Raw genomic sequence first — 62157 nt, forward strand, 5'->3', positions numbered from 1 at the left:
CCAAAGGCTTTTCTTGGTGCCTGCACAGTTAGCTAAAGTATTGCATTCAGGGCGTGGCACACACACCTTTCCTGAAGAACCCTCTCAGAACATCCCAGACTGTAGTCATTTTTACAGAGCCTGGTCTGAGTCTCAAAGGTAGAGTGAGAGGAGGATGGAGCGTCACAAACTCAAACAACCCCGGCACTGAAATAAAGCACTGAGGGCTTCTGGCTGCTGTGATTGGAGTGGGCCTTCCTCCCCACAGGAGAAATGGCCTGTGTTAAAAAATGGCAAAATAAACTAGCCAGGCGTGGTGGTGTATGCCTGTAATCCCAGCTACTCGGAGACTGGGGTCATCTGTGATCCCAGCTACTCAGGAGGCTGAAATAGGAGAATCGCTTGAACCTGGAAGGTGCAGGCTGTAGTCAGCCGAGATCATACCACTGCACTCCAGCCTGGTTGACAGAGAAAGAGGCTCCATCTTAAAAAAAAAAAAAAAAAGCAAAATAGGCCGGGTGCAGTGGCTCATGCCTGTGATCCCAGCACTTTGGGAGGCTGAGGCAGGTGGATTGCTTAAGCCCAGTTTGAGACCAGCCTGGGCAACATACGGAGACCCTGTCTCTATTATAATTTCTTTTTTTTTTTTATTTTTTTTTATTTTTTATTTTTTATTTTTTATTTTTTTGAGACGGAGTCTTGCTCTGTCACCCAGGCTGGAGTGCTGTGGCCGGATCTCAGCTCACTGCAAGCTCCGCCTCCCGGGTTCCCGCCATTCTCCTGCCTCAGCCTCCGGAGTAGCTGGGACTACAGGCGCCCGCCACCTCGCCCGGCTAGTTTTTTTTTGTATTTTTTTAGTAGAGACGGGGTTTCACCGTGTTCGCCAGGATGGTCTCGATCTCCTGACCTCGTGATCCGCCCGTCTCGGCCTCCCAAAGTGCTGGGATTACAGGCTTGAGCCACCGCGCCCGGCCTCTCTATTATAATTTCAAGATGTTTTTATTTAAAAAAGAAAAAAACAGCAAAATAACTCTGTGGCTATTAAGTTCTTAGAGGCGAAGTAAGTCAATTTTGTCTTTTTTTTTTTTTTTTGAGACAGAGTCTTGCTCTGTTGCCCAGGCTGGAGTGCAGTGGCACAATCTCGGCTCACTGCAAGCTCCGCCTTCCAGGTTCATGCCATTCTCCTGCCTCAGCCTCCCGAGTAGCTGGGACTACAGGCGCCCACCGCCACGCCCGGCTAATTTTTTGTATTTTTAGTAGAGACGAGGTTTTACTGTGTTAGCCAGGATGGTCTCGATCTCCTGACCTCGTGATCCGCCTGCCTCAGCCTCCCAAAGTGCTGGGATTACAGGCGTGAGCCACCGCGCCTGGCTAAAAGAGAAATCTTTAGCTAATTCCTGTTTTATGGCCAGCTTTTGTCTACCCTCACAGAGCCTTGCCAATGCACTGTGTACACAAACACGTGTACAGAAAGGAGCTCCTGCCACTGGGGGCCCAGAGAGGACACTATAGGGACCAGGCAGGGCCATGAGGCCAGCACCCTGGTGCTAGGTAGGATTCCCTCTTGGAGTGAGGGCTTCCCATGAGTCACCAAGAGGGCAAAATTACCTTCCCTTGAGCACATCACGACGTGCCTTGGGAAGCACTCATTCTAGAAGGGAGCTGTGAGATCAAGGATGTGGCCAGGCTCTGGCTACTCTTTACTTATTTTGCTTTTCTTTTCTTTTTTTCTTTTTTTTTTTTTGAGACAGAGTCTTGCTCTGTCGCCCAGGCTGGAGTGCAGTGGCCGGATCTCAGCTCACTGCAAGCTCCGCCTCCCGGGTTCACGCCATTCTCCTGCCTCAGCCTCCCGAGTAGCTGGGACTACAGGCGCCCGCCACCACACCCGGCTAGTTTTTTTTTTTTTTTTGTATTTTTTAGTAGAGACGGGGTTTCACCGGGTTAGCCAGGATGGTCTTGATCTCCTGACCTCGTGATCCGCCCGACTCGGCCTCCCAAAGTGCTGGGATTACAGGCTTGAGCCACCGTGCCCAGCCTTATTTTGCTTTTCATTTATACTTGTACCTCTTAAGATTCTCTGCCGTGGAATGTCAAACTTCACGTCTCATCATGACGAAAGGAGCTCGGTGTGGACACAATCGTCTCTCACGATTGTGAAAGTCAAGATGCTGACTTTCCCTTTCCCGCCCCTCGCACCCTCCCCACAGCACGCCCCTGGCAGGTGCGCTGCTAACAGCGGGCTGCCATGGTGTGGGCACCGGGCCCGGGGCCTCCCAGGGCAGGCTTCCATTCGGACTTGGCCGCTCAGTGGACGTGGGCTTCTCTGTTGCTCACATGCAAGATGGGAACAGTGTACCTCTGACAGGGCTTGGCTGTGTGTCCCTTACGAATCTCATGTTGAAATGCGATCCTCAGTGTTGGGGTGGGGCTTGGTGGCCGATGTTTGGGTCATGGGGCGGATCCCTAATGAATGGCTTTGTGCCCCCTGGCAGGAATGAGTGTGTTCTCACTCTATGACCTGGTTGTTTCAAGGAGCCTGGTCCTCTCTTGCACCCTCTCCCGCCATGGGACACGTCTGCTTCCCCTTCGCCTTCCTCCATGAGTGAAACCATCCTGAGGCTTCCCCAAAAGCAGACGCAGGCACCGTGCTTCTTGTCCAGCCGGCAGAACCGTATGCCAAATAAATCTTTGTCTTAAACAAATTACCCAGTCTCAGGTATTCCTTTATTGCAACACAAAACAGACCAACAACACCTGCTTTGCAGAAGTATTGCAACGTTCAGAAATGGTTCTCTCTCACCCCCCACTAAATGCTGCTTTTTGGTTCAAGGTTGTATAGAATGGTGCAATTTAAGAAACCAAGGATCTACGATTTTGCCTAAAACAAACCTAATTGAATGAAGAATTCACTCATATTTTCCTACTAAAAATTGAAATACTACAAGGAAACAAAACCAAAACCACATTCAGTTCCTTTATTTAATTTTCTAGTGGACAATTCACATATCTCCCTCACCCTGTCTTTTAAGTTAGTGTGACAGTTTTCCATAATAAACTACTTAAAGAGAAGCTTTGGTCAAGAATGGAATGAAATCGCAAAAAAACAAAAACAAAAAAATTACTGCTTTAAAAAAACCAACACTTTCACCAATTTTATATTCAAACAAAACCACACGGCATTGGCGTGATATGTTTTCAGTGTTTCCTTGGGGCTGGCTTCCTCGCCATCGTGCCACGGCACAGCTGCGGTCGGCCACAGTTTGTCATGCTGGATGGCGGAGGCTCACTCAGCTTCACATTATCCGGAGGCCCTGGATGGAAGACTCGAGGGTCTTGGAAAAGGTGGGAAGAGCACTCATGTCACTGAGTGTCCACCCTGAGGTTTTCCCCGAGGTAGGTATCACACCACTCCCTCCTCCTCAGTGGAGGTGCTGCCTGTCCCCACCCTGAACCTGGCCCTGCCCCACCCGAGACAGGCTCTCCCAGGACTCACCCTGCAGAGACACTCCAGGCCCGGGCTCCCCCTGCTGGCTCCCGCAGGCCAGGTGTCCCTTTTCCCCACTGCTCCACCCACAGGCTGTGGGCACACTCCTCACTCCTGTGTGTGTGGTTTTTTTTTTTTTTTTGAGATAGGGTCTTGCTCTGTTGCCCCAGGCTGGAGTGCAGTGGTGTGACCACAGCTCACTGCAGCCTCCAACTCCTGGGCTTAAGAGATCCTCCTGCCTGAGCTTCTCAAGTAGCTGGGACTAACGGCATGCGTCACTGCACCTGGTTTTTAAATATATATATATATATATATATACACACACACATGTATATTTAAAAATAGAGACAGGGTCTCACTATGTTGCCCAGGCTGGTCTCGAACTCCTGTGCTCAAGACGGGGAAGCAGGGAGGAGAAATGAGCCTCAGGTTCCCAAAGTGCTAGAATTACGGGAGTGGGCCAGCATGCCTGGCTGCACCGGGCTTTTTTATAGACATGGGGTCTTGCTATGTTGCCCAAACTGGTCTCAAACTCCTGGCCTCAAGCGATTCTCCCACCTTGGCCTCCCAAGGTGCTGGGATGACAGGCGTGAGCCACTACGCCTGGCTGCCCACAGCTCTTTTTTCTAGTTTAATCCGTGCTTCTGGAGGACCACACCATGGGCAGTGCCTCAAAGGCAGTGTGCGCTCTCCGAAGCCCAGAGTTGGCCTGGGTGTGCTGCGCTTGCAACTTAACGATGCTCACCTGTGCTTTCTCAACTCCTAGTCCCCTCCCCTCCAAAACCCATCGCAGCTCAGGATGCTGCTCAGGTGCAACCTTTTCCCTGCAGTGCGGGCAGTCGGGCAGTCGGCGCATCGCCCGATTCCTCTGTGTGAAAACAGAGGCACTGGCTTCTCTTCCGAGCTCTGCCGAATCCCCTACCCAGCCCCTGTATCCACTTCTCTCTTCTACCAGACAGGCTTCTTCGGACTGGATATTCTCAGTGCTCAGCACCATGCATGGCACCCAGAAGACACTTAGTAAATGTTTATTAAATTAATTAGTGTCAGCCATAAATATATATCTATATAGTTAAACCTGGGCTGGTGTCCAATAGGGCCTGTTTCCAAAATAGCACTCCATTTTTCCTCAATGAACAAATGGACATCTAGAAGTAAAAATTTCAGTTCACTGAGAATGTGCCGTTCTTCAGTGGATGACTTTTAGGTTTTAAAGAGATCTCCAGCCGGGCATGGTGGCTCATGCCTGTAATCCCACCACTTTGGGAGGCCAAGGTGGGCAGATCACATGAGGCCAGGAGTTCAAGACCAGCCTGGTCAACATGGTGAAACCCCATCTGTACTAAAAATACAAAAAACAGCTGGGTGTTGTAGTGTGCTCCTGTAATCCCAATCACTTGGGAGACTGAGGCAGGAGAATCGCTCCAACCCGGGAGGCGGAGGTTGCAGTGAGCCAATATTGCACCACTGCACTGAAGCCTGGGCAATAGAACACGACTCTGTCTCAAAAAGAAAGAAAAAAAAAAAAGAGAGAGATTTCCAGTTTAATGTCTTATATTAGGACATTAAACTATATACTAGATTTAACATTTTGTTTCAACAATTGAGAAACATTCTTCTCACAAGAGTTTTGTAAAATATTAGCGGGGTGTGGTGGTGCGTGCCTGTTGTCCCAGCTGCTTGGGAGGCTGAGGTGGGAGGACTGCTGGAGGCAAGGAGTTGGTGGCTGCAGTGAGCCATGATTGCACCACTGTACTCCAGCCTGGGTGACAGAGAAGGAGCCTATCTCTCAAAAAAAAAAAAAAAAGTTTTAACACAAACAAAATTTGTTCTGTTAGGTAGAAAATACCTTGAAATCCCAAATTGTCATGGCTCCATCGATGCCAGTAGTGCAAAATTTGCGACAGTCTTGCTTGTCCACCTCATAAATAGAGACTTGACTGAAAAAAAGCAAAGCAAAAGAGACCGTAAGGTATGTAGTGGAAGTGAACACAACATTCCTGACTAATTGTGTAAGGGCAGCTTAATGAAATGAATTATGTTATTTTTTAAATAGAGATGGGATGGGGGTCTCACTATGTTGCCCAGGCTGGTCTTGAACTCCTGGGCTCAAGTGATCCTCCTGCCTCAGCCTCCCAAAATGCTGCGATTACAGGCGTGAGCCACCACACTGCGCCAGGAAATGAATTATCTTTTAACTCCTGATTATGAACTTGTCCATGAACATTAGGCTGCAACAGTCTGGCTCAGAAAATACCCCAAAACATCTTATTACCAGATGTCCAGGAAAGACAAAACTGGAAAGGGGAGAAGTTAAGAGCCTGCCTTAGTTAGAGTGACCTGGGGAAGCAGGAATGACCCAGCCCACACAGCACTCAAATGCTGGGAGCAGGTTGTGGGCAGCACCACAGTCATGGCGAAAACAATGTTTGTGTTTGTTTTTAAATAAACCAGAGGCATGATGAAGCATGACTGAAATCCAACTGACTCCAAACAAAACCTCTCAAATCAGCCTCCAAGACAGCCAGTGCAGATAAGCCAACAGCCCTCTGTGAGTTTGACATGAATCATTATAAATGTTAGCAGCAGACATACCCCCAGACTCCAACCAAGCCAAGCAGGGGAACAGATAAATGAAACAACTTGTCTTAGCCTAATTATCTGGAAAGCTTTCAAGACAATCTTCCATTGCTCAGACCATATTTTTCTTTCTTCTCTGAAATGTCTAGAACTTACCCTCCTCTTCCCCGACGCTGGGAAGGGGATGGCAAACTATGGCACACACCGCCTATTCCTGTACAGCCTGTGAGCTTAAAAAAAAAAAAAGGTTTTACATTTTTATTTATTTATTGAGATGGAGTCTCACTCTGTCACCCAGGCTGGAGTGCAGTGGTGCGATCTCGGCTCACTGCAACCTCTACCTCCCAGGTTCAAGCGATTCTCCTGCCTCAGCCTCCCGAGTAGCTGGGATTACAGGCCCCCATCACCACGCCAGCAAATTTTTGTATTTTCAGTAGAGACAGGGTTTCACCATGTTGGTCAGGCTGGTCTCGACCTCCTGACCTCAAGTGATCCACCCACCTCAGCCTCCCAAAGTGCTGGGATTATACGCGTTAGCATCTGCGCCCGACCCAGCTTTTACATTTTTAAATAGCTGGAAAAAAATTAAAAGAGGACTATTATCTCATGAAATGAAAATTATGTGAAATTCAAATCTGAGTGTCCATAAAGTTTAACTGGAACACACCATCTCATTTGTTTACAGCGTCTGTGCCTGCTTTCCTGCCACAACCACGGAGTTCAGTGGTTGCAACGGAGGCCTACGGCCTCTGAGAGTCTAAAATATTTACTATCTGGTCCCTTACAGAAAAAGTTAGCTGACACAGCTCTAGTGCAAAGAGCACCTAATTTCTGCAAATAAAAGTAGACTAATGGGCAAGGGTTTGTCTTTTCACTTTTCACCTAGAAGTGTCAGAGAGACAATGAGAGCTGTTTCTTTCCTTAACACTTGGTCTGCATAGAAGCTTAAGAGAAATTCACAAGAAATAACTCAGAGTCATTCAAGACAGAGAAACCTAAAGAATGGAGAAAAGGTGAGTTTTGCTGTGGAAGGAGAAACCTGAAGAATGTGGAGAAAAGGTAAGTTTTGCTATGCCTTCAGGTTTTCTTTTTTGTAATGCAATGTAGCCCAGGCTGAAGTACAGTGGCACAATCACGGCTCACTCCTCTCAAGTAGCTGGGACTACAGGTGTGCGCCAACACAGCCAGCTAACTTTTAAAAAATTGTTTGTCGGCCGGGCGCGGTGGCTCAAGCCTGTAATCCCAGCACTTTGGGAGGCCGAGACGGGCGGATCACGAGGTCAGGAGATCGAGACCATCCCTGGCTATACGGGTGGGAAAAGCGTCTCTACTAAAATACAAAAAACTAGCCGGTGGCGGCGCCTGTAGTCCAGCTACTAAAGGGAGCTAGGGGGTGGAAATAACATAAAACTTCCAGGGGCCGGGGCTTCACTGAGTGAGCTGAGATCCGACCACTACACTCAACTAAGCGAACTCGATCTCAAAAAAAAAAAAAAAAAAAATTGTTTTGAGATGGGGTCTTATGGCCGGGCACAGTGGCTCACGCCTGTAATCCCAGCACTTTGGGAGGCCGAGGTGCGCGGATCACGAGGTCACGAGATCAAGACCATCCTGGCTAACACAGTGAAACCTGGTCTCTATTGAAAACACAAAAAATTGGCCGGGTGTGTCGGCGTGTGCCTGTATGCCCAGCTACTCGGGAGGCTGAGGCAGGAGAATGGCGTGGACCCGGGAGGCAGAGCTTGCAGTGAGCCGAGATTGAGCCACTGCACTCCAGCCTGGGCCACAGAGCAAGACTCTGTCTCAAAAAAAAAAAAAGAGAGATGGAGTCTTGCTGTGTTGCCCAGGATGGTACTGAACTGCTGGCCTCAAGCAATCCTCCTGCCTTGGCTTCCCAAATGCTAGGATTACAGGCGTGAGCCATGGTGCCAGGCCTCTGGTTCTCATTTTTCCATAGAGCATTTGCAGCCTATTTTACGTGCTGAAGATGAAGCACAACCTGCACTTCACCGTAGTTCTCTCAAACAGGAAGTCCAGAGGTTTCCATTACTCCTCCCACCATCAATACCACAACAAAAGCTTCTCAATAGAAAAGGCTTCTCAAGGCCGGGCGCGGTGGCTCAAGCCTGTAATCCCAGCACTTTGGGAGGCCGAGACGGGCGGATCACGAGGTCAGGAGATCGAGACCATCCTGGCGAACACGGTGAAACCCCGTCTCTACTAAAAAAATACAAAAAACTAGCCGGGCGAGGCGGCGGGCGCCTGTAGTCCCAGCTACTCGGGAGGCTGAGGCAGGAGAATGGCGTAAACCCGGGAGGCGGAGCTTGCAGTGAGCTGAGATCCGGCCACTGCACTCCAGCCCGGGTGACAGAGCCAGACTCCGCCTTAAAAAAAAAAAAAAAGAAAAGGCTTCTCAATGAGGGAAAATCCCATGGGACCCAACTCTGACCACAGTAATTTAGAATATCAAGCATATATTTCTCCTCCAGATGCTTTTCTATATATATATATTTTTTTTTTTTTGAGACGGAGTCTCACTCTATATCCCAGGCTGGAGGGCAGTGGCTCAATCTTGGCTCACTGCAACCTCCACCTCCCCAGTTCAAGCGATTCTCCTGCCTCAGCCTCCCGAGTAGCTGGAATTACAGGTGTGCACCACCATGAGCAGCTAATTTTTGTATTTTTAGTAGAGATGGGTTTTGCCATGCTGGCCAGGCTGGTCTCAAACTCCTGACCTTAAGTGATCTGCCTGCCTCAGCCTCCCAAAGTGCTGGGATTAAAGGTGTGAGCCATCATGCCCAGCCTCTCCTCTAGACCTTAAAAATCACACTTTCAGGCCGGGCGTGGTTGCTCATGCCTGTAATCCCAGCAGTTTGGGAGGTCAAGGTGGGCGGATCACCTGAGGTCAGGAGATCGAGACCAGGCTGGCCAACAGGGTGAAACCTCGTCTCTAGTAAAAATACAAAAAATTAGCCAGGTGTGGTGGCACACACCTGTAATCCCAGCTACTCGGGAGGTTGAGGCAGGAGAATTGCTTGAACCCGGGAGGCGGAGGTTGCAGTGAGCTGAGATTGTGCCACTGCACTCCAGCATGGACAACAGAGTGAGACTCTGTCTCAAAAAAAAAAAAAAATAAAATAAATAAATAAATAAAAATCAAACTTTCTGGACAAAACACAATTCTGTTGTCTTACATAATTACATATACCCTATGAAAACCCAGTTGAAACACTCCTCAGCTTTGTCATCATGATGCTAAGAAATTGTTTCTTTAATTAAAGAATCTTCTATTTGTATCCATTACTTGAAATAACAGTTACAGTTACCTTTTCAAACAGGCTGTAACTTCGCTTTCTGTTATGTGTGCACTACCATGGGAATGCAGCATTCAAGAAAGTCTCCTGGCCGAGCGCGGTGGCTCAAGCCTGTAATCCCAGCACTTTGGGAGGCCGAGGCGGGTGGATCACGAGGTCAGGAGATCGAGACTATCCTGGCTAACATGGTGAAACCCCGTCTCTACTAAAAATACAAAAAACTAGCCGGGCGTGGTGGTGGGCGCCTGTAGTCTCAGCTACTTGGGAGGCTGAGGCGGGAGAATGGCGTGAACCCGGGAGGCGGAGCTTGCAGTGAGCCGAGATCACGCCACTGCACTCCAGCCTGGGAGCACAGCGAGACTCCGTCTCAAAAAAAAAAAAAAAAAAAAAGAAAGTCTCCTTTCGATCTTGAGTAGCTGAGAAAGGGTGCCCTAGGAAGCGGTTGCCCTGAAGCCCCACCACCTCGGATTGCAACAGGGTCTGCACTGCTGCTGCTGGCTGCTGCCTTGTAATCTGCACCTTGAAGGACAGAATGACCAGGTGGTGGCGACTCTCTCCCTATCACAAGCTGGAAATGAGAGCCTGGCGGTCGGGAAGATACGGACTTCTTGCTGCACTTGTCCCTGAAGGAATGCCTGGGCCTGCGGGGCATAGAGCTTTTGTAGGAACCCAGTAAGGAAACGGCGAGGGGCAGGAGGGCACCTTGTCACCTGACCACCTTTCTACAGACGGCACCTACGTGATGCTATTCTGGTGCAGCGTCTCCAAGGCCGTGTTGCGGTCCTCAGTCGTGGCTCTCTTGTCCATGTTGCGGAAGCGTTCCATGGCAGACATGTTGCGCTGGATGCTCTGTTTTGGAATGTCTAACTTGGAGACGAAGGTCAGGCAGCCGCGGTCATCGTAGTTGAAGAGCATTGGGCAGCAGTCATGGCCCTGAAACGAGACTCAGTCAGTCCCTGGAGGACACACTGCCCACCGCCCAGCTCCTTGGCAGAGTGTTCACCATGATAGGCCTCTCTTACTTTTTTTTTTTTTTTTTGAGATTGAGTCTTGCTCTGTTGCCCAGGCTGGAGTGCAGTGGCACGATCTCAGCTCACTGCAACCTCTGGTTCCCGGGTTCAAGTGATTTTCCTGCCTCAGCCTCCCAAGTACCTGGGATTATAGGTGCGCGCTACCATGCCCTGGCTAATTTTTGTGTTTTTAGTAGAGACAGGGTTTCACCATGTTGGCCAGGCTGGTCTCAATCTACCAACCTCAGGTCATCCACCTGCCTTGGCCTCCCAAAGTATTGGGATCACAGGCGTGAGCCATCGTGCCCCACCTGCTCTTACTCTTAAAAGTGACCTTGCCGGGCGCGGTGGCTCAAGCCTGTAATCCCAGCACTTTGGGAGGCCGAGATAGGCGGATCACGAGGTCAGGAGATCGAGACCATCCTGGCTAACACGGTGAAACCCCGTCTCTACTAAAAAAAAAATACAAAAAACTAGCCGGGCGAGGTGGCCTGTAGTCCCAGCTACTCGGGAGGTTGAGGCAGGAGAATGGCGTAAACCCAGGAGGTGGAACTTGCAGTGAGCTGAGATCCGGCCACTGCACTCCAGCCCGGGCGACAGAGCGAGACTCCGTCTCAAAAAAAAAAAAAAAAAAAAAAGAGTGAGCTCTAAGGCCAGGCACGGTGGCTCACGCCCACACTTTGGGAGGCCGAGGTGGGCAGATCACCTGAGGACGGGAGTTTGAGACTGGCCTGTCCAACATGGAGAAACCCCATCTCTACTAAAAATACAAATTTAGCCAGGTATGGTGGCACATGCCTGTAATCCCGGCTACTCGGGAGGCTGAGGTAGGAGAATCGCTTGAACCCGGGAGGCAGAGGTTGCGGTGAGTCAAGATCACCCACTGCACTCCAGCCTGGACAACAAGAGCGAAACTCTGTCTCAAAAAAACCCAAAAAACAAAAAACTGTTCTGCTTTGTGCTAGGGTGACAGAGCACACATTGTTCCCTGTCTGAGCATCACATACAGTGCACCCCAAGGGAGAATGAAGAAAAATACTCACAGCAGCCACGACGCTGTTCTCTGAGACAAATGACACACTCAGGAGCGGCAGGAACTCCGTCTTCAGAGTTGAGACCCTAAACACAAGAACGTTTGTTATCCCAAGATGTAACAGACTATTAGCTTCTTTACAGACACAGATGACAACAAAGGACCCATTCTCACAGGGGCTTCTGCAGTATCAACGGGCACTTATGTTGAAAAGGAGCCTCTGACCTCAACTTGCAGGCCTCTTGAGCCAGGGGTGGCCCTGGGCTCCGGCTCCGGCTCCAGCCTGGGCTCCTCCCGCCTGCTTCTGAGACCCTGCCCACTCATGACAAACTGGTTCCCAAAGCCCTGTTTTTGCACCCACGCCCTTCAACCCCCAGCACAGCTCTAAAGGGATCACCCCCATGATCCCACGGTCCACTTTCCCAGAGGCCACTGTAGCCTAAAGCAGCTTCTCCCTGCTTTTAGCTCCTAGAGCTCTTTCTGTTACTATGACTTGGCAGCAAACACCTGTGCTAGGACCCTCTCCTTGCCTGTGCTCCCCGGAGCTCCGAGACGGCTGTGGCCACACACATCTGTGCTGACGGCCAGGCACTGTGTCAGCAACTAGAGCCACCAAGATGAACCAAATGGTCTTAGCCAGGAGCTCGCACTCGAATGGGCCGTGTGTGTGTATGTGTGCGTGCAGGGACATGTGTGTGCATGTAGTTATTTGCTCTTGAGTGTGGCAAAGAGACTGCACAGATATGGCAGGCAAACACACTGGCTGATGAGTTAGGAGCACCTCACTTCATGCAAGAAACGATGCATTCAAAAGCTGACTGTGGCTGGGCGTGGTGGCTCACGCCTGTTATCTCAGCACTTGAGGGGCTGAGGTGGAAGGATTGCTGGAGGCAGGAGTTTGAGATCAGCCTGGATAACATAGTGAGACCCAGTCTCTACAAAAAATTAAAATAAACAAAAAAATTAGCCTAGCGTGGTGGTGCACATCTGTGGCCCCATCTGCTTTAGAAGCTGAGTTGGGAGGAGCACTTGAGCTCGGGAGTTCAAGGCTGTAATGAGCTATGATTGCAGAACTGCATTCTAGCCTGCGCGACAGAGAGTGTCTCTCTAAATAATAACAAAATAAAAGCTAACTGTACATGTCTCAGGACGCCCTTCATAAAGTTGCCATTGAAGAATTAATGTGTCATCTGAAGCCCTTACTGTGGTATACCTGACTTTTACTACATGAGATATTTATGTTGGAGGAGCGGAAGGGTGGAGCATGTAATCTGACTTGCAGGACTGGAAAAGGGAAAGAAGTCAATATGAGGGTAGATAGGGACTTGTAATAAGCATATGCTAAGAACTTACTGTGTCACAATAAACCATATAAAAATTAAGTAGCACTGGCATTAAAATACCAAAGTATTATCAAGTATCAAAAGGCAAATCACCAAATGTATACAAAAATGTATAAAATGTATAACATAACCTCATTTCTGTTAAAAATGAAAAGATACATAAGTGCTTGTTTATGTAGAGAAATTTTCTGAAAGACTACATTTTATAATGGAGGTGACAATCTTTTTTTTTGTTTTTTTTTTGAGACAGAGTCTTGCTCTTGTTGCCCAGGCTGGAGTGCAGTGGCGCGATCTCAGCTCACTGCAACCTCCACCTGCTGGGTTCAAGCAATTCTCCTGCCTCAGCCTCCTGGGTAGCTAGGATTACAGGCGCCTGCCACCTTGCCTGGCTAATTTTTGTACTTTTAGTAGAGACAGGGTTTTGCCGTGTTGGCCAGGCTGGTCTCAAACTCCTGACCTCAGGCAATCTGCCTGCCTTGGCCTCCCAAAGTGCTGGGATTACAGGCGTGAGCCACTGTGCCTGGCCGGAGGGGATAATCTTTAAAAAAATATGTAAAACTAGCTAAAAAATGCACATTTAATCCTGTTAAATGTTTTTCCTGTTAGGAAAAACATATCATGTCTGAAATATGCTGTTTACACTGGGTGACTCTTACTGACCTGACAGGGAGTAAAGGTCACCCAGTGTGATTGATTTTTGATACTCAAGTGGCCATGTCCATCACAAAACCTTTAATGGTGAGTTTCCTTTAGCTATCAATGGAAAAGGATTCACCAGGGAAGAACAAAGATTGATAAAAGAAGGATTCCAATCTTCTCTCTTCCTCCAACATATATTGAACAAAATGAACTCTGATATTTGGCCAGGTACTTTATGGCTGAGCAGACACACCACTCACAAAGAAGCCAGCATAATTAGAGTCCTTCCAGCACACGGCAGAGGAAGTGGCGTCAACGGTTTTTAAGCCTTACTGAATGGAAGGCTCAAATTAATGAAGTCATTGTTTGCTGACTACCCTGAGTAAGAATATATCTCCAGTGTAATTTTTTTTTTTTTTTTTTTTTTTTGAGACAGAGTCTCACGCTGTCGCCCAGACTGGAGTGCAGTGGCGCGATCTCGGCTCACTGCAAGCTCCGCCTCCTGGGTTCACGCCATTCTCCTGCCTCAGCCTCCTGAGCAGCTGGGACTACAGGCGCCCGCCACCGCGCCCGGCTAATTTTTTTTGTATTTTTAGTAGAGACGGGGTTTCACTGTGGTCTCGATCTCCTGACCTTGTGATCCGCCCGCCTCGGCCTCCCAAAGTGCTGGGATTACAGGCGTGAGCCACCGCGCCCGGCTCTCCAGTGTAATTTAAGGCCGGTGAATGGTATTTACATTTTGTAAGGAGTTCAGAGTAACAGACTAAACTGGCCCTTTTTTTTTTTTTTTTTTTTTTTGAGATGGAGTCTTGCTCTCGTGCCCAGGCCGGAGTGTACTGGCATGATCTCGGTTCACTGCAACCTTCACCTTCTGGGTTCAAGCGATCCTCCTGCCTCAGCCTCCCAAGTAGCTGGGACTACAGGCACCCACCACCATGCGAGGCTTATTTTTGTATTTTTCTAGAGACAGGGTTTCACCATGTTGGCCAGGCTGCTCTCGAACTCCTGACCTCGGGTGATCCACCCACCTTGGTCTTCCAAAGTGCTGGGATTATAGGTGTGAGCCACTGTGCCCAGCGTAAACTGGCCCTTTTTAAGCGACCCTTATCAGTAACAAACCAGGAGGGTTCTTGAAAGGAATCATTATCAGTACTTCCATTAAGAAGTACTTCTGGAACACCTAGGTCTTAAAAATTTTCCAACCCGAGAATTTGTATCTGTGCCTGTCACGGTAAAGGCTGACTTGCAGTTTTTTTGTTTTTTTTTTTTGAGACAGAGTTCCGCTCTTGTCGCCCAGACTGGAGTGCAATGGCACAATCTTGGCTCACTGCAACCTCTGCTTCTTGGGTTCAAGAGATTCTCCAGCCTCAGCCTCCTGAGTAGCTGGGATTACAGGCATATGCCACCACACTTGGCAAAAAAAATTTTTGTTTTTTTGAGACAGAGTTCTGCATTTGTTGCCCAGGCTGGAATGCAATGGCGCGATCTTGGCTCACTGCAACCTCCGCCTCCCGGGTTCAAGTGATTCTCCTGCCTCAGCCTCCTGAGTAGCTGGGATTACAGGCATGTGCCACCACGTCCGGCTAATTTTCTGTATTTTTAGTAGAGATGGGATTTCTCCATGTTGGTCAGGCTGGTCTCGAACTCCTGACCTCAAGTGATCCGCCTGCCTCAGCCTCCCAAAGTGCTGGGATTACAGGTGTGAGCCACTGCGGCTAAATTTTGTATTTTTAGTAGAGACAGGGTTTCACCATGTTGGCCAGGCTGGTCTTTTTTTTTTTTTTGAGACGGAGTCTCGCGCTGTCGCCCAGGCTGGAGTGCAGTGGCGTGATCTCAGCTCACTGCAAGCTCCGCCTCCTGGGTTCACGCCATTCTCCTGCCTCAGCCTCCTGAGTAGCTGGGACTACAGGCGCCCGCCACCGCGCCCAGCTAATTTTTTGTATTTTTAGTAGAGACGGGGTTTCACCGTAGTCTTGATCTCCTGACCTTGTGATTCGCCCGTCTCGGCCTCCCAAAGTGCTGGGATTACAGGCGTGAGCCACCGCGCCCGGCCAAGGCTGGTCTTGAATTCCTGACCTCAGGTGGTCCACCCATGGCCTACACCAAAGTGCTGGGACTACAGGTATGAGCCACTGTGCCCAGCAAGGCTACTTTTTGTATTTTTAGTAGAGACAGGGTTTCACCATGTTGGCCAGGCTGTTCTTGAATTCTTGACCTCAGGTGATCTGCCCACAGCCTATCCCAAAGTGCTGGGATTATAGGCGTGAGCCACCAAGTCCAGCCTGCCTGCAGTTTTGATTGAGTTCTTTTGTTTTGTTTTGTTTTCTTTTGAGACGGAGTCTCGCTCTGTCACCCAGGCTGGAGTGCAGTGGCGTGATCTCGGCTAACTGCAACCTCCGCCTCTCAGGTTCAAGCAATTCTCTGCCTTAGCCTTCCGAGAAGCTGGGATTACAGGCGCCCACCACCACGCCTGGCTAATTTTTTATTTTTAGTAGAGACAGGGTTTCACCATCTTGGTCAGGCTGGTCTTGAACTCTTGACCTTGTGATCCACCCACCTTGGCCTTCCAAAGTTTTGGGATTACAGGCGTTAGCCTTCGCGCCCGGACTGAATGACTGACCAGGAAGGGGAGTCCTGGTTCAGCTGGTGAGAGATCCCACCCCTTGTTCCCCACCTTCCAAATGAAAGGCAAATACTCACTGCACACTTTTTGAGGCATCAGCAACAGACACGGTGCTGTCGTGGCTGACCCAGGCCAGGCGGCTCCCACTGGCAGAGAAGCTGACCCCGTGGACCCAGCCACCAGTGCCACTGCCACCAAACTCTGACATCAGCTGCCCAAAAGGCATCTTGCTGCCCCAGGGCGTGCTGGCTGGCTTTTCATCCACTTCTTTAATGTAGGCAGAAAACACTCTGTTTAAAGGGCAGAGAGAAAAGGAAAAAGCAAATGAAAATATATATATCTAGAAACAGGCCATAGGCAGCTGCCACAAGGAATCTCAGAATGCAAAGAGGTTGACTCACTAAAAACAAATAAAACATGGGCTGGGCACGGTGACTCATGCCTGTAATCCTAGCACTTTGGGAGGCCTAGGCAGGCGGATCACCTGAGGTTGGGAGTTTGAGACCAGCCTGACTAACATGGAGAAACTCCGTCTCTACTAAAAACACAAAATTAGCCAAGCGTGGTGGCCCTTGCTTGTAATCCCAGCTACTCAGGAGGCTGAGGAAGGAGAATTGCGTGAACCCAGGAGGCGGAGGTTGCAGTGAGCCGAGATCGCGCCATTGCACTCCAGCCTGGGCAACAAGAGTGAAACTCCATCTCAGTAAATAAATAAATAAATAAATAAATAAGGCCAGGTGTGCTGACTCACGCCTGTAATCCCAGCACTTTGGGAGGCCAAGGCGGGCGGACCACGAGGTTAGGAGATCAAGACTATCCTGGCTAACACGATGAAACTCGGTCTCTACTAAAAATACAAAAAATAAGCCAGGCGTGGTGGCAGGCGCCTGTAGTCTCAGCTACTCAGGAGGCAGAGCCTACGGTGAGCCAAGATCATGCCACTGCACTTCAGGCTGGGCAACAGAGCGAGATACCATCTCAAAAAAATAAAAATCCATCAATCAATCAATCATGATAGGTAAGTTCAGATATTCAAACCTCTCAAATAACAGAATTATTAAGAGCTATCTACAGGCCAACCCAAGTTTGGCAAATCTATGTTTTAGTGTGTGTGTGTGTGTGTGTATATATATATATATTTTTTTTTATATATTTTTTTTTTTTTGCTGGGGGGAACAGAGTTTTGCTCTTGTTGACCAGACTGGAGTGCAATGGCATGATCTTGGCTCACGACCTCCGCCTCCTGGGTTCAAGCGTTCTCCTACCTCAGCCTCCCAAGTAGCTGGGATTACAGTTACGTGCCACCACGCCTGGTTAATTTTTGTATTTTCAGTAGAGACGGGGTTTCACCATGTTGACCAGGCTGGTCTCGAACTTCTGACCTCAAGTGATCTGCCCATCTCGACCTTCCAAAGTGTTGGGATTACAGGCGTGAGCCACCGCACCCGGCTGGTAATGACCCTTTTAAAGACATACCCTAAGAGAAAGCCAAGGGAGGCCAGTGACAAGGAGTGGGCAGGCTCCCTGGACCCTCAGGCCCACTGTCCAGTCTCTGTGGCAGGAATAGCTTAAGATGGAGGCAGATCCTTTACAGGTGGTGTCGCCAGTTTCCACTAACTCACTCTTTTTATCTAATTCCACACAGCTGTGTGTGAGGATGTTCTGGCCCAGAGTTAAGGACAAAGGGGAACGGCTGGAAATCTACCCTTTAGGGCCCTTTCACCCTCCACTGTGATTTCTACTTCGTACATCTTCTTCTCTTCAAAAAACTGCTGAACCTCAAGGCTCCCTGAAAGAACCGAGGAATCCCACCTACCACCCCAAATGACCATGGCGGTACAGAGGTTCTGGAAGATGCCTGGCAGAGGAGTTATGTGAGGTTATATGACGAGACGGTAGAAGCATTGTGCTTTAAATCTGCATCATGACAGCAGCTGCTTAAGTCTTAGGAGGCCAAGAAAGAAGCAGTGGCTCTCAGCCACCAAGTTGGGGACACGAATGGGACAGACCCATATCCACAGGACTGGGCCAGGCACAGTGGCTCATGTCTGTAACCCCAGCACTTTGGGAGGCCGAGGCAGGCACATAGCTCGAGGCCAGGAGTTCGAGACCAGCCTGGCCAACGTGGTGAAACCCCGTCTCTACTAAAATACAAAAAAATTAGCCGGGCATGGTGGTGCACGCCTTCAATCCCAGCTACCCAGGAGGCTGAGGTATGAGAATCGCTTGAACCTGGGAGGTGGAGGTTGCAGTGAGCCGAGATCACGCCACTGCACTCCAGCCTTTGTGACAGAGAAACACTCGTGGAAATTAATATTAACAAAATAACTGCAACCTATTTTCATAACCATCAAAGAATCCAGGTGGTGCGGGTTAGTGCCACCTAGTTCTATTTTCCAATGACTCTGGTTAAGAAATCACAAGTAACACAGGTCCACAATATAAAGTGCCTTGACACTACTGTGACCCCCATCCTCTCTGCCAAACTCAAACACACATCTCTTTCTCCTTAAGCTTTGAGTATTCCTGGATATAAACCACTGGCCTGGTTTTCTGGGAATTCTCCACAGTTACTGAAGAAAGTGTATTGCAGCTGAGTGCAGTGGCAGTGGCTCATCCCTATAAGCCCAGCACTTTGGGAGTAAAAGGCAGAAGGATCCTTTGGGACCAGGAGTTTGAGACCAGCCTGGGCAACATAGTGAGACCCCATCTCTACAAAAAATGAACAAAATCAGCCAAGCATGGTGGCTCATGCCTGTGGTCCCAGCTACTCAGGAGGCTGAGGTGGGAGGATTGCTTGAGTCCAGGAGGTCAAAGCTGCAGGGAGCTATGATCGCACCACCACACTCCAGCCTGGGTGATAGAGCAAGACCTTGTCTCAAAAAAAAAAAAAAAAAAAAGTGCACCTCATCTTCCAACCTATCATATAGTCAACACGAAGCAACATGTATTTGCTTTGCTTTCCTTTCAGCTAAGGGGAAAAAGCATTCTTGAGAAAGAACTTTAAAAAGTAATTACATGGAATGACACGGTATGATCCTTAAAGTTCCTAGCAAAGCAGCTGCATTTCTTCTAGCTTCATAGTGATGACAAAATAAAAAGCTTTAACGGAAAGAGCAGCACAATAACAGCTTAGCAGTGCACTGTTCAGCTATGTTTTATTAATCGTTTCACTTTGGAATTTGCAGAGACTGCTGCCTGGAATATGAAATGAGAAAAATAGTGTAGTCAAGAAAGACAGGGAGAAAGGGAGAGACAGAAAGAGATGGTGAGAAAGAGACAGAGACAGAGAGAGTACATGCTAATCCTCCCCTCTAAACCGTAGATATTCTTACACTTAAGGAAATCTTCGCTGGCCCCACCCTTGCCTCTCCCTCCTACCCCACCTCCAAGTCGACTTCTTTCTACCTGTGACTTATGCACTTTTTCTTTTAATCATCATGCTTGAGCTCCTTTTCTAGATCACAAGCTGCTTCTATTTTGTTGTTTTCTGTTTTTGTTTGTTTTTTTGAGATGGAGTCTTGCTCTGTTGCCCAGGCTGGAGTGCAGTGGTGTGATTTCAGCTCACTGCAACCTCCACCTCCCGGGTTCAAATGATTCTCATGCCCTAGCCTCCCGAGTAGCTGGGATTACAGCTGTGTGCCACCACACCAGGCTAACTTTTGTATTTTTAGTAGACATGGGGCTTCACCATGTTGGCCAAGTTGGTCTCGAACTTCCAACCTCAGGTGATCCGCCCACTTCAGCCTCCCAAAGTGCTGGGATTACAGGTGTGAGCCACAGCACTGGGCCTCATTTTTGAGTCCCTCACAGTGCCTAGCACAGTACCTTGCAAAGAAAAGGAAACTTACAGGCCAGGCACAGTGGCTTATGCCTGTAATCCCAGCACTTTAGGAGGCTGAGGAGGGAGGATCACTTGAGGCCAGGAGTTCAAGACCAACCTGGGCAACACAGCAAGACCCCATCTCTACAAAGAATAAAAACAAATTTTAAAAAATTAGCCAGGTGTGGTGGCACATGCCTGTAGTCTCAACTACTCTGGAGGCTGAGGCTGGAGGATCGCTTGAGCCCAGGAGTTGGAGGCTGCAGTGAGCTATGATGGTGCCACTGTACTCCAGCCTGGGTGAGAGTGAGACCCTGTCTCAAAAACAACAACAACAACAACAACAAAACAAAGGGAACCCAAAATTATTTGTTGAAGGATGAAGAACGCACAGCTCGAGTCTATCAGTTCTCATTGGTTCCCACCTGCATTTGAAGTCACATGATCCTGCTGCCAGCAAAACGTTGTTGGGATGCCAATCCAAGCTGAGGACTGTGGAGCGAATCGGCTTTTTAATGTGCTTGCTCACCCACCTATGAGAGGGGAAAACTGTTTCAGTTTATCCACTCAACAAGCATCCCCAAATGACCTACAAATTATGTCGGGTGAAAACACCTAAGCATGCCACACTTTTCCTTAATTTAAAAAAAAATGATAAAACAATTCAGAATATTATCTTTTTCGGAATAAACTTTTTCAGATAGGTTTCTATGAAAAAAGATTCTATAGAAAAGTAACAGATCATTCAACGTTTTTCTGTCAGTCACCAGGCCTCCTGCCAGAGACAAGGTTTTTTAAGAACAGGTTATAATTTGAGACTGGCTAATTTTTGTATTTTTTGTAGAGGTGAGATTTCTCCATGTTGCCCAGGCTGGTCTCAAACTCTTGGGCTCAAGCGATCCACCGGCCTCAGCCTCCCAAAGTGCTGGGATTACAAGCATGAGCCACTATGCCCAGCTGACAAGGTGCATTTCTAAAGGACAGAAAGGAAAAGAACCATGAACAAGCACTTCTCCACTCCTGGCCTTGATGATGTCGGCACAACAGCTGGTTTTCAGTGGTCCTCATTAGTAAGCATAGATATTGATTAACTCAGTTACTTTTTTTGTGAGATTTTGGATTACATATGACATTAACCTCTGAGATAAAAACTGAAGTTTGAAAATACTTCAATTTTTATTATGAATATTCAGTGATTTGCTATTCCATTTTTGGTCAATTTGGGGTTGTAAGATAGCTTAATATCCTTCCCAAGTCTCCATGAATCTGCAAATTCTTTTTAATTTCTTTCACTGAAAAATCACAACCAAGAAATTGGAAGAACCTCATATTGGGGATTAGCCTCTAATTCTCTAGCACCATCCAAAAAAGATGATTTATGTCTATGACCAGTCAGTATTTTGGCTTAACTGATTCATTTCTGCCCCCAAACTGCTGTTTAAAAACCAATAGTGTCTGATTGCTCTACAGTTGGGAAACTAAATATTGGGCCAATGCCTTTCCTTGAATGCTAAATTACCTTTCTATAGAATCACTTTTTTTTTTTTTGAGGCGGAGTTTCACTCTTGCTGCTTAGGCTGGAGTGCAGTGGCGCAATTTTGGCTCACCGCAACCTCCGCCTCCCAGCTTCAAGCGAGAATCACTTTCTTTTATTTATTTATTTTTTATTTTTATTTTTTCTGAGACAGAGTCTTACTCTGTCGCCCAGGCTGGAGTGCAGTGGCGCAATCTTAGCTCACTGCAACCTCTGCCCCCTAGGTTCTTGCAATTCTTGTGTCTCAGCCTCCTAATAGCTGGGATTTTAGGCTCACACCACCACACCTGGCTAATTTTTGTATTTTTAGAAGAGATGAGCTTTCACCATGTTGGCCAGGCTGGTCTCAAACCCCTGGTCTCAGGCGATCCACCTGCCTTAGCCTCCCAAAGTGCTAGGATTACAGGCATGAGCCACCACGCCTGGCTATAGAATTGCTTTCTTAGAATCCTATCTGAAAAAGTTTGTTCTGAAAAAGACAGCCAGGTGCAGAGGCTTGCACCTGTAATCCCAGCACTTTGGGAGACCAAAGCAGGAAGATTGCTTGAGTACAGGAATTTGAGATAAGCTTGGGCAACAAAGTGAGAACCTGTCTCCACAAGTAATCAAAAAATTAGCCAGGTGTGGTAGTGCAAACCTGTAGTCCCAACTACTTGGGAGGCTGAAGTGGCAAGATTGCTGGGTCCCAGGAGTTGGAGACTGCAGTGAGCCGTGTTTGTGCCACCGCACTCCAGACTTGGGTGACAGAGAGAAACCCTGTCTCAAAAAATAAACCAAAACCCCCCCACAAAGTCTCTAAAAAAGGAGAAAGAACAATATTTTGAACTGTTTCATAATGTGTGTGTGTGTGTGTGTGTATATATATATATATATATATATATATATATATATTTGAGACAGAGTCTTGCTGTGTTGCTCAGGCTGGAGTGCAGTGGCATGGTCTCGGCTCACTGCAAACTCCACCTCCCTGGTTCAAGCGATTCTCCTGCCTTAGGCTCTCAAGTAGCTGGGATTATAGGCATGCGCCATCACGCCCGGCTAATATTTTGTATTTTTAGTAGAGATGGGGTTTCTCCACGTTGGCCAGGCTGGTCTCCAACTCTTGACCTTGTGATCCGCCTGCCTTGGCCTCGCAAAGTGCTGGGATTACAGGCGTGAGCCACCGTGCCTGGCCTTTATAATGTAATTTTTTTAATTGAGGAAAAGATGGCAAACAAAATAATTATAAGCTTCTGAGAGGTTGTTTTAAAGTACTCCTATGAAATATGAAGTAACTATTCTATAGCTGAAAAACTGCCCTAAACATACAGCTTGCTCAAAGACAATACTTTGTACCATAATAAAATCCAATTTACCTATACTTGACACTAATTCTCAACGAATAAAAATGTAAACAATTACTGAGGTTGAAGCTTAACTTGGAAGAAAACTTTCCTGTAGAAATTTGTAAGACTGCAAGGAGTACCAGCTGACATAAAGTTTAGCCTTGAGGGAATATTAATGAACTTAGTTTCCTATCCCATTACAATGAAACTTCCAAATCGTTTCTAGCAGGTAACATTTTGTTGGCTTTGATTTATACACATTTGAAAGAAAATCATGTTTCAAATTCATAACTCAATTTTTTTTTTTTTTTGAGACGGAGTTTCACTCTTGATGCCCAGGCTAGAGTGCAATGGCACGATCTCGGCTCACCACAACCTCCGCTTCCTGGGTTCAAGAGATTCTCCTGCCTCAGCCTCCCAGGTAGCTGGGATTACAGGCATGCACCACCACACCCCGCTAATTTTTTTGTATTTTTAGTAGAGACGGGATTTCTCCATGTTGGTCAGGCTGGTCTTGAACTCCTGACCTCAGGTGATCCACCCACCTTGGCCTCCCAAAGGGCTGGGGTTACAGGCGTGAGCCACTATGCCCAGCCCATAACTCAATTTTACTGCAAGTTCCCAATCTCTTTTCGAAGAATAAAATTTCTGAAGTTTTACTAAATTACAAAGGTAACATGATAATCCCCTCCTTTCAGTTTCAGCAGAATACAAATAACAAAACGGCTACAAAGAGTCATGTGTACTCTGCTATTTTTAGTAGAAACACAAACACTGCCAGTATAGTACTAAGTGACAACTTTATGTTGAAGGATATTTACCAGTCACGCTGAACACACGCCAGGTAGAATACAATTTTTTTTTTTTTTTTTTTTAGATGGAGTCTCACTGGGTCGCCCAGGCTGGAGTGCCCAATGGCATGATCTTGGCTCGCTGAAACCTCTGCCCCCTGAGTTCAAATGATTCTCCTGCCTCAGCCTCCCGAGTAGTTGGGATTATAGGCGCCTGCCACTGTGCCCAGCTAATTTTTGTATTTTTAGTAGAGATGGGATTTCGCCATCTTGGCCACTAAATATAAATGTAATACTAAAATTACAAAAATTAGCCGGGCGTGATGGCAGGTGACTGTAATCCCAGCTACTCGGGAGGCTGAGGCAGGAGAATTGCCTGGACCACGAGGGGTGGAGGTTGCAGTGAGCCAAGATCGTACCACTGCACTCCATCTGGCCTGGGCAACAGAGTGAGACTCTGTCTCAAAAAAAAAAAAAAAAAAAAAAAAGAACATTGTTATCTGTAGGAATCCTACATAGATACCGTGTGAAAAAAAAAATTCCTCAGGGAACAGAGACTCTTTCAAGGTTATTATTTGTATATGAGAGTAAGAAAACAGCAATATGTGCAGTATAGAGTGAGAACAGTAGTAGCATCTTGCAGAAGAAACAAGTTAGGTGATCAGAACATGGACACAATAGCTCTATGTTAATACAAAAAACATGCGATTTAACTTAACATGCACATCAGAAGGGAAAATGCTCAGACAGAATCAAGAATTTCAGAGAAAAAAACCACACAACTCCAGATGAGAAAAAACCAGAGTTTTTTCTCACACAGCAGTGCAAATGTAAATTCTATAGAGAGGGATAGAAAAAGTTCAGATGTCACTCACCAGTCATTTTCAGACTCAAAGTAACAAACAGAAATGAGTCGTGCTCCACTTCCCACAGCAAATTTGTTCTCTAGGGGGGACCACTTCACAAAAGTAGCTGCGCGATTAATTCTCAGGATCACCAGGGTTGGCTTCCAGACACCATCTTTCTGACTCCAGACATAGGCATTGCGGTCTGCTCCACAAGTGACGATGCGATCGCTCTTGGGAGCCCAGTCAATACCTGCAAGTGAGATGTGGGTCACCTGCTTTGCCCAGTCAATGACAAACAACTGCAGCACAGGCAGGTGGGTGGCACTGGCATGCCAGGATGAGATGTGGTCTTGGGACCTTCCTCCCAGGCACATCCTTCCCCCCATCTATGTCCTGATCACCGCCTCAAGGAAAGGCAAGGATGCTTCTCTGCAAAGCATCTGGGACTCAGGATTATCTATGAGGTCATGTAGAACAGAGCTGTTTTATAATTACAGACTTTACAAAACTAAACAGGGGCATTCTTTCGACCCAGAAAATTCACACATTTCTAAGACTTCTAAAGATCTCAAGATTCATTACTTTTTTCTTTCTTCTTTATTAGATTTTTGTGTGTGAAAATAACTGTATTCATTCATTAACAGACCTCATTCCATGATATTAACCAACAGTCTGCTACATGGCATTCAACTAAAACAGCATACAGAGTAAATAAAAATAATCTTTAGTGTAAAGGAGGAAATATATATTGTGATTCATCATATATTTTTCTGAAAGTTGCTGTCAGTTGAACCATACTGAAAACCTTTTCTACATGATGCAGGTTCTGTAAAATTCTTGATTATCTTTGCATCTAAACCAGGAAGATACCTAAATGTGTACCTGAATTTAAAGTTTACTTTTCTTATTTGATGAGACTTTACTTATCTGGTACCTCTGTGAAGAATCCCAAAGTCAAGGTCAGTTTCTTATATACCAAGAGCAAAATTTACCATGACTCATTTAACATTTACTAATGAGGTATTTTCTTTGCTTTTGTTTTTGTTTTTTGAGATGGAGTTTTGCTCTTGTAGCCTAGGCTGGAGTACAATGGCATGATCTCAGCTCACTGCAACCTCCACCTCCCAGGTTCAAGTGATTCTCCTGCCTCAGCCTCCCGAGTAGCTGGGATTACAGGTGGATGCCACCACGCTCAGCTAATTTTTGTGTTTTTAGTAGAGACGGGGTTTCACCATATTGACCAGGCTGATCTTGAACTCCTGACTTCAGGCAATCTGCCCGCCTTGGCCTCCCAAATTGCTGGGATTACAGGCGTGAGCCACTGCACTTGGCCTTGATGAGTTATTTTCTAGAAATATAATTTCACATTAAAAAGTACAGAAATATTACTAATAAATAGTTATTACAGATCTCTCTCTAAAAATTAATACTTAGCATTCTTGACATGTATATGGAAAAAAGACAAATATAAATCCAAGGCTCAATTACTCATAAGTCATAGTGACTTTAGTATGAAGAGTTTAATTTATTCATTCATTTACCCACATGAAATGTCAGCTCACACTCCAGCCTGGGCGACAGAGCGAGACTCCGTCTCAAAAAAAAAAAAAAAAGAAATGTCAGCTCAACTTTTTGTACTACTGAAGGGAAAAAAATATGAGACTGTACTCTAAGTGATGTGTATTTTATTTATTAATTAGAAGATAATTTTGCTTGCAGTCCTCTTTATTAGACTTTAGATTTTTTTTTTTTTTTTTTGAGACAGGGTCTCACTTTATCACCCAGACTGGAGTGCAGTGGTGCGATCATAGCTCACTGCAGCCTCAATCTCCCAGGTTCATGAAATCCTCCTACCTCAGCCTCCTGAGTAGCTGGGACTACAGGTGCAAGCCACCATGCCTGGCTAACTTTTTGTAGAGATGGGGTCTCACCATGTTGCCCAGGCAGGTCTTGAACTCCTGGGCTCAAGTGATCTGCCCACTTCAGCCTCCCAAAGCACTGGGATTACAGGTGTAAGTCTGATCAATATTTATTATTATTAAAAAGAAAAATCATTACCTTTTAGAGATACAAACTGAAATGTGAAATAATATGTCTGGGATGCGCTTCAAATTAGTATAGGAAAGGAGAAAGTGAATTGAGAACAAGATTGGCCGTTACTTGATAATTGTGGAATCTAGGTGATGGGTATAAAAGGCCCATTATACACTATTGCATTTTTTTTTAAAAATCTGTTTAAAATTTTCCATGGTAACAAAACATGTTTCTTAAAAAGGTGAACAATCAAATATTTAACACAAAAGAATAAAACCTCAGAACTATGATATCCCTGATGTTTGCCACACTTCTTTTCTTTGTAGTATGGACTAGTTTTTTCTTCTAGAATGCTTTAGAAAATATTTTTCCCCCTAAAATCACTATCTTTCTGAGAAAATATGTCTGATCCTTGATCTCTTGCCCCAGAGTTATATTTAGATTTTTCAAACAAGTTTTTTTCAGATCTAAAAAATGCCATGTGAGCAGCTAGACAGAAAACAGGCCCAAGTTCAAAGAACCCCAAAAGAGAAGTAGAGGGAAAAAACCACATAACTAAATATTTCACATTTTTGGCAATTTCTTTCGTCTTTCATCTTTGTCTTTTGTCATTTAAAAGTATTTCCTTTTAAATGCTAAAATTCCAATTGAATTTTTTTTTTTTTGAGACAGAGTTTCGCTCTTATTGCCCAGGCTGGTGTGCAATGGCGCAATCTCAGCTCACCGCAACCTCCGCCTGCTGCATTCAAGCAATTTTCCTGCCTCAGTCTCCCGGGTAGCTGGCATTACAGGCGTGAGCCACCATGCCCGGCTAATTTTGTATATTTTTAGTAGAGACAGGGTTTCTCCATGTTGGTCAGGCTGGTCTCGAACTCTCGACCTCAGGCAATCTGCCCGCCTCAGCCTCCCAAAGTGCTGGGACTACAGGTGTGAGCCACTGCGCCTGGCCTAATTTTTAATTTGTTTTGGAGACAGAGTCTTGCTCTATCCCCTAGGCTAGAGTACAATGGCGCCATCTCGGCTTACCACAACCTCTGCCTCCTGGGTTCAAGCGATTCTCATGCTTCAGTCTCCCAAGTAGCTGAGATTATAGGTGCCTGCTGCCATGTCTGGCTAATTTTTGTATTTTCAGTGGAGACAGGGTTTCACCATGTTGGCCAGGTTGGTCTCGAACTCCTGACCTCAGGTGATCCACCTGCCTCAGCCTCCTACAGTGTTGGGATTATAGGTGTGAGCCACCTGCCTGGCCTAAAATTCCAATTTAAAATATAAGTATTCTTATTCTTAGCCTATGAGGCCACTGGCAAAGGAACTTAAGAAAATAGGCCAAAGCTAATAGAAATAAGGTTGTGGGAAAGGAAGAGCGACAAAAATAGAAACGCTGTCTTTGGCGCTGGTTTGGAAATATACTCAGCTCCTGGTACTCAAGAGCATTATTTACAAATCACTGGTCAAAGCAAGGGTGGTCGTGAGTTATGCTGAAGAATGCAGGACAACTTCTGTAAAGGATGCAGAATAGCAAAACATGCTAAGTTCTCTCATTTGGGTAAGGAGATCTCTAAGCTCATCAGTATTTTAGGTGATTAGAGGTAAAATTACAGAGTCCAACTAAAAGAATAAAAAATCAGCCTGGGCAACATGGTGAAACCTATCTTTACAAAAAAATTAGCGAGGTGTGGTGGCGTACACCTTTAGCACCAGCTCCCTGGGGAGGCTGAGGTGGGAGGATCGCTTGAGCTCTGGGGGTTGAGGCTGTAGTGAGCCATGACACTCTAGCCTGGGTGACTGGGCAACAGAGCAAGAACCTGTCTAAAAAGAAAAAAGTCGGGCACAGTGGTTCACACCTGTAATCCCAGCACTTTGGGAGGCCGAGGCAGGCGCATCACTTGAGGTCAGGAGTTCGAGACCAGCCTGGCCAATGTGGTGAAATCCCAACTCTACTAAAAATACAAAAATTAGCCAGGTATTGTGGCAGGTGCCTGTAATTCCAGCAACGCGGGAGGCTGAGGCGGGAGAATTGCTTGAACCTGGAAGGCAGAGGCTGCAGTGAGCCAAGACTGTACCACTCCATTCCAGCCTGGACGACAGAATAAGACTCCACCTCAAAACAAACAAACAAAAAAACAGAAAAAGAAAAAGATAAACACTCAATGAAAAAATGATCAGGATTTATGAACAGGACAGTCACAACGAAGAAAAACTCTCACGGCTAATACACGTCTGAAAGTATGCTCATCTTTTCCATTAATCAGGAAAATACGACTTACAGAAGCAACGGATGAACCTTTTATGAATTCATCAGTCTTACCACCTCAAGTATGTGGCGGGGTGTGGGAAAACGGGCACTCTCATACAGGACAAGTGGGAATGACGGCAATCTGATGAGGCCTGGCAACACTGTAGATGTGCATATCCTATGGTATTAACACATCTACCATCTACAAACATTCACGCATACGTACAGAAATCAAGGGATGCCTATTCAGCACTTCCATGTAATATGGAAAAATTGAAACCACCTAAATGTCCTTCAATGGAGGAAAGAGTAAGTAAGTGAGGTATAAAATGCTAAAGAGTAGTTAAAAGGAATCAACTTGATCTAGACAGCAGCATAGATGGATCTCAGAAACAATCACGAATGCAAAAGCAGGCTGCCAGAGATGCATAATATCATGCCATTTATGTAGCTTCAAAAAATACTAGCAAATAGTCCTAAAGATTGTTTTCTCTTTTTTCTTTTGAAAACAGGGTCTTGCTCTGTTGCCCAGGCTGGAGTGCAGTGGTGTGATCACAGCTCACTGCAGCCTTGATCTACTTGTCTCAAGTGATCCTCCCACTTCAGCCTCCCAAGTAGCTGGGACCATAGGTGTGTGCCACCACGCTGTGCTAATTTTTTTATTTGTAAAGAGGGGGTCTCATTATGTTGCCCAGGCTTGTCTTGGATTCCTTGGTTCAAGCAATCCTCCCGCCTCGGCCTCCCAAAGTGCTGGGATTACAGGTGTGAGCCACTGTGCTTGGCCTAAGCTTGTTTATGAACATGTATGTATGTAAATATATTAAAATGGACTGGAATGGTGTCATAGCAAATTATAGTCTGCCTTCTAGGGGAGAGGAATAGAACTGCTGGTGAGAGGTGACTTTACCATTACCTAGAATAATATTCCTTATTATTATATCCTTTTTCCTTCAGTTTCCTGATACAGGAAAAGAAATTACTTCCTGGCACAGGGAAAAAGTTGGTAATTCTGGTGGCAATTATCTGATATGGGTGTTTATTATATTACTTTGTTCTTTTCAATATTCTGGAAAGTCTTCCTTATCCTGAAAACACAAAGGAAACTTTTGGAAGACACTTGGAAATACAGTTTGGCTCACGTTTTCATGTTGTCTACATTTTCATGTTATCTAGCTTTCAATTTCACATCTCATCTCCTAATTTTAGCTGTTTAGTCCTCAGGGTAGGTTCAGTGCTTTCCATAGCAACAGTAGAGTGCTAGGTACCAACTGGGGCTACAAGAAGCACTTAACAACTGAGATCATTATTATAGTATTTTCTCTAAAATTTTAAGGAAATTCAGTAAGTGCTGCATGACTTTAAATACTATGGGCTGGGTACAGTGGCTCAATCCTGTAATCTCAGCACATTGGGAGGCCGAGGCAGGTGGATCACGAGGTCAGGGGTTCGAGACCAGCCTGACTAACACGGTGAAACCTGTCTCTACTAAAAATTAAAAAATTAGCCGGGCACAGTGGTGCGCGCCTGTAATCCCAGCTACTCAGGAAGCTGAGGCAGGAATATTACTTGAACCTGGGAGGCAAAGGTTGCAGTGAGCCGAGATTGCGCCATTGCACTCCAGCCTGGGCGACAGAATGATACTCTGTCTCAAAAAAAAAAAAAAAAAAAAAAAAATGGCCAACTGGGTTTATTAGGCTCTTTATCTAAAAGGAAGAGTGCCTGATTTGGAAATACCACACTAAGCTCACGGCTATCTTCCTTTACCTGTGATGTGTCCATTGTGCTCCTTGAGTTCATGAGCTTTCACCCACTGGCTTCCGTTCTTCTTGTAGATGTGCACTTCGTGATTATTGGGACTGAGGGCAATCTCTGGAGACAGAATTCAAACAACAGTTAACACCTGAACTTGAAATTGTCACCAAAAAGGAGACATGTCACAGTTGTTTTAAAAGCAGACTGTAGTTAAGGAAAAGAAAAACTTTTGAAAAAGTAGTTCTCAAATTCACCTCTGAAGAATTCCTTTTATTTATTTATTTTTTAACTTTACTTGGGTCCTATATTTTATAATGCTTTACAGGAAAACTAAGATTAAAAATTCATTTTCCCAGAGACATGTACAACTGTCAATTAATGATTCTAACCAGCAAAAAATAAACAATGTTACTATACCTAGTCAAAATAAATTTAGATCAGGGTAAAAATATTTGACAGTTTCATTCACCTGTGGAATATTATTAGAGCTAAATCTAAATTTCTGTTGGTCTTTTTGAAATGCTGAAAATAGTTTATGGACTTCCATTACTGTTATCATGGACCCACGCTGGAACAACTAGTTTATATAAAAAAATTGATTCTGCTGATAAACTATACTGAACTTCTCCTTTACAATAAAGCCAATATAGATCACAAAACTTGGTTTTCAAGAGTAATTTCCTGAACTAATCCAAAATATAATACACACAACGGACTTTTTAAAAACTCATACAGGTTGCGCATCCATAATCTGAAAAGCTGAAATCTGAAATGCTCCCAAATCCAAAACTTTTTGAGTACCAACATGACACTCAAAAGGTCATGCTAAAACGTAATGCTCTCTGGAACATTTTGGATTTCTGATTTTCTTTTTCTTCCTTTTTGAGATGGAGTTTTGCTCTCATTGCCCAGGCTGGAGTACAATGGCGCGATCTTGGCTCACTGCAACCACCGCCTCCCAGGTTCAAGTGATTCTCCTGCCTCAGCCTCTGAAGTAGCTGGGATTACAGGCATGTGCCACCACGCCCAGATAATTTTGTATTTTTAGTAGAGACAGGGTTTCTCCATGTTGGTCAGCCTGGTCTCGAACTCCTGAACTCAGGTAATCTGCCTGCCTCGGCCTCCCAAAGTGCTGGGATTACAGGCATAAGCCACTGGGCTCGGGTGGATTTCACATTTCTGGTCCCAGGCATTTCAGATAAGGGATACTAGACCTATATTCATATATCATTTTTTACCCTTTCTAGTTCATCTGTTTTTTGTTTTGTTTTTTTAAAATTTAATTTAATTTTTATTTTTAGTAGAGACAGGGTCTCACTATGTTGCCTACGCTGGTCTTGAATTCCTGGCCTCAAGCAATTCTCCTGCCTTGGCCTCCCAAAGCACTAGGATTACAGGCATGAGCCAAGATGCCCTGCCCTTCTTTCTTTTTATTGGTTTCTTAAAATTAAAATTAGGATCTATGGGCTGGGCATGGTGGCTCATGCCTGTAATCCCACCACTTTGGGAGGATGAGGCAGGCAGATCACCTGCGATCAGGAGTTCGCGACCAGCCTGGCCAACATGGGGAAACCCTGTCTCTACTAAAAATACAAAAATTAGCTGGGCCTGGTGGCACGCACCTGTAGTCCCAGCTACTCAGGAGGCTGAGGCAGGAGAATCGCTTGATCCCAGGAGGCAGAGGCTGCAGTGAGCCAAGATTGCATCACTGCACTCCAGCCTGGGTGACAGAGTGAGACCCTGTCTCAAAAAAAAAAAAAAAAAAAAAAAAAAAAAAAAAAAAAAAAATTAAGACCTATGATCCAAGCTTTAGGCCAGTCATGAATAGTCCCCACCTACACTCACTTTCCTACCCTCCTTAGGAAAGTTACATCTATCTGCTTTACAGATAAAACTGTGGAACTAGGTAAATATCTAGCTATAAAATCCTAAGGACTTAAGAGTGCTTTCTGAAAACTAGTTATATATTTCTCTAACTTTCTCACATGTATATAGAGATTTCAAAAGCCAAGTCCAAATTTAAACCTGGAAAATGTTATAAATTTCAAATTCCAATGTCAAAAAAAAAATGTTGACTTAATATGCTGAATTTATCAAGTAGTTTAAATGAGGACAATGATAGCTTGCATCTGTATTAAAAATAATTGGAAATACTCCAAAAGCCTATTTTTAGATGGGAAAGTGGAAACAGAAGATCCAGGAAAGCTGGCTATGAAGCTCTGTGAGATGGTTACAAAGCACATGCTCTAAATTCACTATCCTGCCAGGTTATATATATTCCAGCACCCAATACACAGGCTCTTTTTTTTTTTTTTCTTTTTGTGAGACGGAGTCTTGCTCTGTCACCCAGGCTGGAGTACAGTGGCGCGATCTCAGCTCACTGCAAGTTCCACCTCCAGGGTTCAGGCCATTCTCCTTCCTCAGCCTCCCAAGTAACTGGGACTACAAGCACCCGCCACCACACCTGGCTAATTTTTTGTATTTTTAGTAGAGATGGGGTTTCACCGTGTTAGCCAGGATGGTCTCGATCTCCTGACCTCATGATCCACCTGCCTTGGCCTCCCAAAGTGCTGGGATTACAGGTGTGAGCCACCATGCCCGGCCCTGAAATGCTTTAAAAAGATGGTGAATCTACAGATTCAAAGCAATCTCTGTCAAAATCTCAGTTCACTTCTTAAAAGATATTAACAAGCTGATTCTAAAATTCATATGGAAATGCAAGCGACACAATAACCAAAATAATCTTGAAATGAACAAAGTTGGAACTTATACTTCTTGATTTCAAAACTTACTACCAAGCGGGGCCGGGCACAGTGGCTCACACCTATAATCCCAGCACTTTGGGAGGCCGAGGCGGGAGGATCACGAGGTCAGGAGATCAAGACCATCCTGGGTAACACAGTGAAACCCCATCTCTACTAAAAACACACACAAAAAAATTAGCCGGGCGTGGTGGCAGGTGCCTGTAGTACCAGCTACTCGGGAGGCTGAGGCAGGAGAATGGCATGAACCTGGGAGGCGGAGCTTGCAGTGAGCCAAAATTGCCCCACTGCACTCCAGCCTGGGCGACAGAGCAAGACTCTGTCTCAAAAAAAACAAAAAACAAAAAAAACAAAACTTACTACCAAGCTACAGTAATCAAGACACACTGGTCCTGAAACTAGGATAAACATAAAGAACAATGGAATAGAATTGGGAGTCCAGAAATAAACTCTCATATTTACAGTCAGTTGATTTTCAAAAAGGGTGCCAAGGCAATTAAATGGGGAGAGGATAGTTTTCAACAAAAGGTGCGGGAAAAACTTGATTATCTTGGCCGGCATGGTGGCTCATGCCAACACTTCGGGAGGCTGAGGCAGGTGGATTGCTTGAGACCAGGAGTTCGAGGCCAGCCTAGGCGACATAGTGAAAGCCTGTCTCTTCTGAAAATACAAAAATTAACCGGGTGTGGTGGCACATGCACGTAATCACAGCTTCTTAGGATGCTCAGACACGAGAATCACTTGAACCTGGGAGGCAGAGGTTGCAGTAAGCTGAGGTTGCACCACTGCGCTCCAGCCTGAATGACAGAGCAAGACTCTGTCTCAATAAATAAATACAGAAAAAAGAAGGAAAAAAAAAACCATGAAAACTGGATATCTGCCTACAAAAGGAACCCTATCTTACAGGATACACAAAAATTAACTAAAAATGGATCAAAGTCCTACATAAAAGGACTAAAGCTTTAAGACTCTTAGAAGGAAACATAGGCATAGGCACACATCGTTGTGATCCTGGATTATGCAATGGTTTCTTTGATACAACAGCAGAAATACAAGCAACAAAAGAAAAATAAGCGAAATTGGACTTTTTCTCTCCAATTCTGCTCTTTCTGTACTTTTATTATTTAATTATTATTTTTTTTTTGAGAAAGAGAGTCTTGCTCTGTCACCTAGGCTGGAGTACAGTGGCATGAACATGGCTCACTGCAGCCGTGGACTTCCAGACTCAAGTGATCCTCCCACCTCAGCCTCCCATGTAGCTGGGGCCACAGGCACGTGCTACCACACCCAGCTAATTTTTATTTTTTGTAGAGACGAGGTTTCACTATCTCTCCCAGACTGATCTCGAACTCCTAGACCCAAGCGATCCTCTCGCCTTGGCCTCCCAAAGTGCTGGAATTACAGCACCGTGCCTGGCAACTTGTTCAAAATTAAAAACTTGTGTGTGTCAAAGAATACCTTCAAAGAAGTGAAAGGACAACCCACAGAATGGGAGAAAATATTTGATAAGAGACTTGCAGCCAGAATATATAAAGAACTCTTATGACTCAACAATAAAAAGATAACCCTATTTAAAACTAGGCAGACATGTCGGAATAAACATTTCTCCAGAGACATACAAATAGCCAACAGGCATGTCAAACAATGTTCAACATCAATACTCATGGAGGAAATGCAAATCAAAACCACAATGAGATACTACTTTATACACACTATGATGTCTGTAATAAAGACAGACAAGGCTGAGCATGGAGGCTCATGCCTGTAATCCCAGCATTTTGGGAGGCCGAGGCAGGCAGATCATTTGAGGTCAGGAGTTCAAGACCAGCCTGGCCAACATGGTGAGACCCCATCTCTACTAAAAATAAAAAAATTAACCAGGAGTGATGGCACATGCCTGTAATCCTAGCTACTCAGGAGGCTGCGGTAGGAAAATTGCTTGAACCCGGGAGGCAGAGTTTGCAGTGAGCTGAGGTTGTGCCATTGCGAGACTCTGTCTCAAAAACAAAATAAAACAAAACAAACAAGCAAAATATGTATATATGTACACACACACACATTTTTTGTATTTTTCTTTGCAGAGACAGGGTTTTGCCATGTTGCTCAGGCTGGCCTTGAACTCTTGAGCTCAAGATATTTGCCTGCCTTGGCCTCCCAAAGTGCTGGGATTACAGGCATGAGCCACTGCACGCAGCCTCATCTTGTTATATTATCTGTCACTTTGCTTGCTGGACTGTGCCTACTTCTAAGAGCATTCTCCATCCCTTTCTAGTTTGCTGGAGCTAGAAAATGAGAAACTCAAGCTGCTTATGAATAACACAGTAAATACTAGTTAATAAAGCTCTGAGTAGCTCAGGAGCAAACCGCTTGTCTCTGAAACAGCTTATTCTAGGTCCTAGTGCTGTGACTAAACCTGAACTTGGTATGTAACCTCTGCACAGCCCTTCCTTCACTCTGGGTCTCAGTTTATCTATCTGTAAACCAAAGGACTGACTTAGTTCCCTTCTGAATGTACATAATAGATGTATGTTCCTTGCACATGTGATACTGAGATATGTGAGCCCCAAATGTGTCTAAAGATGAGATGTACCAAAGGTACCAAAATACAAAAGCAAAGTTAATAAAATACTTACGAGTACGATCCCTGTTCCAGGCATGACAGGTGATTGGCTCTAGTAAAAACTGATGCAGTGACATTATTCTTAGTGTTTTCAAAGGAGAGAAAGCTGCAATGAACAACAACAAAAAACATTTTGTACAATAGGGAAAAGGTAAGTAACCAATGTTTAAGTTGTCTGAGGATCTTAAGATGGTCAGAAATAAAACATTGTTCTCCCATTAAAAAATAATCTGGCCAGGCGTGGTGGCTCACACTTGTAATCCCAGCACTTTGGGAGGCCAAGGCTGGTGGATCACGAGGTCAGGAGTTCAAGACCAGCCTGGCCGACCTGGTGAAACCCCGTCTCTACTAAAAATATAAAAATTAGCTGGGCATGGTGGCACACACCTGTAGTTCTAGCTACTAGGGAGGCTGAGACAGGAGAATTGCTTGCACCCAGGAGGCAGAGGTTGCAGTGAGCTGAGATCATACCACTGCACTCCAGCCTGGGCAACAGAGCGAGATTCTGTCTCAAGGAAAAAAAAAAAAAAAAAGAAAAATGCCGGGCGTGGTGGTCAGGAGATTGAGACCATCCTGGCTAACACGGTGAAACCCTGTCTCTACTAAAAATACAAAAAATTAGCCGGGCGTGGTGGCAGGTACCTGTAGTCCCAGCTACTTGGGAGGCCAAGGCAGGAGAATGGCAAACCTGGGAAGTGGAGCTTGCAGTGAGCCGAGATCATGCCACTGCACTCCAGGCTGGGTGACTGAGCAAGACTCCGCCTCAAGAAAAAAAAAAAAAAAATCTGTCTCATTGTCGAAACTTAACCGTCTGAATAAATCTAGCATTGTAACAACTAATGTGGAATTTATTCTGTTAAGGGTCATAGGTACAGGATATTCCTAGTCTCAAATTATTATCCCACAGATTGCTTACTAACTACAAAGAGAAAAAGATGCCTTCACATTGAAGAAATCTGGCAATCACCACGTGATCAAACTCAGTATTATAAAGAGCGGATCAATCTAACTGGATGGGCCTCCTGATGGTAGTCCACATGAAGTGCATCATCACTTATAAATAGTGACTTAATTTACCATCCAAATCAGAACACTTCTGAGAGCAAAAATAAACAATGATTATGCCGACACAACAGGTCACAGGGCTATCCTGGAGAAACCTGGGAATATGGTCAACCTACCAGTGAAGTCTTTATTTCAAACATATTTACTCTAAACCCAATCAAGATTCAGACCTAATTTTCAGTTTACAAGAAATAAAGGGTAAAGGAACTGGTCAAACAATACAAGGAGGAAATAAACAGTTAAAGCCAGGGTGTGTGCCATTCTATAGAATAACTGGCCTGGACTATTCCAAAAATAGCAATATGGAGGCAGGGCGAGAACTGTTCTAGAGAGCTATGAAAACCAAATTTGATAAGTGAAAGTTGATTATAATCTATTTCTTTCTTTCTGAAACAGAGTCTCACTCTGTTGCCCAGACTGGAGTATAGCGGCACCATCTCAGCTCACTGCAACCTCCACTTCCTGGGCTCAGGTGATCCTCCTGCCTCAGCCTCCCGAGTAGCTGGGATCACAGGTGTGCACCACCAGGTCCGGCTAATTTTTCTATTTTTAGTAAAGACGGACTTTCACCATGTTGGCCAGGCTGGTCTTGAACTCCTGGCCTCAAGTGATCCGCCCTCCTCAGCCTCCCAAAGTGCTGAGATTACAGGTGTGAGCCACCGTGCCTGGCCCATAATCTACATTTTAAATTGGGCAGAAAAGATGTATTTTCTACAACAGGGAAAATTACAATTTAAACTAGATATTACATATGGAATTATTTTCATTTTCTTAGGTAAGATAACGGTATTGACATTAGGTAGGAGAATATCCTAGCTCTTAGGAGACAAAGATAATGATGAAGTGTTCAGGGATGAAGTATCATGATGTTTTCTGTAACTTCTCTTCTTTTTGTGGGGGTGGCAGGGGAAACAGGGTCTTGCTCTTTCACCCAGGTTTAGAGGGCAGTGGTGCAATCTACGCTTACTGCAGCCTCCGTCTTCTGGGCTTAAGTGATCCTCCCACCTCAGCCTCCTGAGTAGCTGTGGATACGAGCATGCACCGCCAAGCCCAGGTAATTTTTGTAGAGATGGGGTTATCACCATGTTGCCCAGGCTGCTCTGCCTGTCAAGTGATCCACCTGCCTCAGCCTCCCAAAGGGCCGGGATTACAGGCATGAGCCACCATGCCCAGCCACTGTAACTTATTTTCAACAGTTCAGGACAGAAAATATATAGAATGTGAATGTGGCAAAATGCTAACTGGTGAATCTAGGCAAAGAGTATGTAGGTGTTTGTGATAATACTTTTCAAACTTTTAATTGTAACTAAATGAAAAGCAGGAATCTGCAAAACATTAAATTAAAAATTCTCTATTTTATAGGTACCCAAATCTAGATACACTTGAAGAAGCAACCATTACCTGAAATGGGAACATTTTTCAAAATGCAGCCAGCCTTCCTCTACCCCCAACTTTATCATTTCCAGGAGGCACCCTCACTATAAACTCAAGTTTCAACACACGTAAGTACGTGTCATGTTAACCCAGGGTGGAGGCTGAATGTGAGACATGAATTCTGATGCAAGCAGGAAATGAATGGAAGGGCCACTAGAAGGTTGTAAAGTGAACAATGAAAGTTCAGCTGACAAAGCAGAAATCAATCTCAGTTAGAAAGCAGAAATAGCACCTCTGCTAATTGGAAAGGAACCCAGGCCAGGTGCGGTGGCTCAAGCCTGTAATCCCAGCACTTTGGGAGGCCAAGGCGGGTGGATCACCTGAGGTCAGGAGTTCCAGACCAGCCAGGCGAACATGGAGAAACCGTCTCTACTAAAAATACAAAAATGAGCTGGGCATGGTGGCAGGCACCTGTAATTCCAGCTACTCGGGAGGCTGAGGCACAAGAATCTCTTGAACATGGGAGGCGGAGGTTGCACTGAGGCAAGATGGTGCCACAGCACTATAGCCTGGGTAACAGAGGGCGACTCTGTATCAAAAAAAAAAAAAAAAAAAAAAAAAAAAAGGTAAGTGCAACTTTAAATAAAAAACATCCAATATCTTGAACTGGCAGAGAAATGCTAGTATTTCATATTCTATTCTAAGAGTGAAGATAGTTAAGTCGTTACTTTCTTCTTTTATACAGTCTAGAAAGCAAACTACAACTCACAGAGAAAAAGCTTAGGAATTGGTAATTTAAAAAAGTTCTGGCCGGGCGCGGTGGCTCAAGCCTGTAATCCCAGCACTTTGGGAGGCCGAGACGGGCGGATCACGAGGTCAGGAGATCGAGACCATCCTGGTTAACATGGTGAAACCCCGTCTCTACTAAAAAATACAAAAAACTAGCCGGGCGAGGTGGCGGACGCCTGTAGTCCCAGCTACTCGGGAGGCTGAGGCAGGAGAATGGCGTGAACCCGGGAGGCGGAGCTTGCAGTGAGCTGAGATCCGGCCACTGCACTCCAGCCTGGGTGACAGAGCGAGACTCCGTCTCAAAAAAAAAAAAAAAAGTTTTAAATGAATTCAAATGAGAATGTTTAATTTTTTTTTTTTTAAAGAACTTCCAGATGCTCACTGCATGCTTCTCTCTTTATCTCTGATATCAGATGCTCACTCCAAATTGTTCCATCACAACAGATTTTAGTTACAGCTACTCAAAATAACACGCTGTCATAAAATAACTCCTTAATTAAAAGTGCTTTAGTTCAAAAGCCACATTTGATAAGCTTATTTGTTAACTAAAAATAAAATTGGTCTGCAAATCAGTAATTTGATGCAAATATCTGTGTGCCATAAAGTATATGTTTCACGTCCAGTTGAAAAGCACAGCTGCGGACAAAAGGCTTTCTCATGTTCAACTCAGTTTTATAAGCAATGTAGCAAAGACTTCAAAAGAGGTGGCCATTTACACAACAGTGTAATTGCTTCTAAAATTTCTAATTTTGCCATATCATTCAAGTTCCATATTTGGACATACACTCAAGACCTGTACTTCTTTTATAATCAGGTGGCTATTTTAAGTCTGTAGGCCAAGACAACACTCATGTTTGTCAAATTTAGAATGCACCTAGCAAACACAGCTTGCATTCATGAAACCCAGTGAATGCAGAAGAAATTCCTAATAGCCTGAATTATGTACCAAGAAAGGGTACCTTCTGTCATAGGGTGATAATTATAATTTCTAAACTATGATTAATGTTTAAGTGAAATCTGAAAAGTTTTGTCTTAAGAGAGCTAGAGAGGGAGAAAAGGGAACAAATAAAAATGTCAGGAACTCCTCATCCCTTTTCTTTTTTTTCTTTTCTTTTCTTTTCCCTCCCTCCCTCCCTCCCTCCCTCCCTCCCTTCCTTCCTTCCTTCCTTCCTTCCTTCCTTTCTTTCCTTCCTTTCTTCCTTTTTCTTCCTCTTTCTTCCTCTCTTTCTCTTTCTTTCTTTCTTTCTCTCTCTCTCTTTCTTTCCTTTCTCTCTTTCTCTCTTTCTTTCAGACAGAGTCTCTGTCACCCAGGTTGGAGTGCAGTGGAGCGCGATTTCGGCTCATTGCAAGCTCCACCTCCCGGGTTCACACCATTCTCCTGCCTCAGCCTCCCGAGTAGCTGGGACTACAGGTGCCTGCCACCACGCCTGGCTAATTTTTTTGTATTTTTAGTAGAGACAGGGTTTCACAGTGTTAGCCAGGATGGTCTCGATCTCCTGACCTCGTGATCCGCCCGCCTCGGCCACCCAAAGTGCTGGGATTACAGGCATGACCACCGCACCCAGCCCCCCCATCCCTTTTCTTTATCTATCACACGGAATACAGAGTCATTCTGATGTATGGCTAGCCATGGGCTCTGAAGCCGAGGCTGGGTTTGAACCCTGGCTTTTGACACACACTAGCTATGAGACCCTGGGCAAGTCACTTGATATGTCTAAATATCATTTTTTTTCTTCTGTAAAATAGATATACCACTGATACCACAAGGAGAATTAAATGAGACAACATGTGAAAGCAAGTAGTACAGAGCATAGCCTGAAAATACATGCCAGTAGGTTCCCTTTCTTCCTTTGACCCAAGGCTTTTTTTTTTTTCAGATGGAGTTTTGCTCTTGTTGCACAGGCTGGAGTGAAATGGCGCGATCTCAGCTCACCGCAACCTCTGTCTTCTGGGTTCAAGTGACTCTCCAGCCTCAGCCTCCCAAGTAGCTGGGATTATAGGTGCGTGCCACCATGCCTGGCTAATTTTGTATTTTTAGTAAAGACGGGGTTTCTCCATGTTGGTCAGGCTGGTCTCAAACTCCTGACATCACGTGATCCACCCGCCTCAGCCTCTCAAAGAGTTGGGATTACAGGCGTAAGCCACTGCGCCTGGCCAACCCAAGGCTTTTAAACCAACCATAGAACCCACCAGTTAGTTTCTCTGAGCTTGGAAACGTTGACATATGCTATAAATTCTTGGCCCTACTCCTTTGGAGCTTGAAAGTATTCACACAAGTGGGAATTTCCGTCCCCTATTTAGGGTCAGTTTTTAAGACCGTGATTCACCTAGTTCCTAATCACTCTCATTACCCAATCTAGCAACATCAAGTACTCCAACAAGGTCACCACACCCTCCTCAACGTTCAGACAGGCTCCAGTCCAGGCACCAGCCTCACCAGCAGACCATTTTAAACTTCTTTATGTAGGATTTGTTTCAGCATTGGATGAGACGATTAGATCAAAGTATCACCACTCCCCGTCCAAAATAGGAGTTTTCCAAAATGGTCCCTTCCTTTAACTGTGATTAACAGATGTACTCCAGAAGATCTCCGAATACTTTGTGGGAGCAAATAGCCATATAAGCTGGGTGCGGTGTCTCACACCCCAAATCCCAGCAGTTTGGGAGGTCGAGGTGGGAGGACAGCTTGAGCTCAGGAGCTCCAGACCAGCTTGGGCCACATATGGAGACCCTGTCTTTACAAAAAATACAAAAAGAAAAAAAAAATTAGCCAAGTGCAGTGGCTCATGCCTGTAGTCCCAGCTACTCGGGAGGCTGAGGCAGGAGAATCGCTTGAACTCAGGAGGTGGAAGTTGCAGTGAGCCGAGATCACACCACCACACTCCAGCCTGGGTGACAAAGTGAGACTCTATCTCCAAAAATAAATAAATAAAAATAAATGAAAATTAGCCCAGCATGGTGGCACATGCCAGTAGTCTCAGCTACTCAGGAGGCTGAGGTGGGAGGATCTCTTAAGCCCAGGAGGTCGAGGCTGCAGGACACACACACAAAAAAGGAAGACAACAGCCACACAGTTACCCACTCCCTAACAGGACAAAAACACCTTCCTGACTGATGCCCCTCTTTTGTTTTTAGATACCTGAAAACCCAGGCCCTATGTAAAACCAGAAGACTAGATAAAATTGAGAAGAGAGGGCAGAACTAAGATAATCTCGGCAATTTAAGCTATGAGTTGACATAGACAGAAGGTTCCAAAGCTGCAAAACAGATGGCTTTATAATCAAAGATTCTAAGCTATAATTGATTAAGTGCCTCTCATGTTCCCAGCAGCGTTGTAAATACCGGAATGGGGCCAGAAACTTAAATAAGGCTGACACCATTCTGGTCTTCAAGTCTGGAGGGTTGGTGTTTGGGGAGAGTGGAGGAGGTAGAAAAGGAAAGGAAGACGGATATGCATAGAATGCCCAGAAGCAGTAATAATAGCTAATATTTATTGATCACCTACTCTGGGCCAGGAACTATTCTAAGCAATTTACGCAAATAAGCTCATTTCATCCTTAGCAAAACAGTAAGAATCTTTTTCTTGCAGATGAGGAAACAGGCACAGAGAAGCATCTTCCCAGGATCACCCAGCAAAAGTGGCGGTGCCAGGATTGGCATAAAAGATTCCAACAAGCGAATAAGAGCGCCGAGAAGGGAGAAATTTTGACTTGGGGGAAGGCGGTGCTCATGCAGGGGAATCTTAAAGAACTCGGGAGAAGGTTTTTCTCGAGATCGGGAAGGTTCCCCAATAACTGAAGGATTGAGGGCTGCCCTAGAGAGCAGGCAAACATCCTATGGGCGCCTACTGTATGCAGGGATCGACTGTAGGCGCCAAAGAGATGAAAAGTCCCGCAGGTCGCTCGATTAGGGGAGATCTTTCTGCTTGACACAATTTTAAAGACGGTGACAAATGCCCCCAGCAGAGATGCAAGTAGGACCCTGGGAGCGCAGAAGGGGCCGTTAATTCGGTCATCGGAGGCGGCTAGGAGCTTGAACATCCTGAGAGAAGCTCCAGGGGATCCACGGAGAAAGGGGATCCCCGCCCCCTCAGGAGGCCCCGGCCGGGAGACCCGGCCGCGCCTCAGCCTCGGGGCCCTGCGGCCTAAGACCCCGTCTCACTGCCCCCGCGGGTCCAAGGCCGGCGCGAGGCCTGGACAACAGAGGCCGACAGGTTAAGACGCTCGCCCCTGCTGGCCGTTACCTGGGATCGGGGGAGTCCGGACGAGCTCGGAGCGGAGGATTCGCGGACTCTGGGCAGTCGACGCGAACAGGCTCCGGCGGGCGCGGGCGGAGGACGGAAGCCCAGAGGGAGCGGCTGACAGATCCCGGAAGTGGCCACAGCGCCTGCGCGTTGCGGCCGTGCGGGCCGTCCGCGCATGCGCACAGCTCGGGCGTGCAGTCCAGGGCTAGGCAGGCTGTGGAGCAGGAGGATACGCTGTCCGATCGGCTTGGTACCGGCGGCGGCCCTTCAGAGGAAATGCGGCCCCACGGAACGCCTGGCAAGTGCTGGCGAAGCGGCATGGTCATCTCACTCCGTTCCTCAACTAATTTCCTCACAATCGCGAGCCGAAGTGTGGCGCCTTGGCAGTTTCGCAAGTTCTTTTGTCAGGAGATGAGTGATTGAGGATTGGGGGTCTTTGGAGCTCTTGGACCTGACGAACAATTGTTTTTCTCCCTTCAGAGAGCCAAGGTCAGAGGCAGTCGACCTCAGCGCTGCTCCCTGCAGGGAGCCTCCGCCCCCGCGGTGCTCCCTCTGTGGAAAACCCCTGAAGCCCCCCAGGAACATTCTCGACCCTTCCTGGGGCAGAATCACTTGTTCCCTGCTCCCAAGATGGCGCCTCAGGGAAAAAGGGTTGGGGGAACTTGGCAAGGTCCCCAATTCACAGAGGACAGAGCCTGTCCCGCAGATGCAGCTTCTGAGAAATGCCCTGATCCCCACCTGCAACCAGGCTGCTGCCCTTGAACCCGTAGAAATTCTGGAGCAGCCCCAGCCCCCTCAGATGGGGCTACTCGAGAGCTTTTCTTTTTTCTTTTTTTCTCTTTTTTTAAACAGGTTCTCGATCTGTAGCCCAGGCTGGAGTGCAGTGGCGCGATCATAGCTCACTGCAGCCTGGAACTCCTGGGCTCAAGCGATCCTCCCGCCTCAGCACCCCATGTAGCTGGGACTACAAGTGCACACCACCACGCCTGGCTAATTTTTATTTTTTAGTAGAGACAGGGTCTTGCTGTGTTGCTCAGGCTGGTCTTGAACTCCTGGGCTCAAGCTGTCCTTCCTCTTTGGCCTCTCAAAGCCCTCGGATTACAAGTGTGAGCCACTGTGCCTGGCTAATCTTTATATTTTTTGTAGAGATGAGGTTTCCCTATGTTGTCCAGGCCGGTCTTGAGCCCCTGGGCTCAAGCAGTCCTCCATCCTCTGCTTCCCAAAGCGCTCAGTGTGAGCCCCCACCCCCGTGCCAGGCCAACCAAGGGCTTGTCTCCTTCCCTTTGGTATTTACAAGTTTTATCCCAATGCTTGGTTGTAAGTTGAGGTTTACATAGGTGTACTTGTCAAACTCTCAATTTCAGACCCGCTATGTTCTTTTTGAGACGGAGTGTTGCTCTGTCGCTCAGGCTGGAGTACAGTGGCGCCATCTGGGCTCACTGTAACCTGTGCCTCCCGGGTTCAAGTGATTCTCCTACCTTAACCTCCTGAGTAGCTGGGACTACAGCCGCGCGCCACCATGCCTGGCTAATTTTTGTATTTTTAGTAGAGACGGGGTTTCACAATGTTGGCCATGCTAGTGTTGAACTCCTGACTTCAGGTGATCCCACCTGCCTCAGCCTCCCAAAGTGCTAGGATTACAGGCGTGAGCCACGGTGCCCCACCAGACCCGCTATGTTCTTTGGAGTTAGTGCAGAGGTCCCCAACCTCCTGGCTGCTAACGGGTACTGGTCTGTTGCCTTTTAGGAACCCATTGGCACATGAGGTGAGCAGGACGAGCCAACGAAGTGTCATCTGTATTTACAGCTGCTCCCCATCTCTCGCATTACCGCCTGAGCTCTGCCTCCTGTTGCATCAGTGGGGGCATTAGATTCTCATAGGAAAGTGAACCCTATTGTGAACTGCATATGTGAGGGATCTAGGTTGCATGCTGGTATAAGAATCTAATGCCTGATGATCTAAAACCATCCCACCCCTCTCCCCCTGCCCCTGCCCTCTAGTCCGTGGAAAAATTGTCTTCCATGAAACTGATCCCTGGTGCCAAAAAGATTGGGGACCACTGAGTTAGTGAATCCAGCTGTTAATGGAGCACCTCTGCACTGAAAGTCACTAATTTTAACTCTGCCCCATGGTTACAAAGTCTTTGGTCATAGGGTAATCGAGCAGATGGAGCATGAAGACCATTGTAAATTCCTTACCGCCTCCAAGAGACAGCTTGGGAAAGGGAGGACAGCAGTTGTGGAAAGCAGGGATTCTTGTGTGTCTGCAAGTTACATGAATCAATTCCCAAGTATGTAGAGGAGTTTATGAAGGTCCCACCTCTTTACAAGGAACACTTACTGCTTTGATGGAATTTATAATCTGGATAGACGAGAGTGACAAATGCAAATTAATACCAGACTTTATGATAAGTGGCAAGAAATGTTAGCCCCAGAAAAATAACAGACATTTACTCTTAGTCACTAGTTCTGATTTGAAATAGTATTTTGCAGTTTAGCCTAACCAAATCTTACCATCTGATGCATTTCACTTCTTTTTTTTTTTTTTTTTTTTTTTGAGATGGAGTCTTGCTCTGTCACCCAGGCTGGAGTGCAATGGCGTGATCTCAGCTCACTGCAACCTCTGCCTCCCAGATTCAAGCGATTCTCCTGCCTCTGGCTCCTGGGTAGCTGGGATTATAGGCGCACGCCACCACACCCAGCTAATTTTTGATTTTTAGTAGAGACAGTGTTTCACCATGTTGGTCAGGCTGGTCTTGAACTCCTGACCTCGTGATCCGTCCGCCTCGGCCTCCCAAAGTGCTGGGATTACAGGGGTGAGCCACCACACCCAGCCCACTTGATATTTTATGAGTCATTCCAGATGGTAGAATCTGAGCTCTAAGCGGGGCTCTTAAAGTTAAACCACCTATTCTGTAACTGAAGAAAAAGGACCAGCATATTTTGACACTTGAGGGTTTTTTTTGTTTTGTTTTGTTTTGAGACGGTGTCTTGCTCTGTCGCCCAGGCTGGAGTGCAGTGGCGTGATCTCAGCTCACTGCAACCTCCACTTCCCTGGTTCAAGCGGTTCTCATGCCTCAGCCTCTGTGTGCCACCACACCTAGCTAATTACTGTATTTTTACAGGCGTGTGCCACCACACCTAGCTAATTACTGTATTTTTAGTAAAGATGGGATTTTGCCATGTTGGCCAGGCTGATTTTGAACTCTTGGCCTCAAGTGATCCACACACCTTGGCCTCCCGAAGTGCTGGGGTTACAAGCATGAGCCACCACACCTGGCCTGAAACCTGAGGGTTTTGATACAAGGAAGGGTTGCAGGACTGGCCACCTGCTCTGGCCTTACCTGTTTACCATCATGCCCTGCTATAAAAGCCAACCATCAGGGTTCTAAGGAGGGTGAGTTACTTTTAGTGTTTATTTTTAAGGCATGTGTGATGTAGTATCCAAAATGCAGACTCAACCTTTTAAAAAATTAGTATCATGGGTGAGGGGTGGCTGTCTGGGTGGCTTGTGAGTAAAAGGATTTACCAAGACAGTTGTAGACAAAGGCAGATTTGTTAGAGAAAGCAGGATGATACGAGAAGGCAACAGGCAGAATCAGCAGAAGAGCAGCCAACTGCAAAGAAAGGCTTGCTGGGGATTTTATGGAATAGTGTTTATGCTGTAATCGTTGGGTGCAGGAAGATTGTGAGTTATTTTCAGAGGAGGACTGTGTGTCTGGACCATGAAGAATGGCAGACTTGTAGTTTACTTGCTGCTTATTTGCTTTCCCCTGCTCCCACCATCCTGACTCTTTTTCCCTAATTAGACTTCATAATTAGTGCCAGGGAAGGTGGTACTTAGAAGTGGGCAATGGAAGGGAGGGGAGGGATTGGACACTACTGTGGGTGATTTTGTTGGCTTTGCTGATTGGATTGGAATTGGAATTGAGTTGAATTAAAATTTGGTCAAGATTCAAGTCATCAAATATTTAATAAATACTCACCAAGTGCCAAGTATTGTGTTAATGAGTAGAGTAAGATCCTTCTGTTCTCAAATAATTTAGAGGTTAGGATATGACCAGTTCACAAATTATTTTATCTTATTTTATAGACCAGGGATGGCTGCTAAAATAATTTTAAATATGAGGAAATGCACAATACCTTGAACCTGGAAGGTCCTGGTTAACATTCCTTGAATGGAAGTGAGAATGAATGAAAGCAAACAATCTGGATGTCAAAGGACACAGAGGTTACTGCTAGTTGAGAATGGAAGGTGGGGCTTGTATAGACACATCAGGAACGTAATCCATCATAGTTTAGGAAGGTTACATGTTTGTAAAGGCGTAAGGATTTCCTTTTCAGGAGAGCTTGATTTAATAACTGGAATGTGGAGTTGGAGAGTAAGAAGATTGTTTCTTGCTTGTGCCAACAGCTGAAACGGTGAACAATTACTGCAGATCTGCCAATAATGTCTGCCATCTAGTCACCAAAAAGACTGTTGGGAATACTGAATCAATGCCAATAAAAGCTATAAACAAACAAAAGGACCAAACTATTAATGCGTATTCTGTGTTACTAGTTAACAATCATCCTTATGCTTTAGATACTGTCCTAATTGCTGGGCATGGTCCCGGTGGGGAAAGCTTCCTGTGGGAAGGATTCTGTACAGTTCAATACAGGTGAACTGAAAAATGCATGTGATTTTTTCCACTGTTCTCTCAGCTCATTTCCATAGGACAGAGATGGGACCAGTCACGGGATGTCTAGGGGCATAGGGTAGTCTCAGGTGGTGTGTATGAATAGCATACCATCACAAATACCATACTTGTAAGACAAGCACACAAGCATACTTGGGAATTCCCTGTATTACTTACCTAGTTTGATAAATGAAATCTGTAATCCACGAACCTGTAAATCTCCTCGAGGCCAGAGCCACTTAGACATTTTGTTTCCGACACATTTTTCCATGTTAGGCAAAGCTTAGATTATTTTAATAAAAAGGTAGTTTCATTCTGGAGCCATCTAGCACCCTCATCCACCAGTCATTTCGTTAGCATAGAGAGACACACTTATCACTCCAGAGATTCCAAAGGTCTTAAAAGCTCCTGTGTGAGGAACTGGGAGCTAAGACCAAATATTATAACAAAAGATGTTTCAGTTACTGATGGACAAGTACGAGGTGTGTGGGAAGGGGCACAGAGCTTCCATATCCTCTCTGGGCGCACCACCCTCCCAGCACCACCACGTGTTCTCTAACCCAGATGCTCTCCAGACCTCATCATTTAAGGTTTTTATGGATGTTCTATAACGTAGGCATGATGATTAAATCACTGGCCATTGGTAATTGAAATAAATCTCCAGCTCCTCTCATCCCTGGAGGTTGAGGGGTGGGACTGAAAATTCCTACCCTCTAATCACAGGGCACATGGTTGGTTCCTCAGGCAATTAGTTTCATTCTGGAGCCATCTAGCACCATCATCCACCTGTCATCTCATTAGCATACAAAAAGACACCAGAGATTCCAAGGGGCTTATAATCTCCTATGTGAGGAACTGGGAGCTAAAACCAAATATTTATAACAAAGGTGTTAGGCTGGGCACGGTGGTTCACACCTGTAATCCTGGCAATTTGGGAGGCTGAGGTGGGTGGATCACCTGAGGTCAGGCATTCGAGACTAGCCTGGCTGACATGGCAAAACCCTGTCTCTACTAAAAATACAAACATTAGCCTGGCGTGGTGGCAGGCACCTGTAATCCCAGCTACTCGGCAAGCTGAGGCAGGAAAATCGCTTGAACTCGGGAGGCGGAGGTTGCAGTGAGCCAAGATCGCCCCACTGCACTCCAGCCCAAGGGATACAGCAAGACTGTCTCAAAAAAAAAAAAAAAAAAAGGAAAGATGTTCCTATCACCCCATTATACAGGACAGTATAACAATTTTAAAAGCTCCGTGTCAGAAACCATGTGTATATATATATATATATATATATTTTTTTTTTTTTTTTTTTTTTTTGAGATGGAGTCTCACTCTGTCGCCCAGGCTAGAGTGCAGTGGTGCGATCTCGGCTCACTGCAACCTCTGCCTCCCGGGTTCAAACAATTCTCCTGCCTCAGCCTCCCAAGTAGCTGGGACTATAGGCGTGTGCCATCATGCCTGGCTAATTTTTTGTATTTTTAGAACAGACGGGGTTTCTCCATGTCGGCCAGGATGGTCTTGAACGCCTGACCTCAAGTGATCCACCTTGGCCTCCCAAAGTGCTGGGATTACAGGCGTGAGCCACTGCGCCCAGCCTATATTTCTTAGTATGTCACGCTTGGATCATTTTATGTGTCAACTTGACTAGGCCGCAGGGTGCCCAGATATTTGGTCAAGCATGATTCTGGGTGTTTCTGTGAGGATGCTTTTGGGTGAGGTTGACGTTTAAATCGGTAGACTGAATAAAGCAGATTGGCCTCCCTAATGTGGGTGGGCCTCATCTAATCAGTTGAAGGCTTGAATAGAACAAAAGTCTGACCCTCGCCTGAGTAAGAGAATATTCTCCTTCCTGATGGCGTTTTTTTCCCTCTCAGTCCTGGAGCCAATCCAAGATCAATTGCTGCACTTAATTCTTTCTAGTCTAATCTGGACTAGAAAGTCCTCACCTCAGTCTTTTTTTTTTTTTCAGAGATGGGGTCTTGCTGTGTTGCCCAGGGTGGAGTGCAGTGGCTATTCACAGGTGTGGTCATAGCTACTATAGCCTCAAACCCCTGGGCTCAAGTGAGCCTTTTGAACTAGAACATTGACCTTTTCTGGTTCTGCAGAAGCTTCCAACCTTCAGATTTGAACTGGGACACTGGCTTTGCAGATTTTGGACTTGCCAACCTTCATAATTGCGTGAGTCAATTTTCCATCTCTCTATATCTCTATATGATATCTCCTATTCTGTTTCTCTGGAGAACCCTGACTAGTATAACAGGTATTTCCCAAGACTCCCCATCCTTGGAGGGCCCCAGACCCCTGAAAGGCTATCAAAAGTACTGCTTAGGGCCAGGTGCAGTGGCTCACACCTGTAATCTCAGCACGTTGGGAGGCCGAGGCGGGTGGATTACCTGAGGTCAGGAGTTTGAGACCAGCCTGGCCAACATGGTGAAACCCTGTGTCTACTGAAAATACAAAAATTAGCTGGGCGTCATGGCGCACGCCTGTAATCCCAGCTACTCCAGAGGCTGAGGCAGGAGAATCTCTTGAATCCGGGAAGTAGAGGTTGCAGTGAGCCAAGATGGCGCCACTGCACTCCAGCCTGGGCGACAGAGCGAGACTCCTTCTCAAAAAAAAAAAAAAAAGTACTGCTTAGGCTCTCAGCCACCTGTTCTGGGATCAGCAAGTAGCTGATTGGGGTAAAACAGTCCTACTGATGGGCTCACTCTCTTAGGTACTCTGTTCTCTTGGACATTGACCTGGTAGGTATTTACTGCCTCATTATTGCTCGCTTATGTTTGAGTAGATATTTTGTATATTTTGTCCACTTTTCTAATGATCACTAATGGGAGGGTTGTCTGTTGCCCCATGTTCCATTATCAGAATCATTTGGCAAGTAGCCATTTAAAAGAAAAATCCCATTTGTCCATTTCAGTTTGCTAAATCTTATTGCTTTTAATTATCTATCTTTAACTCATTATTGTGTTGTTGTTTACTTTACTGTACACGTTAGTTGCAGATTGGGGAAAATACCTAATTTTCATTCAATAGAGTGCATATCATTGTGTACTATTGCAAACATAATCACCATGGAGTTCATTAAGTGTTAAATAATTAGATAATTCATGTTTAAATGTCTATATTGTGCAGAAATGTTTGGAGGATTGTTTTATAGATGTTTGAGAGAGTTTTAGTGATATTTGGAGAAAGTGGAGTTTCTGGACAGGCTGGGAATACATTCCTATTTTCTCATTTAAAATAACTTCATATAGGCTTATTTGATCTGAGAATTGTTTTCAGGAATGAATTAACCTGGGAGGATCGTAGTTCTAATTGTAGTATATAGCGTACCTCTGTTTTGCATGCTTATATCACAAATATATTTGTAGGCTTCTTACCATATCACGCTCCCCAGGAAGATGTTGACAAAAGCCTCATAATCCCCTACCTGGAGAGAAGTTAACCAATAGAAGAGTGTCTCTAGGAGGAAATGTAAAGTGGTAGAAAATCGCAAGTCTAATGGTTATTTTTATAGGAACCCTGAATGAAATAGCTGGTTTGCTCATGAGCGTAACCATTCTTGCTTGATTCTTACTTCTGCACCCGAACCTTAAGTGCGAGTGAGCCCAAGAATATTGGCCCATCCACACCTGCCCTCTAAGTGATCTCACAGGCTCTTGGCTTCAGCCACCACCCATAGGCTGCCAACCCGCAGGTCTGTGTCTCAGTTTGTTCCTGACCCCTGTTAATTCTTACTGCTCCTGAGAGCCTCCACCTGGTGTCTCATCACCTCCCACCTCAGTTCAATCCATGTCAAACCCGGTGTTTCCCTCTGCTCCCCACCTCAGATTCTGCTCTCCTCTACCTCTCAGTCCCAGGTATCATCATCCACCGCAGATTGATTAATGGCCCCCAGAAAGTTAGTTACCAAGTCATAGCACCTCCACCTCCTATGTATTTCTTTTTTTCCTTAAAAACTTTCAAACCTACAGAAAAGTTGCAAAATATGTGAGAATAATGAATATCAACATACCTGTTTCCTTAAATTTACCACTTGTGAACATTTTGTCACATTTGCTCTCTCTCTTTCTCTCTCATATATGTATATGTTTTATATATGTATCTGTGTAATAGTAATAGTGATATTATTATTTGTTGAGTCATTTGTAAGTCACAGACATCATGAGACTCTTCACTCCTCATACTTCAGTATATATCTCTGGAGAACACGGAACTTCTCTTTAACAACCGTAATACAATTAAATTTAGGACTTTTAACATTAATTCAATGTTATTTACTATAATAATAAATACGTTAATTACAAATCTTAATGTAACAAATTAATATGTTCGTTAGAAGTTTATATTCAAATTTTACTTGTGCCAATAATGTCTTTTTCTCCTTTTTTGTTTTTTTCTTTTTCATTTTTCAGACAGAGTCTCACCCTGTCGCCTAGGCTGGAGTGCAGTAGTGCGATCTCAGCTCACTGCAACCTCTGCCTCCAGGGTTCAAGCGATTCTTGTGCCTCAACCACCTGAGTAACTGGGATTACAGGTGTGGGCCACTATGCCCGGCTAAGTTTTGTATTTTTAGTAGAGATGGAGTTTCACCATGTTGCCCAGGCTGGTCTCAAACTCCTGGACTGAGTGATCTGCCTGCGTCAGGCACCCAAAGTGCTGGGATCACAGGTATGAGCCACTGTGCCTGGTCAATAATGTCCTTTCTAGCTTTTTGTTTTTCCCCTCAATCCTGGAACTAATCTGAGATCAATCGTTGCACTTAGTTCTTGTTTCTTTAGTCTAATCTGGAACAGTTCTTCACCTCAGTCTTTTTTTTTTTTTTTTTTTGAGATGGGGTCTTGCTGTGTTGCCCAGGGTAGAATGCAGTGGCTATTCACAGGTGCGATCATAGCTACCACAGCCTTGAACTCCTGGGCCCAAGTGACTCTGCCTCAGCCTCCCAAGTATCCCAAGTAGCTGGAACTAGAGACGAGGTCCTCAGCCTTTTTTTGTTTGTTTGTTTTTTGTTTTGACTTTTGTGGAATTGGGAGTCTTTTTTTTTCTTTTGAAACGAAGTCTGCACACCCAGGCTGGAGTGCAGTGGTGCAATCTTGGCTCACTACAACCTCTGCCTCCTGGGTTCAAGCGATACAAGCCTTCTGAGTAGCTGGGATTACAGGCGTGTGCCACCACGCCCAGCTAATTTTTGTATTTTTAGTAGAGATGGGGGTTTCACCATGTTGGTCAGGCTAGTCTCGAACTCCTGACCTCATGATCTGCCAGCCTCAGCCTTCCAAAGTGCTGGGACTATGGGCATGAGCCACTGCACCTGGTGGAGTTGGGAGTCTTAAACAGCCCATACCAGTTGTTTTCTAGAATGTTCCTTGATGGAGGTAGACACCTTAATCAAGTGATCAAAGTTGACATCACGAACAGAGTTTAGGTTGACATCATGTGTCTTCCAGTGTGATGCAGTAGGTGAGATACAACTTCACCTACATTATATAGAGGACCTGAATCGGATCATGAGGAAACCATTGGACACATCTTTTTCACCCTTAGAATAAAGTCTGCACTCCATAACAAGTCACAGAGGTCTCTGTGATCTGTCACCTTTGTCTCTGACCACATCGTCTATGTGGTAGACACTGGCTGCCCACACAACACCTTTCCCTACATAGCTTCCCTACTTTTGTTCTGGTGGCTCTCAGGGAAGCTAGGCCCTCCCCAAGTCCGGGAAATGAACCACGATTGGTCCACGTCTAATGCAGCAAGCCCATTCCCACTTGCCGCTAATTGGTTTAGGGATGGCCCTGTGCCCCATTTCTGCTAATCAACACTCACGAGTTCATTTCATGGGGAGCTTCTGGAAAAAAATGTACTCCTTGATAAAAGGATGGCAAGTTCAGGCCGGGCACGGTGGCTCACGCCTGTAATCCCAGCACTTTGGGAGGCCGAGGCGGACGGATCATGAGGTCAGGAGATCGAGACCATCCTGGCTAACACGGTGAAACCCCATCTCTACTAAAAATACAAAAAAATTAGCTGGCTGTGGTGGCGGGCGCCTGTAGTCCCAGCTACTCTGGGGGTTGAGGCAGGAGAATGGCGTGAACCCGGGAGGCGGAGCTTTCAGTGATCCGAGATCGCACCACTGTACTCCAGCCTGGGCACAGAGCGAGACTCCGTCTCAAAAAAAAAAAAAAGAGGCCGGGCACGGTGGCTCAGGCCTGTAATCCCAGCACTTTGGGAGGCCGAGGCGGGCGTATCACGAGGTCAGGAGATGGAGACCATCCTGACCAACACGGTGAAAAATAACAGACATTTACGCTTAGTCACTGGTTCTGATTTGAAATAGTATTTTGCAGTTTAGCCTGGGGTGGTGGTGGGCACCTATAGTCCCAGCTTCTTAGGAGGCTGAGGCAGGAGAATGGCGTGAACCCGGGAGGCAGAGCTTGCAGTGAGCCAAGATCGCGCCACTGCACTCCTGCCTGGGCGATGAGCAAGACTCCATCTCCAAAAAAAAAAAAAAATGGAGGATGGCACGTTCTGGACTCACTGCAAGCTCCGCCTCCCAGGTTCATGCCATTCTCCTGCCTTGGCCTCCCGAGTAGCTGGGACTACAGGTACCTGCCATCACACCTGGCTAGTTTTTTGTATTTTTAGTAGAGACAGGGTTTCATTGTGTTAGCCAGGATGGTCTCGATCTCCTGACTTCATGATCCCCCGCCTCGGCCTCCCAAAGTGCTGGGATTACAGGTGTGAGCCACCGCGCCCAGCCTATATCTTTTTACTGGCTTAAACATGGCAGAGGAAGATATGATGCCTAACGCTGTGGCAATCGCCTTGACAGGCCCAAGGATGCTGCAGGATGAAAAGGTGGAGACCTGGTGCTTTCACACTGCACTCATTCTGAAACCCTCTGCCAGGGCGGGGTGGGGTGTGTGCGTGTGTGAGATCGTTAAATGTCTCTGCCACGTATGCCATTGTTGGCTCAGTGTGCTGCCACCTGCAGCCAAGCACACTCTTAGCTGACACACCCTGCCTACCTCCTCCTGCTCTCCCACTCTCCCTTCCCACAAGCCCTCTCTCCCCTGGATGCCTAACTCCTACTCATCCTTAAGCTTCAGCAGAGACATGACTTCTTCCAGACACAGTCCTTTATCCTCCAAGACTGGGCCGAGTGCCTCTCCTGTAGCACCCTGTACCTACTCCTACAGGAGCCTTTCTGATCACCAGACCTAATTCCCATAATGCATTTCTCCCTTCGGTCTGGTTACTTTATTGCTGCCTTATTTAAAGTTGCTTTTTAAAAATATCTGTAGGCTGGGCGCAGTGGCTCACACCTGTAATCCCACCACTTTGGGAGGCCGAGGCAGGTGCATCACCTGAGATCAGGAGTTCGAGGCCAGCCTGGGCAACATGGTGAAACTAAATCTCTCTAAAAATCTCTACTAAAAATACGAAAATTAGCCAGGTGTGGTGGTGGGCGCCTGTAATCCCAACTACTTGGGAGGCTGAGGCATGAGAATCACTTGAACCTGGGAGGTGGAGGTTCTAGTGAGCTGAGATTGTGCTATTGTACTCCAGCCTGGGCAACGAGCAAAACTCCATCTCAAAAAACAAACAAACAAACAAAAAACATCTGTAGAGGGAAGTTTTATGGAAGTATTACTGCAAAGCTACAGAATACATTTTTTTATTAGCCTAAGCCAGGGCTCAGGAAGAAGTGGGAAGAAGAGTCCCTTATAATAGCTGATAGGTTCCCTTTTAGCCTTTGATTCAACCATAACTCAGGGTTGACCTTTTCATGACAAATCCCTAGCCGGAGGACAAGTGTTGAAGTCCTACGGAATGCTGGAAGAAACTGGGCAAGTGTCTAATTGCAAAGTCACACTGCTGGGAAAGTGGAACCTGTATCTGTCTGGCTTCAGAGTGTACAGATTTGACTTATGTAATTATAGAGGTGAAGGCTGGAGCAAAGTAAGGGCAAAATGCAGGGACATATATTCTCATTCAATATTAAGTGGGACTTTTTGACCATGATCATTAGTCAAAACTGGAATGGGGCCAGGCACAGTGGCTCACACCTGTAGTCCCAGCACTTTGGGAGGCCAAGGCGGGAGAATCACTTGAGCCCAGGAGCTCAAAGCTAGTCTGGGCAACGTAGGGAGACCCCATCTCTGCCAAAAAAAAAAAAAAAAACAAAACAAAACCCAAAAAAAATCAGCTGGATGTAGTGGCATGCACCTGTAGTTCAGGTTACTTAGGAGGCTGAGATGGGAGGATCGCTTGAACCTGGGAGATTGAGGCTGCAGTGAGCTATCATCACACCACTGCACTCCAGTCTGGGCAACAGTAAGACCCTGGTTTTGGTTTTGTTTTGTCTCAAAACAAAACTAAAAACTGGAATGGGCTGCCTATTTTCACTGGGAAGGTTCATGTAGAAGTTGGATTATCATTTTTTTTTCAGGGATATTATGGAGGGGAATCCCCAGCTGCCTCAGAGTTGGTCTAGATGCCCTTTAAATGCCCCTTCCAGTCCTAGAATTTTGTAATATACAATTCTAAGATTCTGTGATTTGATGTCTCCTGGGAAATCCACACGCAGCAGTCAGAGACCCTGCCACCTGAGGGCAGTGTTATCACATTTGGTTCAATTGCATAGAAGGAACCAAAGCTCCCCCCAGGGCTCCGACTAGAGAACACCCAGTTTATTTTTTTTGAGATAGGGTCTCGCTTTGTCATCCAGGTAGGAGTGCAGTGATGCAATCAGAGCTCACTGCAGCTTCGACCTCCTGGGCTCAAGTGATCCTCCCTCTTCAGGCTCCCAAGTAACCGAGACTACAGGCGTGCACCACCATCGTTGGCTAATTTTTACATGTTTTGTAGAGACAGGATCTCGATATGTTGCCCAGGTTGGTCTTCAATTCCTGGCCTCAAGTGATCCTCCTGCCTCGGCCTCCCAAAGTTCTGGAATCACAGGCATGAACCACCTTGCCCAGCCAAGAGTGCCAAGTTCAAAACCATCACAGGGGTGATGTGCCCTTGTGTGAAGGTAGAGAGGGACCCACCGAAGAAGTAGTGTTCTTCTCTCCACCACCCCACACAGTGATTTCTGCCTGCCAACAGATTGGAGAGAGGTCAGAATGCTGGAAGACACACCATTCCCAGAGAGCCTGTGTGTTCTGAGGGCTGGGAACTGGCAGGGAGCCCTCCCTCATGGCGCTGCCCCCACAGCAGCTCTCCAAAGACTAGGAGGGCAAGGAAAGGAAAGGGTCGAGGAGTATTCGATCACAATAGAAACCTTGCCACATGAGGGAAAGTTGACGGACCCAGGAATGTTCAGCCTAGAGAAGAGAAAACTTGTTGGGACCTATCTTGAGAACTGACTTCCATGAAGGTTGTTCTGTAGGGCTTTGGGTAGAAACAGCAGGCCAGCGGCTGGGGCCAGCGGCTCATGGCTATAATCCCAGCACTTTGGGCAGCTGAGGTGGGGGGATCACCTGAGATCGGGAGTTTGAGTCCAGCCTGGCCAACATGGTGAAACTCCGTTTTTACTAAAAATACAAAAATTAGCTAGGTGTGGCGGCACGTGCCTGTAGTCCCAGCTACTTGGGAGGCTGAGACAGGAGAATTGCTTGAACCCAGGAGGCGGAGGTTGCAGTGAGCCGAGATTGTGCCATTGCACTCCAGCCTGGGTGACAGAGTGAGGCTCTGTCTCAAAAAAATTAAAAAAAGAAAGAAATAGCAGGTCAGCATGCAGATGCCACCGGGGCATAGGTCTCATCTGGATTGAAGGAAGAACTTTCTGGCAGTGTCAGGAAGGACACTACCCTGGAAGCAGCTCATTCTTTCATTTCCTCTCTATGTGTTTACTGTGTGCACACTTCAGCCCTGGCAGTCTCTAGTTGCTGAGGATACAGTAGTGAACAAAATGGCTAACTGCCTGCCCTTACAGAGCTGACCCACTGGTGTCTGGACATCCTGGGAGATGAGATGGAACGTGCAGGGGCGATGTGGAGCATTAGCCTGGATGGACTTGACCTGCTCCGGAGATTCCGTAACTTTCTTGGCTTTAAGAAACCTAGTTTGTTTTCATTTCTCTGATACAGACTTTCAAAATTTGGAAAGAACTTCACCAAGACTGTATTGTTTTCATGGTTTCCAGTAGAAACAAGCCTGTGAATTAGTATATAGGGATGCAACAAAACTTTTTTATGTGGCGGTGGTAAAAATTGCCTTTGGATAAGTCTTAGGAAAATAAAATTTCTCCATTTAAAAAGAAGCTCCAAGTCTAGTGTAGTGGCTCACACCTGTAATCCTAACATTTTAGGAGGCTGAGGTGGGAGGATTGCTTGAGCCTAAGAATTCAAGACCTGCCAGGGCAACATAGTGAGAACCCATCTCTAGAAAAATAAAAATTAGCCTGGCAGAGTGACACGTCGGTACTGCTACTGTACTGGACTGGAGGCAGAGGCAGGAAGATTGCCTGTACCCAGGAGTTCAAGGCTGCAGTGAGCCATGATTGTGCCACTGCACGCCAGCCCAGGCCACAGAGCAAGACTCTTTGTCTAAAAAAGCAAAGAAGCCCCAGTTGGTCTATTTTTTTTAATGTTTCTTTTATTTAAGCTATATTGGGACATTAACATTGTCAACATGAGGAATTCTTTGTAGAGAACAGCTGGGTCACAGACATTACATATTCCGTCCTTGACATGAACATGTAGGAACTCAACTGAAACAGACCCATCGTTACTGTCATCCAAATGCTTACTGCCGTCCCAGAGAAGCCCCGCTCATTTTCATTTTTCTAATGCCTGGTATTTACGTTCCCAAGTTCATTCTCCACCATAGCACTCTTTATTCTTCACCACCTGTCTCTTCCTGGCTTGCACTTTCTTTTGCATAGTAAACATTCTCAGGACAGATCCAGTTTTCCATTTTCGTATTTTCTCCCTCTCAATGAACCGCAGTTGAGATCTGTATTACCCTGGAAAAAGAGAGAAAGACAGATAGTGAGCAAGGTGAGCAAGTCCATGTGGGTCAGAGCTGGGAACTCTGACATCTTTGCTCCTCTGACATCAGCTCCCTGAGATGCCTAGGAAGCTTCTGCAAAGGCTTCCTTCCTAGTAATGGATACTGTTGAGTCATACCTAGCTTGTTCTGCATGAAGTTCTGAGAGTTAAGAGACACATTCTTTGGGCTTAATGTACCCCTACAAGTCATTGGGTGGGCCCAGAGTGCAGTGCCCTGGGATACAGAGCTCTCCCTGAGAGCCTGCCTGTGATGTGTCACAAGGGGTTTTGCTATTGTGATGTGACCATCTTCCAAAGAAAGAAAAGCTACTGCACATCACACTCCCACAAATGGATTTTTAAAATTAGTAAGGTTTCCTTATGGAGTTCATGGAATATTTGCACCCAGTAGAGCCATTCACAGTCTCACCCCTGCCTACCCTACCCTGCTAGCTTCATCCCCCACCGCGCTGCAGGTCTCTGGCCTCATCCTGAGCCCATCTGCTCCAGCCAGCCTGTGCCCTTATGTACCTCCCACCTTTGCACTTTTGTGTGTGTTGGGCCTTCTATCTGGAATTCCCTTCTCTCCTCTGCCTGGTGAAGGATCGGTTTTATTTATTCTCTTACATTTCTGTTAAAATATTTTATTTTTATGTTTTTAATTTTTTTCCTTTTCAGTTTTAATTTTTTTTTTTTTTAATTTTTCTGGAGACAGAGTCTCACTGCAACCTCTGCCTCCCAGGTTCAAGCAATTCTCCTGCCTCAACCTCCTGAGTAGCTGGGATTACAGGGACCTGCCTTCATGCCTGGCTGATTAAATAAAAACAAAATGGACAGATCAGGACATGGAGAGTAGACCCCAGAGGCACAGCCTCATCACCTCTGGTGGCAGGATGGCAGCCTGATGGCATGGAAGTAGATCCTTGCTGTGACAGAGCAATTGTACCAGGTCCAGCCAAGCCAGGGCAGGGGACCTGCTTTAAAGGATGTCTAATCCTGGAGCCTAAGACTCCTAGGGGAAGGAGCTGAACTGCTTCCTGACTCTTGGTGTGCAGGAAGCCTCATAGAGTAGTCCCCACCTAGGTCAGAGCTCACTGGGAAGGATCCCTTTCAGGTGTTTGCCCTGAAAGGAGATGGTTACACATTAATGCAGAGACAAGCTTCTGATTTCCTTAACTTCCTGAGCTAACCATTATTTCAGGGTTAGAGAATTCAGAAAAAGATTCTGTGCCCCATATTTTATCTCCTCCCTAAGCAAATGGTCAGATAAAGCTCAGCTTCACATCAAAGGTCAATGGGGTTATCGCTTTTGGCCAAAACCCAAACTGACCACCATTACTGAAAGATAGCGAATTGTAACTGAGCAGGGAACCTTACCCTCCTCACTAGGGCTGATTCAACAAGATGTTGGTTCAGGGAGGCCAGATATAATTCCCAGAAGCCATGGAGGGTGGTGCTTAGGGTTCAGCCCACCCCACCTCCCAAAGTGAACCAAGTCTTTGATTTTTTGCTGCCCTGGTTAATCCCACACAGATGGCAACCATATCAATCTCCACAGTAACTTCAAATAAAAGATAACTTGCCTTTTCATAGCACAGGGTGTGTGTGACCATGAGGAAGTCACCGAACTTCTCCAAGCTCATTTTCCTCACCTGACAAACTGGGGTAGTTATACCTACCTTGTAGGGTAGAAAAGAGAGTGAAAAGCATTTTCCATGCACTTAGCCACCACCACGTTCATTTTTTACATTTTTTTTTTTTTTTTGTAGAGATAGGGCCTTGCTCTGTTGCCCAGGCTGATCTCAAACTTCTGGCCTCAAGTGATCCTCCCACCTTGGCCTCCCAAACTGTTGGGATTAGAGGCGTGAGACACTGCGCCCAGCCCTTTGAGTTTCCTTTACTTTCCTAGTACTTGGCTCTTGTTCAAGGAGAAACCTCCACACCCTGGCTGCGTGTATCTGGGTGGTTCTCAAACTCAGTCACACATCTGAGTCACCTGGAGGGCTTGCTAAATCACAGATGCTGGGCGCACCCCCGGAGCTCCTGATGCAGTAGGTCTGGAGCCAGGCCTAAGAATAGGCGTTTCTAAGAATGTCCTAGGTGACACTGATGCTGCTGGTCCCGGGACCACGTTTTGGGATCCACTCTTCCAGAATCACATTCTGTGCCTTACTCCTCACTTTCTTTTTGCTTCTGTCCATGGGAAAAGGAGTGATTGATCTTGTTTTTGGAATAAGGAAGGAACCAGGAAGGCAGAGCTGAGCCCCACCTAATCTCTCCTTTTAGATCTACTGCCAGGGATGCTGGGTTCTGATCATTCCTCTCCTGGGAATAGTGGCTGCTCCCCAGGGATTAAGCCTGCATTTGTTCAGTTCTGCAGTTATCTTTTTTTTTTTTTTTTTGAGACAGAGTCTTGCTGTGTCGCACCCAGGCTGGAGTGCAGTGGCGCGATGTCGGCTCACTGCAACCTGTGCCTCCTAGGTTCAAGCAATTCTAGTTCCTCAGCCTCCCGAGCAGCTGGGATTACAGGCGTGCGCCACCACGCCTGGCAAATTTTGTATTTTTAGTAGAGTTGGGGTTTCAGGTATCTTTAATTTTGAGGCAAAGTACGAGGATGCCTATGGTGGACGCACATTAAAGCCACATCCTCAATCTAGAATTATAGCATAGTAAAACTGGTATTTGGGCCAGGCGTGGTGGCTCATGCCTGTAATCCCAGCACTTTGGGAGGCCAAGGTGGGTGGATCATGAGGTCAAGAGATTGAGACCATCCTGGCCAACATGGTGAAACCTTGTCTCTACTAAAAATACAAAAATTCGCTGGGCATTGTGATGTTCCCCTGTAGTCCTAGCTACTCGGGACGCTGAGGCAGGAGAATCGCTTGAACCTGGGAGGTGGAGGTTGCAGTGAGCCGAAATCGCACCACTGCACTCCAGCCTGGTGACAGAGCGAGACTCCCTCTCAAATAAATAAACAAATAAATAAAACTGGTATTTTGACTTTTTTTTTTGTTTGAGATGGGACCTCGCTCTGTTGCCCAGGCTGGAATGCAGTGGTATGATCATAGATCATTGTAACCTCAGACTCTTGGGCTCAAGGGATCCTCCTGTCTCAGCCTCCCGAGTAACTGGGACTACAGGTGTGTACCACCATGCCTGGCTAATTTTTTTTACTTTTGTAGAGGCAGGGTTTCACTGTGTTACCCAGGCCGGTCTTGAACTCCCAGGTTTAAACCATCTTCCCACCTCAGCCTCCGAAAGTACTAGGATTTACAGGCACGAGCCA

General features: G+C 46.0%; 1 protein-coding gene and 1 long non-coding RNA gene across 3 annotated transcripts; both read right to left on the reverse strand.

The window, feature by feature from the left end:
- Positions 1–2681: 2681 nt before the first annotated feature.
- ARPC1A (actin related protein 2/3 complex subunit 1A) lies at positions 2682–43328 on the reverse strand. 2 transcript variants are annotated; one of them, XM_031665593.1, is made up of 10 exons: positions 43202–43328; positions 35744–35836; positions 30361–30465; positions 24354–24576; positions 20254–20361; positions 16083–16295; positions 11411–11486; positions 10097–10290; positions 5313–5403; positions 2682–3290 (listed from the first exon to the last, which is right to left on the reverse strand). In XM_031665593.1, the coding sequence occupies exons 2-10, from the start codon at positions 35805–35807 to the stop codon at positions 3273–3275; spliced, it is 1092 nt and encodes a 363-aa protein (XP_031521453.1). In that variant the 5' UTR covers positions 35808–35836; positions 43202–43328; the 3' UTR covers positions 2682–3272. The 2 variants fall into 2 exon arrangements, with proteins under 2 accessions (XP_031521453.1, XP_031521452.1); XM_031665592.1 differs by having other exon boundaries at positions 2682–3311.
- A 15128-nt stretch (positions 43329–58456) lies between these two features.
- Positions 58457–59101, reverse strand: LOC103882742. The gene is made up of 2 exons (XR_644685.4): positions 59010–59101; positions 58457–58846 (listed from the first exon to the last, which is right to left on the reverse strand). It is a non-coding gene; the product is annotated as an uncharacterized LOC103882742 (long non-coding RNA).
- Between the last annotated feature and the right edge of the window lie 3056 nt (positions 59102–62157).

This window comes from Papio anubis, chromosome 4 (assembly GCF_008728515.1).
Source record: "Papio anubis isolate 15944 chromosome 4, Panubis1.0, whole genome shotgun sequence".
In the NCBI taxonomy this organism is placed as follows: Eukaryota; Metazoa; Chordata; class Mammalia; order Primates; family Cercopithecidae; genus Papio; species Papio anubis.

Coding starts and splice junctions, on each gene's coding strand:
- ARPC1A (XM_031665592.1), bottom strand. CDS start 35,807: ATGTCACTGCATCAGTTTTTACTAGAGCCAATCACCTGTCATGCCTGG. Junction 11,487..16,082: donor GATGCCTCAAAAAGTGTGCA/GTGAGTATTTGC, acceptor TCTTGTGTTTAG/GGTCTCAACTCTGAAGACGG. Junction 5,404..10,096: donor CTGCACCAGAATAGCATCAC/GTAGGTGCCGTC, acceptor GCTTTTTTTCAG/TCAAGTCTCTATTTATGAGG.